Source organism: Musa acuminata, chromosome BXJ3-11 (assembly GCF_036884655.1).
Source record: "Musa acuminata AAA Group cultivar baxijiao chromosome BXJ3-11, Cavendish_Baxijiao_AAA, whole genome shotgun sequence".
In the NCBI taxonomy this organism is placed as follows: Eukaryota; Viridiplantae; Streptophyta; class Magnoliopsida; order Zingiberales; family Musaceae; genus Musa; species Musa acuminata.
Genome location: NC_088359.1, coordinates 8,047,852 through 8,118,748, shown reverse-complemented (window position 1 = coordinate 8,118,748; position 70,897 = coordinate 8,047,852). Strand labels below are relative to the sequence as shown.

Below are 70,897 nucleotides of genomic sequence, written 5' to 3'. Positions count from 1 at the left end.
ACTATTGAGATATTGATGTTTCATGCTTTTATGATTTGATGAATTTAAAGGTTTTATCTGAAGATATCATTTGAAAATGATTATTAGTTTTCTATGTTTATGATATTGATATAATAAGTATCATGTAGTAGTTCACATTAGGAGTGCAACTTGTGAAAAGAGCTACGGGCCCATCATAGTGCGAAACCACCAATGAATATAGTCTAGTAGATTTACATAAAGTATGGTCTCTCATAATATTTAATCATGTATGTGTGAGTGATTGAATGAGTGTAAATGAATGATCATGGATGTTTATGTATCCCTACCGAGGGCAAGTATGGCGATTCCTTTCGAGGATTAGCGGGTCGTCAGACGTGATGGTTAGATAGTTCCTCTATCTGCTGTTGGGAGGAACGTGTCCCCACTTGGGCGGGTGAGGGATACCACTCCATCTGCTATTGAGAGTGTGATATGGATTATCTCCATCTGTTGTTGGGAGGAATCCATCCCGTGGAATATGCCTCTCCATCCGCTGTTGGGAGAGTGCACCATTGGATGATGTACGCCTTTGTTATTATGTATGTGTTGCATGTGGCTGATGCATGATTTTGTTTATTATGTAAAAAATTATTATCATTTTTCTGATGCATAAGTTTTATGATGAATATATATATATTCATATTAAATTATTGATATTTATTTATATTTCATGAATATTGAAGATTATTTTTATGATTTTTCTAAGGTTCCTACCAGCATGTGTGGTTGCTGATGTGTTTTTATTTTATATTCATTTTCAGAGTAATCTACTACTATGTAATAGATCTGAAGCTTGGGTGGAAGAGACTTTCGACCCTATGAAGAAGATGTTATTTTTCTAACTAATATAAAGACAATGATTTTAATTCAAAAACGAATTAAAAGAAAATGACAGAATTTATTATATAAATTATGGATAATAAATTATCGATTTATTATTTTTTTTATAAATTCGGGATATGACAGTCAATTTGTTCTTCTAGATAGACAATTTGATCAGGGTGCTATTGTGGTAAAATGGGCTAAATTGTAATGTTCTACGAAGCTAAAGTGTGAGTGGTTTTTTCACGACCGAAGGAAATTGCTCCTGTGAACGTCCATATTTATGAAGTCTTCTTGATCATACAGAAAGACTGTTTTGATGATTGTCTAACTCTAAGGTCCTGAGAATTTTCTTTTCTTGTCCTAAGGGAGTCTTCATTTGCTTGTTGTGATTTGGTTTACCCCATCACCTGTAGTTTGAGGTTCATCAAATTCGTTACTAGTTAAAGATAGCACGAGAATATCTGTCAACAGGAGTTTCCAAGATCTTGCTGTATATCATCTCAACCTGTTTAAAACATAGGGTTCAATACATTAATATAGTGCATCGTCATTCTTTCTCAATTTCATTTACAGCCTGCATGGATCTTTTCAATTACTGGCATTTTGACTCGATTTTTTTGACTGAAGGACGCTCTGTTAACGTTTGATTTTTTAGATCTTGTCATAAAAGACTGTTATCACTCTGATTTTAAAAATATCAACATCTTCTTAGGAATATCATACCTACATCCTTTGAAGTGACTTCACCTATCCTTGATTCAAATGCTTCATAAAAGCATTTAAGATTGCTAGTGTTTGGAGTAAATAAGAAAGTTCAACAAACTCATTGAGACTGCAACTTCGCTGTTCTGATAAATAAATACTTGAACTATAAAGTAAATTGATGTACATGATTTGTATTTTGATGAGGAAGATGACTAATTATTTTAGTTGTCATAAATTTTAGTTTACTTGTAAATGCCTATGCCAATCTTGTGGGCTTGTAGAAATATGTAAATTTCCTACATCATTGTTGGGAAACTGTTTTTAGATAACTCGGTTGTGAAGTGTTGTGCATAAGCAGGATTCAAGTTTCCCATTTTTCCCTTTGATAATAGTTTGTTATTGCTTGTGATAATATTCTATTTTTATTTGAGTTGGTATGCTTTAAAACACAATTATTCAGCATTCAGAAAAAAAATAAAAAACTAAAGACATGTGGAAGAACAGCTCAGCTTGCTGGCATCAGGACTGGTGTCGTTGGGTATGTGTTCTTAAATTTGTGGTGAGAACATCAAAATGAAGGGGGCATCTATTGGTGAACAAATTTACTGTCGCTGATGAGTCAGCATGGTTTGGTCCATGGATCGATGTTGGAAGTCTTATGTCGGTTGAACTGGATGCTGAGAGAGGCCGGGCCCTCTCGACGGGGTGTTGATCGGCATTCCTCGTTCTAGGCGTCGTCTGTGTTGAGCAACGTCTTCTTCGTCTCCAGGCTGGTCTATAGCTTGCCTTCGTACACTGGATGCAATTCCTAGGTTGAGACGCTCACAGCTCGATGGTGGCTGCTTTCCTGCAAGAATGGCCTTCGTTGGGTGATTCCCGACTTTGGCCCCTCCAACGAGTAAGTCAGTTGTGGGTTGAATTGTTTTTGCCTCTCTCCTTAGCTGGATGTCGGCCAGGGGCTTTTATATTATTGTAGGAGGGTCGGTCGCATGCGGGTTCGGCGTGGCGGCTGATCCTTAGGGGATGAGATGGTACTATGCGGCCACTATCCCGGGACGCACGGGATGACGTCAGACGGTGCTACCCCGAGCCCCCGGGACGGGACATGCCAAACAATGCCTCGGTACAGATTCTGACTTAGCGTGTGGGAGTGCTCCCCTTACTGACCCGGTTGTGGCGCGGCGTGGTATCGGTTGTGACGTGTCTTGGACCCAAAATATATCTTATCACTCATCACTCCCCCCCCCCCCCCCCCCTCCCCCCCAAGGCATGTCGTAGGGTCCCTAAGGGGATGAGAGGCATGCTTGGGTCAGAACGTTGTGGAGGCATTGGTTACTTATGAGAGAAAGTTGGATTGGCTCGTCGAGAGATAGTTTGGAGGGGCGACGTCCCATGCCTCGGGAGAGGTTAGCTTCGTTGATCGGGCGGCTGGGCCCAGATGAGATGAGACCGACGTGTTGTAAGTCGGATAACTGGTTCGGCGTGGCTCGAAGTTAGGGCCAGCGAGTCGCGAGTCGGAGATCGAGCTGGAGTGACTCGTTAAGAGATCTGATGAGTCGCTAATCGAAGATCGAGCTGGAGCAACCTGGTAGAGGATTGGCGAGTCGCAAGTCGAGAGCTGGAGCGACCTGGTAGAGGATTGGCGAGTCGCGAGTCGAGGATCGAGCTAGAGCGACTCGGTAAGAGGATTGGCGAGTCGCGAGTCGAGGATTGAGCTAGGGCGACTTGGTTAAAGATTGGGCTTGGGGGTCGAGTGACTGATGTCGGGCTCAGGTTTTGGTGCCGGCGGGTCGCAAGTCAGGAACCGATCTAGAGCGACCTGGGCAAAAGCTAGACCTATGGGCCGAGTGGCTGAACTCAGGCTCAGGTTTTGGTGTCGGTGGGTCGCAAGTCAGGAACCGATCTGGAGCGACCCGGGCAAGAGCTGGACTTGTGGGTCGAGTGGCTGAACTTGGGCTCAGGTTTGACGTCGGCGAGTCACAAGTCGAGAATCGAGCTGGAGCGATTTGGTAGGAGATTGGCGACTCGCAAGTCGAGGATCGAGCTGGAGCGACTCAGTTAGAGATTTGGCGAGTCACAAGTCGCGGATCGAGCTAGAGCGACTCGGTTAGAGATTTGGCGAGTCGCAAGTTGAGGATCGAGCTGGAGCGACTCGGTTAGAGATTTGGCGAGTCGCAAGTCGTGAATCGAGCTGGAGCAACTCGGTTAGAGATTTGGCGAGTCGCAAGTCGCGAATCAAGCTAGAGCGACTCGGTTAGAGATTTGGTGAGTCGCAAGTCACAAGTCGCGGATCGAGCTGGAGCAACTCGGTTAAAGATTGTGCCTGTGGGCCGAGTGATTGAGCTCGAGCTCAGGTTTTGGTGCCGACGGGTCGCAAGTCGGGGACCAATCTGGAGCAACCTGGGCAGGAGCTAGACCTGTGGGCCGAGTGGCTGACCTCAAGCTCAGATTTTGGTGCCGACAGGTCACAAGTCGGGAATGATCTGGAGCGACCCGGGCAAGAGCTGGACCTATGGGTCGAGTGGCTGAGCTCGGGCTCAGGTTTTGGTGCCAGTGGGTCGCAAGTCGGAAACCAATCTAGAGCAACCCGGGCAGGAGCTGGACCTATGGGCCGAGTGGCTGAGCTCGGGCTTAGGTTTTGGTGTCGGTGGGTCACAAGTCCGGAACCGATCTGGAGCGACCTGGGCGAGAGATTTTGGCGAGTCGCAAGTCGCGGATCGAGCTGAAGCGACCTAATAGAGGATTGGTGAGTCGCATGTCGAGGATCGAGCTGGAGCGACTCGGTAAGAGGATTGAACTGGGGCGACTCGGTTAAAAACTGGGCCTGGGGGCCTAGTGACTGAGCTCGGGCTCAGGTTTTGGTGCTGGCAGGTCGCAAGTCAAGAACCGATCTAGAGCGACTCGGGTAGGAGCTGGACCTGTGGGCTGAGTGGCTGAACTCGGGCTCAGGTTTTGGTGCCGGCGAGTCGCAAGTCGAGAACCAATCTGGAGCGACTCGGGCAAAGATTGGGCTAGTGAGTTGCAAGTCGGGGGTCCGATCTAGAGCGACTCGGGCAAAGACTGGGCTGACGAGTCGCAAGTCGGGGGTCCGATCTGGAGCGACTCGGGCGAAGACTGGGCTGGCAAGTTGCAAGTCGAGGGTCCGATCTGGAGTGACTCGGGCAAAGACTGAGCCGACGAGTCGCAAGTCGGGGGTCCGATCTGGAGCGACTCGGGCAAATACTGGTTTTGGCGTGGCGGCCAGTCCTCGAGGGGCAGCATCATGGCAGGATGATAATGGCCAGTCACTGGTCAAGGGACCGAGCTGTGTGGCTCGAGAGGAGACTGGTCCTGTTGGTCGAGTAGCTGATCTCGGGCTTAGGTCTACCGGCGGGAGACCCTTTGTCACGAGCGATGCCATCGCGCCACATGGCGTGCTGGCTGGGGTGACGCAGCTTCTGGCGGGAGATCCCTTGTTTACGCATGGTGCTATCACGCCATGTGGCGTGCTAACTAGGGTGACGCAGGTTCTGACTTGGGCCAATCGGGCCTCCTACAAGCTTGCGATGGGGGCGCCAGAGCCGCTCCTCAGACTTAGTCCATCCTCGACCTCTCATTGTCCCCGCGCCTCCCTGCCATTAGGGCTTCAATGTTGATGTACTGATTGGTGCACTGGAGCATCTCGGGGATGATTACTGGTGGCTTCTCGATCAGCGACTAGAAGAACCTTGAAGGCTTCAAGCCCATCAGAAATGCCTGCGTGATTAAAGAGGGGTGAGTGTCTGGGAATCCCCAGATTTTAGTGGCGAAACATGCCACAAACTGAGAGAGCGACTCGTCTTTGTGTTGAGATAACGCGAGCAAGGTGGCCATGGAAGGCCTGGGTCGCACGTTGGCAAGGAAATTCTACTCGAACTCCCTGGCGAGCTGGTCGAAGGACACGATTGAGGACTAGCATAGGCAGCTGAACCACGCTCGTGCTAGTCCCCTGAAGGTGGTCGGGAATGCCTAACACATTAGTGCATCGGAGGTGCCATAGAGGGCCATCTGAGCTTGAAACGTGACGACATGCTATGCAGGGTTGGAGCCGTCGTCGAACGTCTCCAATGCTGGCAGCTTGAAGTTGAAGGGTATAGGCTTGTCCTGTATTTCCTGAGTAAAAGAGGATCCACCCAAGCCACCTTCGTTTGACTCACTCCGCAATTTCTGGAACTCGTGCTGGAACTCATCTAGGCGTTGGTTGACCCTAGACAGTTGGATCTTGAACGAATCGTCCGTTGAGTCGGACGATATGGTGTCAGGCTCGGAGCGGGGCAGTGTGATTTGGCAAGGTGTGGGCATGCTCTGCTCAAGCGGGCCTCTCGGGTCCATCGTTTGGTCTCGGGCTTCTCCCATCCTGACCTGCTCCCTGTTCGGCCTTTGCCAGGTCGGGTCAATCGGGGGAGCTGCTAGCCGCACGATCTGGCAAATGAGCGGGACGAATGTCTGCATCATCCCTTCCATTGCTTGTACTTGCTTGGTTAGGCTTAGGAACACCTCGGGTGACACGACCGAGGGTCCTGCGATAAGTCCAGGGGGCGATCACCTCGGGTCGTTGAACAGGTGCTAGTAGCAATCTGGCGTCGAGGCTGGGATGCTCCCGTCTTTGAGGACGGGGAGGGACTGATCTCCGAGCCCGACGGAGGGGTGACCGGTCGATGGTTCTCCTTCGGGGAGAGCTCCTGCGAGATGCTCCTATGACATAGCCCTCCTTCTAGCGCCAAAAATGTTGGTGAACTAATGTGTCGTGGCTGATGAGTCGGCATGGCTTGGTCCACGGGTCGATGTTGGGAGTCTTTTGTCGGCTAAACTGGATACCGAGGGAGGCCGGGCCCTCTCGACGTGGTGTTGATCGACGTTCCTCGGTCCGAGCGTCGTTTGTGTTGAGCATCTTCTCCGTCTCTAAGCTGGTCTACAGCTTACCTTTGTACACTAGATGGCAATTCCTAGGTTGAGACACTCGCGGCTCGATGGTGGCCGCTTTCCTACAAGAATGGCCTTCGTCGGGTGATTTCCGACTTTGGCCTCTCCGACGAGTAAGTTAGTTGTGGGTTGAATTATTTTTGCCTCTCTCCCTGGTCGGATGCTAGCCATGGGCTTTTATATTATTGTACAAGGGTCGGTCGCACGAGGGTTCGGCATGGCGGCTGATCCTCGAGGGATGAGACGGTACTGTGCGGTCGTTGTCCCGGGACGCACGGGATGACGTCAGACGGCGCCGTCCTGAGCCTCCGGGATGGGATATGCCAAACAATGCCTCGGTACAGTGTCGCATCGATCTGTAGAGTCTGTCGGTGGTTCACATAGGGCCAAAATACACCCTATCACTTCCTTCCCACTGCGCCCCCACACACCCGCCCCCCCCCGAGCCGTGCCGACCGTTGGTGGTCCGGGAGGCATGCCTGGGTTCGAGGGATATGACAGCGCTAGGCTTTTTGTTGGAGGAACGAATTGATTTGTCGGGGGTAATTTAGGGGTCGGTGCCCAGTGATCTGGGCAGGACTGACCCTGCTGGTCGAACGGTAGAGGCATGTCGAGGCAAAACCAAAGTATCGAAACCAGCGAGGCGAGACTTGCGCGGTGAGGCTGGATTAACTCGTTGGGGGGCATTTTAGAGGGGCGGTGCCCAGTGATCTAGGCAGGACTGACCCTGCTGATCGAACGGTAGGGGCCTGTCGAGGTGAAACCGACGTGTCATAGGTCAAATAATGGGTTTGGCACGGCCAAGAGTTACGGTTGCCGAGATCCGACTGGGGCGTGGCTCAAGCGTTAGATTAGCCGAGGTGCGCTGAGGTCGTGGCTCGGGCGTTGGACTGGCCGAGATGCACTGAGGCATGGCTTGGGCGTTGGATTGGCCGAGATGCGCGGCTCGGGCATTGAATGGCCAATGTGCATGGCTCGGATGCTAGATTTGGCCGAGATGCAACTCGGGCGTTGGATGGCTGAGGTGCGTGGCTCGAATGCTAGATTTGGCCGAGATGCGACTGGTGCATTGGATGGCCGAGGTGTATAGCTCGGATGCTAGATTTGGTCGTGATGCGACTCGGGCATTGGATGGCCGAGGTGCGTAGCTCAGACGCTAGATTTGGCCGAGATATGACTCGGGCATTGGATGACCGAGGTGCGTGGCTCGGACTATTTGGCCGAGATGCGACTCGGGCGTTGGATGGCTGAGGTACATGGCTCGGACATTAGATTTGGATGCTAGATTTGGCCAAGATGTGACTTGGGCATTGGATGGCCGAGGTGCATGGCTCGGATGCTAGATTTGGCCAAGATGTGACTTGGGCGTTGGATGGCCGAGGTGTGTGGCTCGGACGCTAGATTTGGCCGAGATGCGACTCGAGCGTTGGATGGCTGAGGTGCATGGGCGTTGGATGGCCGAGGTGTGTGGCTCGGATGCTGGATTTGGCCGAGATGCGACTCGGGCGTTGGATGGCCGAGGTGCATAGCTCGGACGCTAGATTTGGCCAAGATGCAACTCGGGCGTTGGATCCAGACCTGTGGGCTGAGTGGTTTATACTCGTGCTTAGGTTTTGATGCTGGCGGGTCACCTGTCGGGAGCGAATTGGAGCGACCCGGGTAGAAAATGAACCTGGGGGCTGAGCGATTAAGCTCAGTTCTGGTTTTGGTGCTGGCGAGTCACCTGTTGGGAGCGAACTGGAGCGACCCGGGCAGAAAATAAACTTGGGGGCCAAGCGATTAAGCTCGGTTCTGGTTTCGGTGTCGTCGGGTCGCCTGTCGGGAGCGAACTGGAGCGACTCAGGCAAAAAATGAACCTGGGGGCCTAGCGATTAAGCTCGGTTCCAGTTTTGGTGCCGGCGGGTCGCCTATCGGGAGCAAACTGGAGCGAACCGGGCAAAAAATGAACATGGGGGCCGAGTGGGTATATTCGGCTCTAAATCGGACCTGGGGACCGAATAAGTTCGGTTTCAATTTGAGTCTGGGGATGAGTTGTGAGCTCGGCTCCGAATTGAACCTGGGGACAGAGGTGTAAGCTCGACTCCGAATTAAATCTGGGGACCGAGGTGTGAGCTTGGCTCCGAATTGAATCTGGGGACTGAGGTGTGAGCTTGGCTCCGAATTGAATCTGCGGACTGAGTTGTGAGCTCAGCTCCAAATAGAATCTGGGGATCGAGGTGTGAGCTCGGCTCCGAATTGAATCTGGGATCGAGGTGTGAGCTCGGCTCCGAATAGAATCTGGGAACCAAGCTATGAGCTTAGCTCCGAATTGAATCTGGGGACCGAGTTATGAGCTCGGCTCCGAATTGAATCTGGGGTCCGAGGTGTGAGCTCGGCTCCGAATTGAATCTGGGGACCGTGGTGTGAGCTCGGCTCCGAATAGAATCTGGGGACCAAGTTGTGAGATTAGCTCCGAATTGAATATGGGGACCGAGTTGCGAGCTCGGCTCCGAATTGAATCCGGGGACTAAGGTGTGAGCTCAGCTCCGAATTGAATCTGGGGACCAAGGTGTGAGCTAGGCTCCGAATTGAATCTGAGGACCGAGGTGTGAACTCGGCTCCGAATTGAATCTGGGGACCGAGTTGTGAGCTCGGTGTTGAATCTCGGATTTTGATGATGAAGTCAATTGTCATTTGTTGTCTAATCTATGTGTTGAGATAAGTGTGCAGGATTAACTACGATGAAAGTTAGACAAACAGCAGGAGTTGCGCCGGAGTCAAGTTCATGATCACGTTGGGAGTTCGAGAGTTCGACGAAAGTTCGGACGGTCGTCGGACGTTCTGCGAGAACAGATCCGAGAAGTCCAGAAGCTTGCCAAGCGAAGCTCGTCGGAACTCGCCAAGTGGATCGTTGCAAAGTCCAGGAGTTTGCCGGAAGTCCGCAGGAGCATCACCGAGGGTTCATCGGATGATCGACGGAAGTTCGCCGGAAACTCGTCGGAAGAAGCGATTGACACACCGAAGCAAAGCTACAGAAATTGTCTTAGATCTAATCGTAGTTAGCACGTTGATTAAGTTGGAAAATGGGAGGTGATCCCATTAGCTTAATCTTGGGGCAATTGGGCCCCTGAAAGACTGAAATTGGGCCGAATGGAGCTAACCATTCGGACCCTGATTGCACCAGGAGGTGCAACCGCCTAGGCCAGGAGGTGGCACCGCTTGGGCTAAGCCTCCCAGCGAGACTGGGCGGTGCAACCGCCCCAGCCAGGAGGTGGCACCGCCTGAGCTCAGTCTTCGAGCTAGACTGGGCGATGCAACCTCCCTGACAGAGAGGTGGCACCGCCTGAGCTCAGTCTTCGAGCTCTGGCAGAGAGGTGCAACCGCCTCAGTCAAGAGGTGCAACTGCCCCTGACACAGAGGTGCAACCGCCTGGGCTCAGTCTTCGAGCTCTGCCAAGCGGTGCAACCTCTCCAGTCAGGAGGTGCAACCGCCTGATCCCGGAATTCCGGGATTTGATCGTTTTGAGCTCCAAATTTGAATTGGGTTGGGGCCTATAAATACCCCACCCATTCAGCACTGAAAAGATACAGACCTACACCGAATTATTGATCTTTTCTGTGATTCTAAGAGCTCAAATTTGTGTAAAGTCCTAAAGTTCTCCTCTTTCTGTTCTTCAAGTCTTGAGTTGTAAAGAGAGGAGAGAAAGGTCCTGTAAGGGTTGTCTCCTGAGCCCATCAAAAGGAGTGAATCTGTAAAAGGGCAGTTGGCCTTCGCCTATTGAAGGAAGGCCTCTAGTTGACGTCGGTGACCTCGTCGGTGGAGGAAGCCAAAAGTGGAGTAGGTCAAGACTGACCGAACCACTCTAAATCTCTGGTTTGCGTTTATTTTGAGCACTTTATCATTACTGCAAACCTCCTACATAGCTACTGCTCTCTGCGCCTTGTGGTAAAAGTTATCTCAGATTTTTATGGTATCATTACTGTTTGGTATGTGATGTGTCCAAATTAAGAATGTTGTGCTTTGAAACTAAAAGTTTTGAAAACCTTGTGCTTTGATTTCATTCAGAATTAGGAATGTTGATGTGTCCGAATAGATAAATTTGTTAAAATTATTTTTCGGACTATATTGAATGATCAAATCACTTAGATTGCCATGTTTCTATGATTATATGTGAAAATCTGTAACAAAATCTTGTCCGAATGCATCTTATTTATTCGAATGCTATAAAACAGATTTTTTTGTACACTTTCATGAAAAATAAGTTTCTGAAATAGATTTGATGAAGTGATTCATGTGTATGTATTCCATCCTACAAAATCTTTACATAGACAATGGATTATAACAAAAAGGGGAAGAAGTATTTAAAGCAATCTATGTAAAATTCCTCTATAAGCTTACTATTATTATTTTCCTGGTATCATAATTACTATGCTTTTTGTTGATGACAAAGGGGGAGATATATGAATTGATAAACACTGCCATGATTAGAAATACTATGAGTGATGCTATAAACACTGCTATGATTATGCCATCCTTGCATCACCAAGAGATATATGAACATGTGCTAAAGTTTGCATTATGCCCTGAGTTGATATCTTATCATGTGAAGAAAATGCAAAACTTGCTAGAATATTTCAAATGTGTGCATCATGTAATAGTGCTTCACAGCTTTATATGATAATGTTCAAACTACATGATGAATAGTTACAAACACAATCATACAAACTTGATGATGTATGTCAAGCCTTGACATCATCTTTGAAGAGATACATCATGATGAGTATCATGATGGGAGTATTGATAAGTTTAACTGATCTAACTTATCAATACGTCACTTGAATTCTTAGGTCTTGAATTCAAGGTTGACTTATCTCAACTATGGCATATAGACAGGGGGAGTTAAGGATAACTCCATTATCAATTGATTGTCATCATCAAAAAGGGGGAGATTGTTGAATCTCGGATTTTGATGATGAAGTCAATTGTCATTTGTTGTCTAATCTATATGTTGAGATAAGTGTGTAGGATTAACTACGATGAAAGTTAGACAAGCAGCAGGAGTTGCGCCGGAGTCAAGTTCATGATCACGTTGGGAGTTCGACGGAAGTTCGGACGGTCGTCGGAGGTTCTGTGAGAACAGATCCGAGAAGTCCAGAAGCTTGCCAAGCGAAGCTCGTCGGAACTCGCCAAGTGGATCATCGCAAAGTCCAGGAGTTTGCCGGAAGTCCGCAGGAGCATCACCGAGGGTTCATCGGATGATCAACGGAAGTTCGCCGGAAACTCGCCGGAAGAAGCGATTGACGCACCGAAGCAAAGCTGCAGAAATTGTCTTAGATCTAATCGTAGTTAGCACGTTGATTAAGTTGGAAAATGGGAGGTGATCCCATTAGCTTAATCTTGGGGCAATTGGGCCCCTGAAAGACTAAAATTGGGCCGAATGGAGCTAACCATTCGGACCCTGATTGCACCAGGAGGTGCAACCGCCTAGGCCAGGAGGTGGCACCGCCTGGGCTAAGCCTCCCAGCGAGACTGGGCGGTGCAACCGCCCCAGCCAGGAGGTGGCACCGCCTGAGCTCAGTCTTCGAGCTAGACTGGGCGATGCAACCTCCCTGACAGAGAGGTGGCACCGCCTGAGCTCAGTCTTCGAGCTCTGGCAGAGAGGTGCAACCGCCTCAGTCAAGAGGTGCAACCGCCCCTGACACAGAGGTGCAACCGCCTGGGCTCAGTCTTTGAGCTCTGCCAGGCGGTGCAACCTCTCCAGTCAGGAGGTGCAACCGCCTGATCCCGGAATTCCGGGATTTGATCGTTTTGAGCTCCAAATTTGAATTGGGTTGGGGCCTATAAATACCCCACCCATTCAGCACTGAAAAGATACAGACCTACACCGAATTCTTGATCTTTTCTGTGATTCTAAGAGCTCAAATTTATGTAAAGTCCTAAAGTTCTCCTCTTTCTGTTCTTCAAGTCTTGAGTTGTAAAGAGAGGAGAGAAAGGTCCTGTAAGGGTTGTCTCCTGAGCCCATCAAAAGGAGTGAATCTGTAAAAGGGCAGTTGGCCTTCGCCTATTGAAGGAAGGCCTCTAGTTGACGTCGGTGACCTCGTCGGTGGAGGAAGCCAAAAGTGGAGTAGGTCAAGACTGACCGAACCACTCTAAATCTCTAGTTTGCATTTATTTTGAGCACTTTATCATTACTGCAAACCTCCTACATAGCTACTGCTCTCTGCGCCTTTACGAACAAGTTTCTAAGTGCTGATCTTTCCGAATCTGCATTCAGACGTAAATCGGTGTTTTCATACATTACAGTTTACGTTTACGTTTTGATTCTGCAAAACTGTCTTTTGCGCTTTTACGAACGAAGTTTCTAAGTTCAGATCCCTTTAAAACTGCGTTTAGACGTAAACTGCGCAAACTGTGTTTAGACGTAAAACTGTGTTTTAGACGTAAACTACTTTTAAACGTAAAACTACGTTTAGACGTAAAACTGCGTTTAGACGCAAACTGCGTTTAGACGTAAAACTACGTTTAGACGTAAAACTGCATTTAGACGTAAAACTACGTTTAGACGTAAAACTGTGTTTAGATGTAAAACTACGTTTAGACGCAAACTGCACTGCGCTTAGACGCAATCTGATCTTAGACGCAAACTGCACTTAGACGCAAACTGCGCTTAGACGCAATCTGCATTTAGACGCAAACTGCATTTAGACGCAAACTGCGTAAACTGCGCTTAGATGCAAACTGTGTTTAGACATAAACTGCACTTAATCATAAGTATTCTTAGAATCGGCTTTTGCATCAAGATAGTTTTTATCAAACGAACGTAGCTTTCGTTTTTTAATCGCTGAAAGATTTCCGCTGCACTAATTCACCCCCCCCCCCCCCTCTTAGTGCTCTCGATCTTAACACTCGGCTCCAAATAGAATCTGGGGACCGAGGTGTCACCTATCGGGGGCGATCTGGAGCGACCCGGGTAGGATTTGAGCTTGGGTTGCCGACGCATACTTGAACGGCACTTGGCGTCGTGCCACATGGCGGGTCAGGCGAAGCATCGTGGGGCTTCGCGAGAAACTCCTTTTTGAACGGCGCTCGGCGTCGTGGATCGCACCCATCATATAGTCCCTATCCAGGGCGGTTATCATCACTCATGTGATCAGTCCTTTGCTTCATGCTTCGACTCCTTCCTTGCAACCTCGCTGTCCTCTTTGGTTCAACTCTAGCCCCTGGCGACTGAACTTCCTCCTCGTGACTTTGAGGTCGGGATGTCTTCGTCTTCGTCTTCCTTCTCGTCCCCCTTCCCGCTCCTTCTGCCACACCTTCTCCTTCTCCCCCGCCTTCTCCTTCTCCTTCAGCGAGTTCTCATGATGAGCATATCCTCGGGTAGTGCTTCACCAGGGATCTCTGAGGGCACCGTCGATCTGGAGGCCTTGAAGTCCCTGCATGATGTGGACTCGATGGTCACCAAGGACCTCTTGAGAGTGCTTCGGGACCGCTATCACATCCCGGAGCATTACCGCTTGCACGCCCCTTTTCTGGGGCAGCGGCCATATGACCGATTCCCTAATGGATTCGGTCTAACGGTGGGGGCGCTCGAAGCTGGCCTGCAGTTTCTGGTGCATCTTGTCATTAGGGATTGCCTTTACTTCTGGGGGATTTCCCATCCCAGGTATCACCCAACTCTTGGTGGTACTTGGTGGCGTTCATCTGGGATTGTCGGGGGGCTGGGATTGAACCGTCCCGCCCTTTATTCCGGACTTGCTTCCACTTGGGGAAGGGGCCAGGTGGATATTACCTGACCGCTCGTAGCAGTTTCAAGATTAGCGATGCGCCCACCAACAACAAAGGTTGGAAGAGGCACTTCTTCTTCATCAGCTGTGATTAAGAGTGGGGTTTCAGCACTAGGTGGGCCATTCGGTCCATTGATAACACCCTCCCGTCGCTCCCTGCTGGCGACACAGCGCTGGTGGACCATCTGAGGATTATCTTGTCCTCTTCTCAGGTAATAAAAGAGATGACCGAGGAGTGGATGGTTGGATCATCCCAAGGACGGACTCTCCAGTTGTACATCCGAGTGGTCGCTTTCTTGTATGCCAGGGTGCGCAGGTGTGCCTCGGCTCTTCTCTCCTTGAGGAGGTCCAAGTTAGCCCGCAGGCCCTCCTCTGAGTGCCTTCACTCATAGTGGGAGGTGCGCAAGGTCGGGAATACCATCTCGAGCGGAAGAACCGCTTCAGTCTCGTACGCCAGGCTAAACGGGGACTCTCCCGAGGCGGCTTTGGGGGTTGTTTGCATTGCCCATAGGACGCTGGGGAGCTCGTCCACCCAGGCCCCGCGTGCGCCTAAGATTCTCTTCTTGAGGCCTTCAATTATTGCTTGGTTCATCACCTCGGTCTGACTGTTGGTCTGGGGGTGTGCAACCGAGCTAAACTTCAATTGAATCCCATAGGACTAGTAGTATGCCTTGAACTTACTATTGTTGAACTGGGTCCCATTATCGACGATGATAGCCCTTGAGATACCGAACCGGGTGATGATATTCCTCCATGTGAAGTTATGAACGTGCCTCTCGGTGATGGAGGCCAAGGGTTCAGCCTCAACCCACTTCGTGAAGTAGTCGACCCCGACAATGAGGAAACGTCGTTGGCCCGATGCTGGAGGGAAAAGCCCGAGGAGATCGAGCCCCCATTGGGCAAAGGGCCAAGCCACATCCATGGGGGTTAATGGGACTGCTGGCTGGTGTGGCAGTCAAGCGTGCCGCTGACACTGCGGGCACTATCGTGTGTACGTCATGTCATCCTGGCGCATGGTCGACCAGTAGTACCCTTGCCGAAGGGTCTTGAAGGCCAAGGTCCGCCCCCCGACATGCTCCCCACATATTCCCTCGTGGAGCTCGACGAGGACGACTTTGTTAGTTTGGCAAGTCCCACATAGTCCCACATCGGGAAAATCAGGCTTGTTATCTCCTATTGGAACTATAAATAAGGGTCTGGGCTTTGAAGTCAGACGCACCACAAGAAAAACCTAAGTGTTTGCTTTGGGTTTAAGTCCACACTCAGTTAAATAGTTTGGACTTATAGTTTGGGTTTTTCTTGTTTAATAGATTTGGGTGTTTTATGGCCTAGGAATATCTTCCTAAGGCATTTGTAATAGTCCCTCTTTTATAGTAGTGATTTGCTCCTCTTTCGTCCGTGGATGTAGGTCAATTGATCGAACCACGTAAATCTGGTGTTCTTGTTGTTTTTATTATTTCTGCTTTATTGTCTTTGTTGGGTTGTCAAAATTACCTTTTGGTAAATTTCCTAGGGCTAGCTCTAACAAATTGGTATCAGAGCTTAGTTTCGGGATCTTTTGGCAATGATGACAATAATGTCAACAAAAATGTCAACTTCGGCATGTGGCAACTCAAGATGGAGGCCATTCTGGTTCAAGACGGAGTTGATTTGGCACTACAGGGAGTTGAGAACATTCCAGATGGTACATCAAAGGAAGATCTTGCGGGTATGGATAAGAAGGCTCGATCAAACATTATTCTAAATCTTTCTGATGAGGTTTTAAAGGAGGTAACTACGAAGACTATGGCTAAGAGCATGTGGGACAAACTTAAAGCCTTGTATATGAAGAGGACATTGGAGAATCGTCTCTACTTGAAGCAGAGTTGGTATATGCTTTGGATGATTGAAGGTACATCTATGCTCTCACATCTTGATAAATTTGATTCATTAGTTATGGATTTGGAGAATATAGATGCAAAAATTGATGATGAGGATAAGGCCCTATTACTTTTGTGTTCTCTTCCCCAATCCTTTAAGCACTTCTGTGATACTATGATTTATGAAAAAGAAACAATTTTGTATCAGGAAATTAAATCTGCACTAAAATCTAAGGAGCAGATAGACAGGGATATCACTGGGGAAAGTATAGGGAATCAGGCTGAGGGTCTGGTTGTTAGGGGTAGAATGGATAAAAAAAAATTTGATAGTAGTAGATCTAAATCCAGACATAGAAATTTAGAATGCAGATATTGTCATAAAATGGGGCACATTAAGGCTGATTGCTTTAAATTGAAAAATAAATTAAAGCAAAAGGAAAAAATTGTTAGAAAACTATTGAGTCTGCTGAAGCTAGTGTAGTAGCTGATGAGAATGATGGAAATATTTTCTTTGCTACTAATGACAGGACGAGGTCTAAAAATGAATAGATTTTAGATTCGGGTTGTTCTTACTACATGTGTCCTAATAGAGATTTGTTTTCCACATACGAATCTTGTAATGGTGGAATTGTTTTGATGGGCAATAATGCATCATGTGATGTTAATGGTAGAAGAACAATCCAAATTAAAATGCATGATGGTATCGTGAGGACGCTCACTAATGTTAAATATATTCCTGATTTAAAAAAGAATCTCATCTCTTTAGGCACCCTAGAGGCCCTTGGGTGTAAATATACAACTGAATGTGGAGTTATAAAGTTTCTAGAAGTGCTCTTGTTATTATAAAAGCTTGTAGGTCTGGTAGCTTGTATATTTTTCAAAGAACTACTGTCATAGGCTCAATTGCAGTCTCGTCATCATCATTGTCTGATTCTGACATCACCAAATTATGGCATATGCGTTTAGGTCATATGAGTGAAAAAGGTTTGAGCATATTTAGCAAAAGGGGTCTACTTTGTGGACAGAGTACTGAGCCACTGGATTTCTGTGAACACTGCATTTTTGGAAAGCATAAAAGAGTCAGCTTCAATTCTTCGGTAGTTCACAAAACGAAAGGCACTCTTGACTATATTCATTCAGACCTTTGGGGTTCAGCTCATGTTTAGTCTAAGGGTGGTGCCAGGTATATGTTGACTTACATTGACGATTATTCCAAGAAAGTTTGGATTTATTTTCTGAAGCATAAAAATGATATTTTTCTAACCTTTAAATAATGGAAGGCTTTGAATGAGAAGCAAACAGGTAAACAGATTAAGCGGCTTCAAACAGATAATGGCATAGAATTTTGTGAATGTGACTTTGATGAATTCTATAAAAATGAAGGAATTGTTCGGTACCGCACTGTTAGGATGACGCCTTAGTAAAATGGTGTGGCCAAACGTATGAACAGAACACTCTTGGAGAAAGCAAGGTATATGATCTTAAATGCAGGGTTGACAAAGGATTTTCGGGCAAAAGAGATTAATATGGCTTGTTACGTTGTCAACCGCACTCCTTCTGCAGCACTTAACTTTAAAACTCCGAAGGAAGTTTAGTCAGGTACTCTTGCTGATTACTCTAATTTAAAATTTTTTGGGTGTCCAGCATACATGCATGTAAATGAAGGAAAATTAGAGCCTCGAGCGAAAAAGTGCATTTTCCTTGGGTATGCTTCTGGGGTGAAAGGATACATATTATGGTGTTCTGATCCCAAATCCCCAAAATTTATAATCAGTAGAGATGTTACTTTTGATTAATTATCTATGTTATCTTCCAAAGAGGAACCTACTAGTTGTACAAATGATAGTGCGCAGAAGCAGGTGGAGCTTGAGATTGGTAGTTCTAATTCTTTTCAGTCTAACTCTTCTACTCAAAAGATGCCAGTAGATGGTCCCGAATCTACTAACAAAGATGATCTAGAGGAAGAGCAATATTCCATAGCCAAGAATAGACCACAGAGAGATATTTGACCACCACAAAGATATGCAAATTTAGTTGCATATGTTTTGTCTATTGCAGAAGAAACAAGTGAAGTTGGTGAGCCTACTACCTACTCAGATGCAGTTTCTTATGATAATTCCACTAAGTGGTTGATTATGATGAATGAAGAAATAGAATCTCTCCATCAGAATAGAACTTGGGATCTTGTGAAGTCACCTTTGGGTAAGAAAATTGTTAGATACAAATGGTATACTATTGCTGAGGGAAAGGTCCTTGTTCAGAAAATTCATACGAAGGACAATCCAGCTGATATGCTTACGAAGCCTCTTCCGGTTTATAAATTCAAGCAGTTCTTGGACTTGGTTGGTGTTCATTGTTGGTGATTACCCGTTGGGGCTTTTATGAAGAAGGTGGAGCAAGTTTTGTTGGGACATGCCAAGGTGGAGATTTGTTAGTTTGGCAAGTCCCACATAGTCCCACATCGGGAAAATCAGGCTTGTTATCTCCTATTGGAACTATAAATAAGGGTCTGGGTTTTGAAGTCAGATGCACCACAAGAAAAACCTAAGTGTTTGCTTTGGGTTTAAGTCCACACTCAATTAAATAGTTTAGGCTTATAGTTTGAGTTTTTCTTGTTTAATATATTCGAGTGTTTTATGGCCTAGAAACATCTTCCTAAGGCATTTGTAATAGTCCCTCTTTTAAAATAGTGATTTGCTCCTCTTTCGTCCGTAGATGTAGGTCAATTGACCGAACCACGTAAATCTGGTGTTCTTATGATTTTTATTATTTCTGTTTGATTGTCTTTGTTGGGTTACCAAAATTACCCTTTAGTAAATTTCCTAGGGCTAGCTCTTACAGGCTTCAACCTCCAACGACGCGAGGCAGCGCAGGAGGGGTTGAGAGAATGCCCTTTGGTACAATCTTCCGTCGATGATGCAGTACCACGCTTGAGCTCACCTCAGCCATCTTGCAGCCGCGGGATCGTCAGGTTCTTTACCACCCGCCTTGTAGCGGAGGATCTCTTCTATCCAATTTGGAGGTAGATTTGTTTCGGCGACCTCGTGAGTCGGTATGGTCGGGACCGCCACGGACTTAGTGGCCAGGACGACTCAAGGGTGCGGGTGGAGGCTGATTTGGCCAGCGCATCGGCCCGCTCGTTCTGCGCCCGAGGTATTCTGGTGACTGAAAAGTGGTCGAAACAGCGGCGAGTCGTTTTACCTCCATTAGATAATATATCATCGTGGGGTCTCGGGCTTCGCAGCTCCCATTGATGTGCCCTATTACTAGTTGGGAGTCACTGAAGACTTCAAGGTCGCCCACATGTAACTCCAGAGCGAGACGCAGACCATGGAGTAGTGCCTCGTACTCAGCTTCGTTGTTGGTGGCCCGGAACTTTAATTAGAGAGATCTTTCATAGGCCTCTCCTGACTGACCTCTGAGGACGAAACTGACCCAGGCTCCCTCAGAAGTGGAAGAACCATCTACGTGCAACGTCCACGTGCCCCGGCCACTTTGCCGCCCTATAGCCTAGTCCTCGGGCGTCAGCTCGGAAATGAAATCGGCTAGCACCTGAGCTTTAACAGCGGTCCTGGGGGAGTACTGGATGTCGAATTCGTTGAGCTTGACTGACAACCGTAGCATGCGACCCGATGTGTTGAAGTTGGATAGGGTTTACCGTAGCGGTTGGTCGGTGACTATTCTAATTGTATGAGCTTGGAAGTAGGGCCGTAACTTCCGAGCTGTCAGGACCAGGGCAAGAGCCAGCCTTTTGATCGGGGGGTAGCATATTTCGGGCCCTCCGAGGACGTGGCTAACGTAATGCACCGGCTGTTGCGTCGGTGGTACCTCCCGAACTAGCACTGAATTGACGGCTTGTGGCGAGGCCACCAGGTAGAGGCCGAGGGTCTCGCCTGGTTCAGGCGAGGTGAGCCAGGGCAAGCGGACGAGGCATTCCTTCAACTTCTCGAAGGCCTCCTCGCATTCCAGGGTCCAAGTGAAGTTGCCGGCCCATCGAAGAACTCAAAAAAAAGGGAGGCTCTTATCGCTCGAACGCGATACGAACCTGCTGAGCACTGCCAGCCTCCCAGCAAATCGCTGTACTTCTTTGGCTGAGCGGGGGGAGTGCATCTTAGTAATGGCATGAACTTTCTCTGGGTTGGCGTCAATTCTCCGTCGATGAATGATGAAGCCAAGGAACTTCCCCGAGCTGACCCCGAAGACGCACTTTGTTGGGTTCAGATGCAAATTGAACTGTCTGAGGGTTTGGAATGTTTCCGCTAGGTGAGCCAAATGTGTCCCTACGACCTTACTTTTTACAATCATGTCATCTATGTACACCTCCATGTTTCTCTCGAGCTGGTATTTGAAAAGCTTGTCGACCATCCTTTGGTAGGTCACGCCGGCGTTCTTCAGGCCAAAAGGCATTGCTTTGTAATAGTACGCCCCTTGGTTGGTGACGAAGGCAGTATCTTCCTGGTCTTGGGTCACCATCCGGATTTGGTTGTAGCCGGAGAACGCGTCCAAGACCGTAAGGCATTCATGACCGGCGGTGGCGTCAACCAACTGGTCTATCCTAGGGAGTGGGTAGCAGTCCTTGGGGCATGCTCGATTGAGATCGGTATAATCAATACACATTCTCCAACTTCCATTAGGCTTTCTGACGAGGACTACATTAGATAACCACCGAGGGTACTTAACCTCGACGATGAACCTGGCCTTTATGAGGCGATCGACCTCGTCTCGAATCACCCTCTGCCGGTCGGGGGTGAACCTTCAAAGCTTTTGCCTTACCGACCGCGCCCTGGGGTCGACGTTGAGTCAGTCTTGCACCACCTCTGAGTCGATCCCAGGCATCTCCTCAGGGGACCACGCAAATAGGTCAGCGTTCTCCCTTAGAAAATCGACAAGGTGGAGTTGGTTCACTTCGGGGAGCGCAATCTCGACTCTAACGGTATGGTCGGGTCTGCCCTGCTTCAAGGGCACCTCGATAAGCTACTCCGGGGGCTCCAGCATCATTTGTGGTACAGGTGGCCTCACAGGGGTCGAGAACCGGGATTGGGCGAGGCTTTGGCGGGAGTGCCACTGCGATGAGGTAGCATCACCTCGACTCCCTTGGGTCGCTCTAAGCCTCCCCAATCCCTACCAAGGTTGGGAACTTGATGGTTCTGTGATAAGTAGAGACCACCGCCTGGATCCTGTTGAGGGTCGGGCGGCCGAGGATGACATTGTAGGCCGATGGTAGGTCGACCACCATGAAGGTGGTCATTATTGTTTTCATCCTCGGTTCCTCCCTGAGGGTAATGGGGAGCATTGTGGTTTTAAGCGGGGAGATGGAATCTACGGTGAACCCTGTAAGAGCTGATGTCACAGGGGTAAGTTTTTCCTGGGTCAAACCGAGCCTCCCAAAGGCATCGAAGTAGAGGACGTCGGCGGAACTCCCCGTATCAACCATCACCCTCTTGACTTGGGCATTGGCGATTTGGACGGAGATCACCAGAGCATCGTCATGGTGGGAGCGCTCGACCTCTCCAGCTCCAAAGGTAATTGTAGGCTCGTGCTCAGGCCAGGGACGCTTCTCCACCGTACTACGTGTGTAGGCCTTTCTTGCTGTCATGCTAGTGTCGCCGGCTACCAGCCCGCCAGAGATGACGTCGATCTGTCTCTCGGGGGGCCCTCTAGGGCGCGGAGTCACCTCCCGGGACTTGAGATAGCATGCAAGGTGGCCTCTCCAGATTAGTTCTTCTATCTGGTTCCAGAGGTCATGGCAGTCCTCCATGTCGTGGTCGTGGTCCCGGTGGAACCTACAGTATTTAGATTGGTCTCTGTGGGCAGCCTTCATAGGGAGAGGCTACTGCAAGAGGCCCGTCTCTTTAATCTGGATGAAGATCTCGGTGCGGGATGCGTTTAGGAGGAGAGGTGGTGGTCTTGGGAGCAATAGCTCTTGTCGATTGGGCCCCCGGAGGGGAGGCATCGGGACGCCGAGGCCATTCCTTGAGACAACTCCATCCGCGACTTCTTGCCTTCCGTGCGCCTCCCTGCCACCAAAGCCTTGGCAGCAACGTGCTGGTTGGCGCGTAGAAGCATCTTAGAAATGGTCGCTGGCGGCTTCTCGATCAGCGACCAAAAGAACCTTGAAGGTTTGAGACCCATCAGAAAGGCCTGCAAGATTAGAGAAGGGTGAGCATCCGGAAAACCTCGGATCTCGGTGGCGAACCATGCCACGAACTAAGAGAGCGACTCGTCCTTGCACTGAGATAGTGCGAGCAAAGTGGCTATGGAGGGCCTAGGCCGCGCGTTGGAGAAGAAACTTTGCTCAAATTCCTGAGCCAACTGGTCGAAGGACGAGACTGAAGCTTAGCGCAGTCGGCTGAGCCAGGTCCGCGCCGAGCCGCGCATAGTGGTCGGAAATGCTCGGCACATCAACGCATCAGAGGCACCGTAAAGGGCCATCTGGGCCCAGAATACAGAGACATGCTCCATGGGATCGGAGCCTCCATCGTATGTTTCCAATGTTGGGAACCTGAAGTTGAGGGGTACCCGCTTGTCTTGTACTTCCTGGGTAAAGGGGGACCCACCCGAAGTGCCCTCGCTGGGCTCACTATGCGATCTTCGAAGCTCGCGCTGGAACGTGTCCAGGCGCTGATTGACCCAGGACAACTGGGCTCTGAACGAGTCGTCAACCGAGTCAGATGATATAGTGTCAGGCTCCATATGAGATGGGGTGGCTCGGCATGGTGTGAGCGTGTCCTGCGCGAGAGGACCCCTCAGGTCCATTGCCCGCCCAGAGGCTCCCCCAACCCCGAGCTGTTCCCCGTTCGGGGGTTGCTGGGCCGGATCGGTCCGGGGCGTCAAGGGCCGCCCGATTTGGGGGATGATCAGGGCAAGTGTATGCATCATGCCTGCCATGGTCTGTACTTGCTTGGTTAGGCTAAGGAACGCCTTGGGCGTCACGGTCGGGCCCCCCGGGGTGAGCCCCGGGGGCGATAGTCCCGGGTCGTTGAACAGGCACCAGTAACGATCAAGCATTGAAGCCGGAATCCTACCGTCCGCATGGGCGGAGAGGGCTTGTCCTTTGGCTCGGCGGAAGGGAGGTCGGTCGGGAGCTCCCTCCCGGGGTGCGTTCCCGCCAGTTGTTTCTGCGACATGGGCCCTCCTTCTAGCGTCAATCTATTGAGAAACAAAGGTACCATGATTGATGAGTCAGCACGGTTAGGCCCACTTGCCGACGTCAGGAACTTCTGGGGGGAATGCGAGGGTTGTCTTTCTAAGGTCCGTCGACCCCGACCTCCGTTTGCGGGAAGAGGTGTCCGCTCGTCCCCAGGATAGATGGCGACCTTCCTCACCACGCGGGCTCCTCTTTGGAATGGGAGACGAGACTAGCACCGGTCGGATCCGAGCCACTGGGTCGCCCTCCTCTGCGTATTGGGAGACAACTTCGAGGTGAAGGCGCATGCGGCTTGATGACGACCACCTCCCTGTAAAAAGGCCTTCGTCGGGTGTGTCTCGACCTTGGCCCCTTCGACGAGCAAGTTAGATTGATTTTTATTCTCTTTTTTCGTCTCCCCTTTTCTTGGATCAGGTCGGGGGTATTTATACCTGCGTGCGGGAATTGGTCGGGCCCTGGTCTGGCATGGCTGTTAACTTTGGGGGCGGAACAATAGCTCTGACGAGATGGCATCATCGGGGGTGTTTGAGCAGCATCATACGATACTGCCATAACAGCAAACGGCATCGCCCCCAGCTCTTGGGGTGGTCAAGCGGCACAGTCATACTGTTGGAGCTTGACGTAGCATGCACCCCGTGCTTCTGGAGGCATACGGTGTCACGTTGGTCTGCAGCGTCTGTCGGTGGTTCACATAGGGCCAAAATGCACCCTATCAACTAGCATAACCTATTTTTTGATATTTTGGCTAATTTATTTATGTGGAAGTGTTTCTTTTGAAAGATTTCATTTTCTGGTCATATCACATGATGCTGCTTTTGCTAATTGCAATTGTAAGTTTGGACTGAATTAGATTTTCAATGACTTGAATGTTCTGGTGATAGCAAATTGTAAGTCTATTCGATTCTCGTGTGAGAAGGAAGTTTAAAGGATGTGCTTTGATGCCAAATATTGGGTACGGTTCTGACAAGAAGACACGTCACTATCTGCCAAACCAATTTAAGAAGTTCGTTGTACACGATGTTGCTGAGTTGGAGTTACTCATGATGCATAACCTTCTCACTTCTCGGTCAAAGATACCCATACGACATCTCAAATGCAGATTCTTGCATTTCCTTAATCTGGCACGACTTACTGTGCTGAAATAGCACATAATGTCTCTACGAGGAAGCGTAAGTCAATCGTTGAGCTCGCTGCACGGCTTGTTGACATTGTTGTTACCAACAAGTTGGCGAGGTTGCGCAGCCAGGAGGACGAGTGAGCCATATATATATATATATATATATATATATATATATATATATATATATATATATATATATATATACATTTAACGTTGGTGTTACATTTAATAGCACAGCATGTCAGATATAGATACTAAGGTTAAAACAAAAAACTACTGTCTCATGGGTTGTTTAAAGGGCAAAAATATGTTCACTTGATATTTTGGACCCTACTTGGCGAGCTGGACCGCGTTTCCGTTCCTACCACTGTCCTACACTTTCAATCCGCTGTTAAAGCATATATATATATATATATATATATATATATATATATATATATGGAGAGAGAAAGGAAGTGCCGTGCTTCATCAACGACGCCTCTGCTTCTTTTTTATGTCTTCTCTCCTGCGGAAGGGAGCAGAAACTTTTTATCTTTATATTCGTTTTGGGGAAGGGAGAACCGCAGCACCGGACTCCATTTTGTCCCCTTCATTGTCTCCTGGGTATCGTGGCCCACTAAAACTGCAAGGACACCTACAAAAAGGGTCCGGGGAATAATACATACATACGAAACGGCACCGACCCGAGGGGCTGTCTCAGGCATGGCAGGAGAGGAAGGGGTGACCCTAGAAAGCTTGCGGAAGAAGATGGCAGACTTCGCAAGGGAGAGGGACTGGGACCAATTCCACAGCCCCAGAAACCTCCTGCTAGCCCTGGTACTCCTTCCTCCACCCCCACCCCCCCCTTCACGATCTTCTCTTTCATGTCCTTTTTTGCCCTATGCTTCCTTCCCTTGTGCATGCCTGTGCTGGGAGGAACGAGACGACGACCTTCTAAAACCGACTCTTTCTTCGTCCCTAGCGATTCTTTTTTGTGCTTTAACCCCAGATCCGTGCCTGCTGTTGTGTTTACTTCTTTAGGTGGGAGAGGTCGGGGAGCTGTCCGAGATCTTCCAGTGGAAAGGTGAGGTGCCCAAAGGGTTGCTTGACTGGAAGGAGGATGAGAAGGAACATCTTGGGGAGGAGCTCTCTGATGTCCTGCTCTACCTCGTGAGGCTATCGGACATCTGCGGGGTGGACCTGGGACGGGCTGCCCTCAGGAAGCTGGAGCTCAATGCTCTCAAGTACCCCGTCCATTTATGCAAGGGCTCTTCGAGGAAGCACACCCACTACTCCCAAGCAAACGAGGACTCCGACACTTCAGCTCCTGAGGGTATCTGATCCCTCTACTTCTCTAGGTTTTGACTTGGTCTTGTATAGGCTTCTTTCTTGGGTGAACAGAAAAGAAGAAGCGAAGGCTTGTTTTGATACCATGTTCCTCTTTTTTGTTGCATGGCCACCACCTCGGTTGGTGTGGCCATTGCTGCTGCAGAGTGCAGCAGCACTATGCGGGCAAGATATAGTTAAATGCAATGCTGTTTCCTTATCCCTTGTGGTGAGTCTTTTTATGATGTGTGCAGGTGCAGGTGCAGGTGCAGGTGCAGGTGCCGGCTCCTCTTGGTGAAGTTTAGTGTGGTTGTGCGCTCCATCTCTGTCCTCATCGCTGGGTTGCTGTAAAGTTGGGTCGGTGAGATAGATGGGTGATTCAATCAAGGACATGAGCTAAAGGTTTCTTGCAGTCACATAGTACCAAGTGTAGAGGACTCCTGTCTGTTGCCAATCTAGTAAGTTTCTTGTGATCTATTGGAAGAATGATTTGGTAATTGCCTGTGCATAGTTCTGTGAACTGGTGAGAGGGCCCAGTGTCTGGTTGTTGCTTGGCACGAAAGGCTACTTTTTAGTTGAATTTGACTTGGCTGCATCCATGGTTGTCCAACCCACTGGATTTACTTGGGAATTTGTGATCTTGATCTATACTTTATTGTTGGATCTTTATCTTCTCTTATTTATTCTTCTCGACCCTTCATTTGTTGTGTGAATTGAAACTTTGATTCCTCCTCAGCCATCAAAACTATTGATGGTGGGCGACTAGTAATGTCTCAACCTTTGCTCTTAATCATGTTGATTGAGATTAAATCTTTGGATGGATCAATTCTCTTCATGCACATATGGTCTATATATTGGTACAAAACACATCCTTCTTTTGACATCCAGTAATTATTGCCTGCTAATGAACTTGCCCTTTTTATTATCTTTGCTCTTTCAACTTCCTAATCTCAGCTAATTTTGGTTAAAAATATGTGTCAGAAAGAGAAAAAAAAAAGATTAAAAGCCTGGATCATAAAAGAATTTTTATTAAGGCAACAAGTTCCAGAACTATATATTTTTTATTATTAGGTCTATGTTAGCTGAAAATTGCAGGTTATTGGTAATCTTTTCAATGTCACATCCCTGCAATATGCCATATGTGATTTCTGCTGAAGTTTAGCTATGGAAATCATCATTATTCTTAAAACAACAAATGTGGTTCAGATCTGCAACATCAACTTTTGCTAGTTAGTATATCTTAGGTACAACGATTAAGCAAAGTTGACTAGGAGCTCAAGAGAAATCCATGATTAAAACTAATTTAGGTAGATCTGTATGTGATAATAAAGAATGTAGTCAACTTAAATTTTCTTATCATATTGTTGATTGCAGATATGTTCCTTTCTTGTTCTCTTTTCTAAGACATTTATAATTTCTTTGTGCTGCAAATGGAATCAGGGCTTGCATGTTCAATTTGAATAATGCACATCCAGCCGCAGTAAAATGATTAACACTTGAGCATAAACTTTGCTCCATGAAAGTACTGTTTGTTAGCAATTTCAGAATCAGGAGCATTCTACATTAGGCTGTTGAAATCTATAACAAGAGGATTAAGCCATAAAGCCAAAAAGCAAGCTTGTCAATGTTAGTTTGGAAGTTGGAGGTTGATTCACGTGATTGAGTTAATCCGATCTGCCACTCTGATGGTTTTCATATCTCAAGAATCAGATGTTGATGATTTGTCTTTTCAAGACAAATTTTCTTGCTTTGCTAGTGTTAATTTGCAAGTAACACTAGTATGTTTCGATGTAAATATAAAAAATTATAATATGTTATTGTTATATAAAAAAAATTTAATGTCAAGATTGAAATCAAATAATAATAGATTAATTTTACGATTACTTTTTGACTTCATCTAGAAATTTTTTTATTTAATCTTTAAGGGTATCATCTTCAGATTTGAAAATCATACCACAGTGATGTCGATAAGAGAATTAGACTCTCTTTTTTTTTTTATCGTTTACAGGATTATTATTATCGATAAATTAGGGATAAGAGGATATGAGAGAAAAATTATAATCTATTAACTTACATCACTAATTTAATCTTTAGGAGATCTACATATTTCATTCTATAACAGGAGGCATGTATTGCCACACACTCCCTCCGTCACAATCTATAACAGGAGGTTGTACCGCTGGTGTATTGCCACACACTCCTTAAAAGCTGGAAAGCATGTATTTATCCATCCATCCCTCCCTCCCTCTCGCCCTCCATCATTAGCAGTTCGATGGCGTGGTGAGACTGCACTTGGGAGGCGGCTGCATGGCACAAGGCAGGATCTATTCCCAGCAACGGCAGCAGCGGCGAATTCTTGTAGGCGCAGAGACAAGGCAGGTCGGCGTCGGCGATGGCCTTGCAGCACGCAGCCGACGGCGGTGGTAGATCGATCCGGAGGAGTGAATGAAGGATCCGCCCTTGTGTGATGTTACTGTTTCTTTTGTGCCATGAAACCATGCATCTTTTGTGTCATGTTACAGATGGCTCCGCCCTGCCTGAGGCTGATCGACACCATCAATAGCGGTAGTATATTTGTCATGTTTGAACTAAGTTATACTCATTTGACACTACATTGTATCTTCTCATTCTCGGTTGTTTGGGATAAAAAGATATTCTAGGTTGATGAGAAAAGAATATTTTATTAAGCTCGGTTATGAGAGTAAAGTATATGACAAATGAAGTGTATAAAACTTTCTTTTATTTCGATATTAAAAGTGTATAAAGATTTAAATTAACTTATAAACATCCGATGATTATGTTATTATTAATTTGAGCTTAAATATTTTAAGTAAATAATTCCGGTTCAATAAATTTAATGAATCAATATTTTTGCAGAGATTACATGATGAGAAGTTATTATTGGGTTAAACCTCAAATGCACAATTGATAGTGTAGTTGATCTAACTATCAATAATATCTTCTTTTGAATCTTCAACAATCAATCGGTTTGACTTTGCAAAATTTCTTATGCATAGGGGGTTAAAATTATTTTTTTTTATGTTCAGATGAAAATAAAATCATTAAATTAAAATAAAATATATATTGCAATTATTATATTGACCATATCATAATGTGAAATTTGTTCTTGCATGATCTTAGCATCTTCAACCTCGATATAAATATTACTTAGGGAATTTGTCATATACGATGAAGTCACTTTTTTTATCTTCTTCTATCAAGAGATTTTCACTTTATTTTGATGTATCTTGATTTTTTTACATATACACTCTCCTAATTTATTTGGATATACATCTCTTTCCTAATATCTTGTAAGATAAATTAGATTCCTCTTCCTATTTAGTTCTAGAGATTCATGAAACAATATTTTCATTTGTTTTCGCTGGAGAGATTTCAATACTCGAAAATCTTTTTCTCTGTTACGATTAATTTTTTTTTAATCGGAGAGACTCAAAGATCTCTTTATCACATATTCAAACTTATCCAAGATAATTTTTTTATCTATAATTTTTTTAATCAAATTTAGATAATAATGAGGTTTCAAAAAGTTAAAAAAATCATCATCCATGTCTTCTTTAATATGTTCTTCGGAAGGTGATTAAATTTTTAATCCACTAATCATTCTGTACAATTTGTTATTTATTGATAAAAATAGACTCGTTGATGTCATAATCAATTCTTCGTGACACCGAGCTCTCCTTGGTTTCTCTCGTTTCTCAACTTTTTCTTTTACGTTTCTTTCTCTACTCATATCTCATATTTTCCGTTTCTTAATTCTCAAGAATCTTAAAACGTTTCTTATTTAATTAATCTTCTATTTAATTATATAGTTTATATTACCGATTTGGAAGCTTTTTGCACATTTGGGGCGATTTAGTACTTCCGGATAGATTCTGAAAGGACGAGTCGTCTCAGGTAAAGGCCCCATAAAATGGAGCTTTTCTGGGTAAATCCGGTGGGTGCTTCTTCACGACGGAGCTGGCGATCGAAAGTGCGGCCTATGGAAATTGGAGGACCATTGTTCTTCAAGCTGGCGATCAGCTTGTGGTGGTCTCTGATGTGCACACGAAGTGTTTGGCTGGTATGGATTTCCGTCAACCTTCATCGGAGTTCTTGGTCCAGAAGGACCGAGTTCTGATCCTTCCTGCTTTGGCGGCGTTGATGCTTGTTTGGATGGAGTTTCCGCCGTGGGTTCAAGAAGGCCAAACGAGAAGCCACTTCAAGATTCCTACTCAACGCCAACGGGTAAGGATCCCGTTGATTCCGTTCCTATTCGGAGGATGTTTCAGGGGCTTTCTTTCTTGGTCAAGGGTTCCCAGTGCTGAATTCCAAGACTCAAATTGTGGTTCCTCAGGTACAATTTCTTGCTCTTGGAAGAAGATAGTGATTGAGAATTGGGAAATTTTTGTTGGTTTTAAGGTTGTCTTGTATGGTGAATAGGGCAAATGAAGATCCATTCTAGTTGTGGTGGAGAAGGAATGCGTTGCTCGTATTAACAGTATGCCCCGCCCATAAAACTTTGGTTTATGTATTATTTTTTTCATATGGCTTGTGTTGTATGTATTATTTTTTTCAAAAAAAGAAATTAGCCTTTACTAATTATAACAAAAAAATACAAGTTCGTCCACATCACAACGAACCGAAAAATCTAATTTTGGAGGGCAAGTGTCTCTCCATATGTAAGTGCTGCATGTAGGTTTGAAAAAATCCACTTGTATCTTGGTTGAGATTGGTGCATCCTCAAGATTTTATAAATTAAATTCATTAATAAATGAAAATTGAGTAGAAAAAATAACTCATTTTTCCTAATAGACTCTAGTTTCTTTAAAATTTTTCATAACATGTCAAATCAACAGAATCTTTGTATTGTTACATGATCAAAAACATTCTGATGATTCTGATAAAAACAGAATCTTTGTATCTAGTTATGAGTAACATGATTTTGTATGGTTGAATGGTGAAATGTTTGATCTTTAATAATTATTGGAGGTATGCTAGTGGAGAATCTAATTATTCTGATGAAGGTTTGACTTAATGGTCGGAGCCAGTGTGCCAGCCGGCCGGTGTACCAACACACGGTACATCGTTGTGTATCGATGTTTTGATGAGAAAGAAAAAGAGGTTGAAGAGGAAGGTCCGGTGGAGGAATAGAGGAGGAAGAAGGAGAAAGGAAGAAGAAGAAAGAAAAGGAGAAGAAGTGCAACGATACCTGGGAAGCAGTAGCATCACAGCGGCGAAGAGGCAATGCTGCTGCTGCATCGCAACAGTGAAGCAGTGAAGAAAAAGCGCTGCTGCAGCATCATGGCGGCGAACTGGCAAAGAGGCAGTGCCGCTGCAACATCGCAATGCGAATCAGCGAAGAGGTAGCGTCGCTGCAGCTATGAAGCGGCAAAGAGGCAGATTTGCTGCTGCATCATAGCGGCGAAGAGGCTGTGTCGTGGCTTCGTACGCGAGAAGAGCCCTAATATACCTTTTGTTTAAACACTGAAATGGACTAGGGCCCACCATTTTTTATTTTTTTTTATTATTTCAATGCAGACCGCACGAAACAGGATGGTCCGCGTATCAGTCCATGCCTCTGATCGGTACATACCACCCAAACCATACGGTTTTGGGCGGTACAACAATCCCTGATATTCTGATTATGATACTACGTTTGCAACTTTTAATGGTAATGTGCCATGAGAAATTAACCATAAACTTTTGTATGTATTATTAAGTGAAGTTCTTCACAAGAAAATTTTCAAATAAAAGAGTCACTTGAAGATGCTTAAACTATAAATGACATTTAATATGATATCATATAAAACATAGCAACGATTTCAATAGGCGCTCGGGCGCTCACCTAGGCGCTCATGCGAGGCGAGGCCTGAGCACCTCGCTTCATGTCCAGGCGCCTCGCTTCAAAGAGGTGCCGCCTGGGCGCTCTCCCGAGCCCACGCACCGGGTGCTTCGAGCGAGCGCCCGAGTTAATCCAGGCGACCGAACCAATGTTTTACGTTTGGTTCGGTCTCTGGAAAACATTGGTTCGATCTTTGGTGCTTTAGTTGGTTCAATCAAACCAACTAAAGCACCGATATCAGCCTCCGAGCATCCCTCTCGTGACTTCCCCAACCCTAACCCTGTTCGCAATTCTGCCACTGACATTTCCTCTCTACTATCGCTGCCTCTCTCCACTGTCGTTGTCCCTCGTCGCTGTCGTTGTTCTCCGCTGCCGTTGCCACTATTGTTGCTGTCGCTGCTCGTCGTCGTTGCCATCGCTGCCACTTTCACCGCTCCCGCTCCTGCAGCTGCTGCTCACTACTGCTTCTCTCAGTCAGCAGCCTCAGTCTTACTCTAACACTACTCCCTCGCTACCGTTGCCGCTACCGCTACTTGCTACTACCGCTACCACTACTGCTGCCGCTGCCACTATCGCCGCTCGCCATTATCGTCGCTCCTGCTCCCACTATCGATCCTGCTCCCACTTCCGCTATTGTTACTCTTACTCCCTCTTCTCACATCGACTCGATAGTATACTTTTAACAGTATATTAACAATATACTATTAACTGTATACTAGTAATAATATTTTTTTATTTATTAGATTAATAATATATTATTATGATTTTAATACTACTTTTTTTATTTATTTAAAATTATTGTTATTGTTTTGAATTTTGAGATTTTTTGTTAATGTGATATTGTGATTCTGTAAGATTTTTAATTTAATATCGTATTTTTATTTAAATAATTATATTAATTAATTATATTATATATTTTTATATTTTAGTGCCTCGTTTCACTCGGGCGAGCGCCTAGCACCCCGAGTGTTTTTGTACCTTGGTACCTTTTGACACCGAGCACTTTTTAAATCACTGAAACATAATAATTATTGAATTAGTCAATTGTGATTAATAAGAAATACATTTTTAAGAAATAAATGATTGACAATAAATGGTTAGATTGTCATAAAAATGTTATAATTATATGTGAAATTTATTGGATGAAGTTTAAAAATTGAAGGTTACTTGGACCAAATGTTAAAGTGATTTTTCCAGTCTAAATGCTAGATTCAAAATTTTTTTTTGCTTGAAAGCGTGTGGATAATTATAAAAGTGACATGATATCATAGCTACGACACCTAGTTTCTTTATATGGACCAATATATGATTCTCCTTTTTTGTATTCAGGCCCTTTCAAGTTAGAGCCCGAATTGGTTCACTCCAATGGACAACCAAAAGTAAAGAAAAATCCCTACTCATGGACTAAGTTGCTAAATCTAATTTTTGCAGATGAATTATTATGATTGTACATGTTTTTTTTTTTTTGTTACATTGTAGCAAATTGTTTGTTTGTTTTAGTGATTGACTAGGATGTATTATGTTATATTGTTATAGAAAATCAAAGTTAATCTTATAATTTATAAAAAATTCCATACCACACTGACTATCCTTGTGATGAAGTCAAAATCATTACTTTCAAAGTTTAACTCGATGTCAATCCAAGAACTGTTAGGTAACAAGTTCACAAGTGCCCTTTATGGAACTTTTTTTTTTCCAGGAAAAAAAAAACTATATTAGCTTTTCAAAAGTCTACAAAACGACCTATTAAGGACATTACAAAAAGTGGATGTGAAATTGCTCCTTCCAAAACATGTCGGTTTTCATATTCCATAAACAACAGCCCAATTGGCTGCTTGATTGCATTACCTAAAGCAGTGAATGCAAGAAAAGCTTCCCAGTTGACCCTTTAATCATTGTATATCTTTGATAATACTCTCTATCTCCTATAACTCCTAAGGAGGAGATTCCTCATTGGCAAGGTAATTAATTATGATTTGAGAATGTAGCTCCAAAATTACATTTCGAAAGACATTAATTCATATATTTCTTAGTCACAAACCAAAGCTTCTTTGATGATTCTTTTTATTATTAACTTTATGTTAGATCACTTTTGTCTAATTAGTGCATTTTTAAATTGATTTGCATAAGATATCATGAAGCTTTTTTTCCTTACGAAAGTATTTTTTCTTGGCAATATGATCCCCAACATCACTTGAACTTAGAAGAAATTTGCAGGTATCTAGCATTATTGTTATGGATTCTCCAGCAGGAACAGGATACTCTTATGCTGACACAACTGACTACACTACAAATGATACTCAGACAGTTTCAGATTTATATGAATTTGTAATAAAGTTTTGGAAAGTGATGGTTATCATCTTTTCACACCCAATAATCTTTGTTATTTTACCAACATAAAATGGATGTTTGTAGTGGTTTTCCGAGTATCCCGAATTCCTTCCAAATCCCTTTTATTTGGCTGGTTGCTCATATAGTGGAGTTTTAGTACCAGTGTTAGCTCAAGAGGTAGTGAAAGGTGTGCCCACAAAACAGATCTATCACATGAAATACATAAATATAGGTGATCGACATGATTATCCAACCAGTGGATAAAACTGTTCTTTTATTGCTTTGTATGCATGATCAAGGTCTCAAATTTCAATTTTCTTTCCTTGTCTTTCTTTTGATGTGCTGCATTGATCTATATTTCAGGTATTGAATCTGATAAAGGCCCGAAGCTAAATTTCAAGGTTAAATTTGATACTAACTGTTGTCGTTAATATTGGTTGTGATATCCAATGCTAAATGAAGTTCTTAGTGTTTTTACTAACAATGTAGTTGGCCTGAAGCTTAAGTTCTTTATTTCTCTTACAAAATATCTCAGGGCTACTCATTAGGCAATGCAGCAATGAATCTGGATATTGAAAGCAGTTCAAGGTTCCATTTGCACATAGGATGGGACTAATACCAGATGAACAATACGAGGTCTCCACCTTGTCATGCATAACTCCTCTTTGCTACTGAAAAATAGTTCCATTCAGTGACTCCAATATTAAATGTGCTCGTAATGTGAAGAAAAGCATATGGGGAATTGATACGCTTATGTCATACATGGATCAACTAGATCTTTATTCTTCTGAATTGTTTCAGGATTTGGTTAACTCATGTGAAGGGAAATATTTTGGCAACAGTAACCATGATTGCTTGAGGAACTTGGAAAATTTTCAATGGGTAAGACAAATTTTGGTCTTGTTTGATTTGTCCTATCCGGTAATAATACTACTTTTGACTACAGCATATTAAAGATATAAATAAAGACCACATTCTTTGCTTGCCGTGTCATTTTACCATGGGAAACAACATGGTAGCCTATAAATATGACTCCTTCAGAACGTATGAGAGCATCCATGGCGAGACTCAATATAGTCCTTATTGCCATGTTAGTAATTTCTTTAACACTTTTATGTGGTTATATGATGTCTGGTAATTTTCTCATGTTGAAAGTTTAGATACTTCCTTAGGATGGCTGACATAACTAAATTGCATGTATGTAACAAATGTTAAAAGAACAAATTTGATTTATACAAATAGTAGTTGATATCAAAACTATACTGAACAAAGAAAATATTTGTGTAGACTTCCTGTGATATGCAATTGAATTTGGTGTTTACAATGGTCCTTTGGACAACCTGATTTTTTGTTGCTTTGTTCTTAAATAGGAGTATGAAATGGCCCCAAAAAGACTTCTTGACTTGGAAACTTCAAGGCAGATTCTACATGCTATGCCAGTAAGAGCTATATTCATGCTATGATGTATGCAATTTTACTTCTATTATTATTTATATATCATTGATATATTTGAGAAATTTACCTTTTTCGAGAGTCATTGGTAAAATTTCATTGTCCCATATTTCATTTATTTGATAACACCTAATGATAGATTATCACAAACATGATGAAACTCTTGACCAAATCAATGCTTATGATGCCGAACTTGTGGAGACATTATGTCCATTTTTCAGTTTTGGACTTCTTTAGAAACTTTATTCTTCAACTCATTGCAAGATTACAGTTACCTTGATTGTCAGTATTGATATATGTACCTCTCCTAGTAAAATTTTTGGTTAATTTTATGGATATGCTTACTTTTAGTTTTTCAGGCTGAAGTTTCTGGACCTTAGATAAGGTGCACCAAACAAATAAACTTTGAGAGAGTCATTTTGGACTTGACACCTTATCATTTGAATCTGACAAAGAAAGGTTATAGAGCGTTCATCTATTGGTATGATTTCTATTCATGTCGGACAGCTCCTCTCCTTATTTAGTCATCTCCCTTCTTAAAATTTTATGCCATAATAAACTTTGTATCTCCCAGTTTCTTTTTATATGCTTGTGTAGTCTAACACAGTTATGATAATATTAGAGCTCTATACATGCCATTCCCTCGTGCTGTTTCACTCTCCAAATTGATCGTCAACCTTCATGTTATTATCCACCATCAACCTTCTCATTTGAATCTGACAAAGAAAGGTTAGAGAGCCTTCATGTATGGGTATGGTTTCTATTCATGTCGGACAGCTCCCCTCCTTATTTAGTCATCTCCCTGCTTTCTTAAATTTGATGCCATAATAAACTTTGTATCTGCCATTTTCTTTTTATATGGTTGTGTAGTCTAACACGGTTATGATAATATTGGAGCTCTATACATGCCATTCCCTCGTCATGTTGTTTCGCTTTCCAAATTGATCATCAACCTTCATGTTATTATCCACCATCCCAATGTCTGTCTTTTCCTTTATATCTTTCATTGGCCTCTCCCTTTGTCATCCTGACCTAAGTTCTTTGTTGCCCGTGAAACGAAAGTATGAATATTTGTTTACAGGTTCATTGCAACTTTTTCAATCTTTTAGACTCGTGTAGATGTAAATATTATAGGAATTCGGAATTACCTGAAACAAATAATTATGAAAATTATTCAAATCTATTTATTATATTCACTGAGTACTTTAAAACAAATAACGAACATGAGAAATTTATATTAATTAAATATGAACAAATCAATTAGGTATAGCCTTTTTTTAATGGTAATGCCAGCAAACTTCACACCAATATATATATATATATATATATATATATATATATATATATATATATATATATATATATATATATATATATATATATATATATATATATATATATATATATATATATATATATATTGAAATATCATTATTTGAATACAGCTAGAACTCAATCTTAGTGGTTCAATTTATGTGTATCTTTGGAAGATATTGGATAAGAAATTAACACAAATGTACGACACAAGCATCTATCACAGTTTAACTTTCTAAGCCCGAGTAATGTAAGAGGCTGTGTTTGTTTTCTTAGTGGGGATCATGACATGGTGCTCCCATATACTGCAACACTCCAGTGGATCTGAGCGTTGAATTATTCTGTGATTGCAAAATGGCATCCGTGGCTTGTTGACGACCAGATAGAGGGGTATGTCTTCCTACCGTCTTACGAGCGTCATGCTATTGTTTCTTATTAAAATTTTGCATATTGTTAACAACTGGACAAGTAATTGCTTATCCCTGAGTTCAATCAAACCTTTTTGTTTCGCAAACTTCGTCCATGTAATTCAACTTCCTCCTCAACTTGAATGCAATTCGTACGAACATAATATACTATTACTCTACAGTCAATGTAACATATTAGTCTTGTGGCTACAAGTCATTTGCACTTGAAAAAAGCTTTCAAAATGATATTATGTTCATTTAACAGCATGCTTTAATATGTCCATGTTTCTTTGCATAGGGAGCTGGACATACTGTGGCCGAGTACATGCCACGTGAGGCATTGGTTGCCTATCAGAGGTGGATCGATGGTGCTGACTCTCTGTAACAGTTTGCTTTGGGAACGAACATGAGATTTTGCGCAAATATCTTGAAGTACCTTTTCAAGGCAGATGGACTAACTGTCGTGATCAACAGGATTTTGTGTCTTTAAATTTGACTAGAATTGCAGTAACTCTTGTGGGAGCTATCATATATCAGATCGAATTAGCTCCATCGTAAAACAAGTTGGGTTACTTTATTTTCTTTTGTGAAGGTTATTATTATTATTTTGCTGGATAAAATCGTGTGATTGAAGTTATATTGCTTTTAAACAAGAATGTAGAACTCCAAGAAACCATAACAAGATTGATTTGTAATTTTTTAACTAACTCTTTAGTACAAAGATTAGAAAAATGGGAAATATTCTGGTTTTATTGTGTGTTCGAAGTTATTTCACTCTTTTATCTAAAGAATTAAAAAAAAGAGAATGAACAATTTTAGAAAACAATCATCCTCTTTAATTTTTTTTTAAATATAAAGCTAATTTCAGGGACTAAAGCTAATTTTAGGGACTTTTGAGCCTCCACTATTTATTTTTAGGAGGATGACTATTTACTTTTTGTGTAAGCTTATTTCATAATAGAGGAACATGAATGCTCGAGCACTAACCATCCGAGCTAAGCTACTTGTCATGTAGAGAAATTTTGAACTGAGTTCAAAACTTTTATTAGCCTATTAATTTTATTGACCCGGCTCAAAATATCGTGAATCGAGTTGCGACCTATTCGAACTTTAAATCGGTCAACCAATTCAATTCAACCGTAATTAAGTCAACCCACAACCTCCTTCCTCGTTCGCATGAAGGAGAAGAAAGAAATATCGTTGATATCTATATTAATACAACATGACCCGTTCCGTATGTAAGGAGTCATATGGGATAAAGCAAGGTTTCTCAACTTTGTTTCTACATAAAAACCAAGGTTAAAAAGGGTTTCTGAGCTGATCCCTCTTATGCTCAAGTTAGTACTTGATTACACATTTTCTCCTCATCTCCTCTTTAATCTAGAGCTAAGGATGTATTTTTATACTAACTTCAAGGGGGAGACATCTTGTAAAGATCCTATAGAGAAGACAATTTGTAATTGACTCGAACTGACTTTTGATCTTCCTAAAATATTCCTATGAATATTTCTCAAGGGAGCCGGTTCGTAACCGACCCGAACTATCTTCTAATCTTTTGAGAATATCTCTACGAATATTTCATAGGGAGTTGGTTCTACTTGAATAGCCTTATGAACTTTTAGGAATATTCCTATGAATATTCTATAGGGGGAGTCAGTTCATAACTAACCTGAACTGTGTTGGGTCCAGCCCATATGTGGGCTTGGACAAATTGGGCCTATTGAGCCCAAATCACTAATTAAGGTGAAGTAAGGCAAATTAGGGCATGCAGAGAAAATGCATAGCAGGGTGCAGCGTGCAGCGTACGTGCACAGTGAACAGCGACGACGTGCAGAGAGAAAAGAGGAGAGAGAAATAGAGAGAGAAAGTAAGGTTTCTGAGTTTTCTGCTTGACGATCGGTGGCCAAACGTTGTCAGTTTCGGCCCAAATTTTATGTGGAGAATCCTTGCAGCAAACTCTACAATCCTAACGGTGTTGATCTGCGGTTTACCCTCTCTAAGGTACTTTCCTGCGATATCCACTCTGTGAGACCTAGAATTCTTTTTGGAGGAGATTCACCTATGTGATGAATATATGGTATTCTTGAGCCAAGATCTATGTTCTTGATGTTATTCTGATCCTCTAGTTATTCTAGAGAAGACCTACTGTAAACCTGTTATCATCATTATTGATAGTGGAAGTTTGAGGTGGACTACGGTCCCGTGGTTTTTCCCACATTGGGTTTTCCACGTTAAAAAGATTTGGTCTCACTGTGTGATTGATTTATTGCTTTATTGTTTATGCTGTGCTGATTGATATTTTCATTTGGATATCAAGTTGGTATTTTGATGAGGAACCTATTTTGATACACAAAGAGGGAAAGAATTATTCCGCATTAACAGGTTTCTTCCCAACAAGTGGTATCAGAGCTAGGTTGTTTGGTGATAGTTTTCTTGTGTGATTGAAATGGAGCAGTCAGATGGTATGATTAAATTGAACTCATCAAATTATTCCACTTGGAGGCATCTGATGGAAGATTTGCTCTATTGCAAAGATTTGTATAAGCCTATCAAGGTTAAAGATAAACCTTCTATTATGGACGATGAAGAATGGGAAGTTCAACATAGAAAAGCTATTGCCTATATTAGAAGATGGATGGATATAAACTTGCATGAGCATATTTCAGATGAAACCAGAGCTGATGTTGTTTGGCAAAGGTTAGAAAATCTTTTTGCGAAAAAGACAGTGGGAAATAGAATTTCTCTCCTCAGAAGGCTTGTAAATTTGAAGTATAAAGATGGTGGTAACATTATTGAGCACATAAGCCTATTTCAGAGTCTTGCAAACAAGTTGGTTGCTATGAAAATGAATATAGATGATGAGATGCAGGGATTATTACTTCTCAGCTCTTTACCAGAAAGTTGGGAAACGTATGTGGTGACTATTTGTAACTCCACGCCAGAGGGGACTCTAACCATAGATATGGTTAAAGACAGTTTGCTAAATGAAGATGCAAGAAGGAAAGAACAGGGTGAATCTTCTTCTGGTGCATTTGTTACTGAAAAACAAGAAAGACGTGGAAGAAGTCATAGCAGAAATCCATATGGTTATAGAGGAAGATCCAAGTCTAGAAGAGATATCAAATGTTTTCACTGTAACAGACCAGGTCACATGAAGAAAGAGTGTAGGTTTTGGAAGCGAGAACAGAATGAAATGAAGAAAAATGAGAAAGAGACCAATACAGTTGCTGCTGAAGGTAATATCACTATTGTCTGTGATGAAGGTTGTGTTAGCCTTGTAGCTCAGGACAGTAATTGGGTAATTGACTCTGGTGCTTCATTTCATGTTACTTCTCATGGTGATTTCTTTAGATCTTACACTGCTGGTGATTTTGGTAATGTCAGAATGGGAAACAATGGTACATCTAAGATTGTGGGTATTGGAGATATTTGCTTGGAGACCAGTATTGGGAGCAAATTGATACTCAAAGATGTAAGGCATGTTCCAGATATTCGTCTTAACTTGATATCTACAGGTAGACTTGATGATGAGGGCTTTGCACATTATTTTGGTGAAAGTAAATGGAAACTCACTAAAGGTTCTCTAATTGTGGCAAAAGGAAAGAAGATTAACTCTTTTTATGTCATGGAAGCTAAGCTACATAAAGGAGAGATTAATGCAATTCGAAAAGGTGAAAGTATAGATCTTTGGCATAAGAGGCTTGGACATATCAGCGAGAAGGGACTTCAAACTCTTGCTAGAAAGCAGTTCTTACCAGAGTTGCAAGGTACATCTCTTAAATCTTGTGATCATTGCTTAGTTGGAAAAACACATAGAGTTGCATTTCAGACATATCCATCATCTAGAAGATCTGATGTTATTGATTTAGTTCATACTGATGTTTGTACTATGCAAACTAGAACTCTTGGAGGTGCTCTTTATTTTGTTACTTTTATTGATGACCATTCTAGAAAAGTTTGGGCTTTTGCTTTGAAATCTAAAGACCAGGTACTCGATGCTTTCAAGGAGTTTCATGTTAGTGTTGAAAGGGAAACTGGCAGAAAGCTAAAGTGTGTTCGATCAGATAATGGTGGCGAGTACAGGGGTCCTTTTGAGAATTATTGCAAGTTCCATGGTATCAGGCTTGAGAAAACAGTTCCTAAAACTCCTCAGCAGAACGGTGTGGCAGAAAGGATGAACAGAACCATTGAAGAAAGGATTAGGTGTATGCTTTCCCATGCCAAGTTACCAAAGTCATTTTGGGGGGAGGCTATGAGAACTACAGTTGATCTGATAAATCTTTCTCCATCAGTTCCTCTGCTAGGTGATATTCCAGAGAGAGTATGGAGAGGAAAGGATATATCTTATAATCATTTGAGAGTCTTTGGGTGTAAAGCATTTGTTCATATTCCCAAAGATGAGAGGTCCAAGCTTGATAATAAGGCAAAAGCATGTATCTTCTTGGGATATGGTCATGAAGAGTTTGGGTACAGATTATGGGATCTAGTGAACAAGAAGATTATTAGAAGCAGAGATGTTGTGTTTCTTGGCTTTGGTTCCAAAAGAGGTGAGTCCATCCTCACATCATCCATCACTCAGTCCTATAACTTAGGTCAGAATGTCTCTTCCTTCTCGGGCAAGTTCCTCTCAATCTATCGATATCAATCAGTCAAGTTCACACGTTGTCATAATCCAAGATCGAGAGGAGCCCTAGCCTCTTCCTCCTCAAGGGGGGTAACTCCCATGGACCATAGGATTATATGAGATTTAGGACTGATGAAGAGTGCACATGAATGTAACTTAGTAGTGGGCGTTCCACTCTTTGAGTGATTGTGAATCAAATACTCTATCTCGATCGAGTTTAAGTTGTAGGCTCCCCATCTTAACTAGTATCCATTTAGTTTAGTGTCAAGATCCTTATCTTTATCTTGTGATGCCCTCAAGGCGAGACTCTAACCCCACCCCACGCCCCACCCCCACCCCCCCCCCCCCCCGGATGGCCCCTATCTCCTGGCATTATCTAATAGTGTTCATTAAGAAATACAAGTGTGTCGACATTGTAGGGAATTCTGGGGGCAACATCACATGTGTAACAGAAAAACAAAAAGCAAAAATTCATAAAATTAAAAACTATGTATATGAAAAATTATGTTACCTAGGGAGATTGTATATCTCTAAATCCCTACATATTTATAGGAGAGGGTGAAGGAGGTCAAGCACCCTCATCTCTAGCGATGATCCACACAGCAGGGCTATAACGACGCTCCTCAAATCTCTAGGCTTACTATCTGAGGAGGAGTTGGGAAGAGGAGAATAGGAGATGGCAACCAAAATCCTATAGCCTATGAGCATTTGGTTCCCTTATATTTGTAGATGTCCCTTGTTAACTTTACCTTAATGGATCTCCATTGGGTACTGGATCTCCATCCAACTATCCAAATATTTTAGATTAGATCTCTATCCAATGATCTCTCATTGGCTCTTATTGAATCTCATCCATAGGATTTAATAATTCAGGGGCTTATTGGATATCCAATAAGATAGGGGCTCCAACGAATATTTCATATTCGAACCTCTACTCGTCGTAATGTCTACCATATATGTGTGACCATCTAGGCCCAACATCGAGCTAGCTGTGATATCACGAACGGTCGTCGTGCACTCGCAACAACTCCGTTCAACGAACCGTTCGTCGCTCACACCTACATGTACAACTGCTTGACAGTATGTTTTCTCTTGTTTTTGGGTCATTTTGCTTGTAAAAATGTAAGTTCGAACAAACTGCAGCGTTACAAAGCGACCGCTCACCGAACCGAGCAAAACAGCTCCGTTTTCGCATGCCGCGGGCTGATTTCTGGAATCTGCCTCCGCTCACCAAAACGTCAGCCATCTCAGCCCCTTTGAACCCCTCGGGTGGCACAGGGCTGGATGGGCTTTGGATATATACCGGGCGTTGAACACTCTTTCGCAAGTTCGCACGTTGCCTTGACGGGAACTTGTTGTCGCGCCCGGGACCAGGTGAGCGGCTGTTTGTGGGCTTGTAGCTGTTCGTTCAACCTTCTAAAGCCCTTGTTTTCCCCCTCTCCCTCTTTTCTCTTGTGCACGCAAGGTACTTGCTGAATTGCTTGTAAAGCTTCCCCTTTTCGTGAGACGTCGGGACTTGTCCGTCTCTCGTTCTTTCGAACTAATCAACTTTCTCTTTTTACAGGTCCTTCGGGACCTGCGAGAGGTTACAAGTGGGCTGATCCTTGTGGAGTAATATCGCAAGGGCGAAGCGCGACTTAGGCAATGCAAGCTAAGTTCACGTCTTTACCGCAAGGGTGACTTGCGACTTAGGCAACGCAAGCTAAGTTCGCGTCTTTGGCCGTAAGGGTGCCTCACGCCTTAGGCAATTCCAGCTAAGGCCGTGACATTGTGGTATTAGAGCAGGCAAGCACTTCGAGCGAGCAACAAATGAACTTCGCAACTTTGCCATGGCAAAGCATCGTGGCGAATCAAGCAAGACGGGGCAAGCCGGACCCTTGCCCCAAGCAGCCGCAGGTGGGCTGCATGTGCACACTGGCTCTCATGCTGTTGGAGCCACTCAAGAGGAGCGCGACAGCGAACATAATGAGCGAGAAGTTGGCTACTCTTTGCGACCGGAGGAAGCACAATCTGGAGTGCTAACTAGGAAAAAAAGTCACAAGGAGATACTCACAACGGCGGAAACCCGCCTGGATGTTCTTGAAGCGAGCATGGAGGAACTCTACCATGGCCAACAAAGGCTTGTTGGGGTAAAGAGCTCGCAAGAGGAAGCAAAGTCCAGGATCGACAAGGTCGAGGCCCTAGTCGACCGACTGTCTGATGACACCAAATACTTCGTGCAACACTTACAAGATGTTGTGGCGGAACTCACTTCAAAGGTGGCCATGCTCACAAGAACACTAAATGCGGGAGGAAGCAACACCTGCATTGCACCGCCACAAAATTTGAGGGCACTTGAGCCTTATGGATATGGAGGGGCTAGAGATGCCAAAGAGCTCGAGAACTTTCTGTTCGACATGGAACAATACTTTCAAGCTACGAGGCCCGATTATGAAGATACCAAAGTTTTTATAGCAACAATGTATCTGAACGGAGATGCGAAACTTTGGTGGCGAACCCGTTGGGAGGAGATCCAACAAGGTCGGTGTCGAGTCGACACATGGGAGGACTTGAAACGGGAGTTGAGAACTTAGTTTCTACTGGAGAACACAGAGTTCGTCGCAAGAAGAAAGTTGAGACAACTCCGCGAGAGTACCACCATCCGAGACTATGTGAAACAATTTTCTGCACTAATGTTGGACATACAGGACATGTCCGAGAAGGACAAGTTGTTCAACTTCCTCGATGGTTTGATGCCATGGGCTCAACAGGAGCTAAATCGAAGGAATGTTACCGATGTGGTCGGGGCAATTGCTGTTGCAGAAAAGCTCGCCGACTTTGTTTCCTCTGAAGACCCAGGGAGAAGGAAACAATCTTCAGGCAATCGCCCTTCAAAACATTCTCGAGGGAAGGAGCTCGGGGGCGAGCAAAAGAAGAAGAGTTCCCACAAAGGGCCAAACCCGAAAGACAAGGCCTCAAAACCTGGAGGATGTTTCTTGTGCGGAGGACCGCACATGGTGAGGGAGTGCCCACAAAAATAGGCACTCAATGCTTTGACGGCTTCCATCCACCCCCCCAATCGAATAAGGGCAAAGCTGTTGCTCTTAGTTCGAGTAGTTCTAAATCCAACAGCGACGACGAGGAGTCGCAAGGACCCCGAATGGGAGCAATGCGTTTGTTGAACGCTATGCGGGGTCAAGTGGGGGAGAACATGAAGACAAAGTTATAAAAAGCAGGAAGTAGTCAGCTGATGTATGTGGACATCAAGCTAAATGGTCAAACGACCCGTGCAATGGTGGACACGGGCACTACCCACAACTTCATAGCCGATCGAGAAGCACAGCGACTTGGGTTGATCTTGGAGAAGAGCCCAAGCCGAATTAAGGCGGTGAACTCGGAGGCCAAGTGAATCTCCGGGTTAGCGAAGGGAGTTCCCATCAAACTCGGGACATAGAGCGGGAACACCAACATGATGGTCGTGCCATTGGATGACTTCCAAGTGATTCTTGGAATGGATTTTATGCACGCGGCGAAGTTGGTGCCAATGCCATTCTTGAACTCCCTATGTATGATGGGAGGTGACGACCCCTGTGTGGTTCCCGTCTCTCGGAGAGGAACCAAGGAGCCCCAACACATATCGGCATTGCAATTGAAGAAGGGGGTACGAAAAGGCGAACTAACATTCGTGGCAGCTATGAAGTTAGAGCCACTCGACAAGGAGGCCAATCATGAACCTGCTGTGGTGGCGAATGTCCTGAAAGAGTTCACTGACGTTATGCCACCCGAGTTGCCGAAGACTCTTCCGCCACGCAGGGGCGTGGATCATAAAATTGAGCTGGAGCCAGGAGTGAAGCCTCCAGCGAGACCACCCTACCGCATGGCCCCGCCAGAGTTGGCAAAACTCAGAAAGCAGTTAGGTGAACTGCTAAGTGGTGGTCTCATTCGCAGCTCTAAAGCACCTTTCGGAGCTCCAGTTCTCTTCCAGAAGAAACAAGATGGGAGCCTCCGATTATGCATCGACTACCGAGCCCTTAACAAAGTGACAGTGAAGAACAAGTATCCTATCCCGCTCATCGCGGACTTGTTCGACCAGTTGGGCAAAGCTAAGTATTTCTCGAAGCTCGACCTTCGGTCGGGGTATTGGCAGGTACGCATTGCTGAAGGCGACGAAGCGAAGACTACTTGTGTGACCAGGTATGGAGCGTTTGAGTTCTTGGTGATGCCCTTCGGCTTAACTAATGCTTCGACCACGTTCTGCACTCTCATGAACTAGCTATTCAAGGAGTATTTGGATAAGTTTATGGTCGTCTACTTGGACGATATCATCGTCTACAATCAAATGCTCGAGAAGCACGTCAAACAACTTTGGACAATTTTCAAGGTTCTTAGGGAGAACACCTTGTTCGTGAAAAGGGAGAAATGCCACTTTGCCCAAACTGAGATCTTATTCTTGGGGCATCGAATTGGTGATGGCTCCATTCGGATGGATAAGTCGAAGGTGCAAGTAGTTGCGGAATGGCGAACTCCAAAGAAGGTGCCATAGTTGAGATCCTTCCTTGGTTTCGTCAATTACTATCGACGCTTTATAGCGGGATATTCGAAGCAGGCAACTCCACTGACGGAGTTGCTGAAGAAGGAGCAGCCTTGGAAGTGGTCTGACAGATGTGAAATAGCATTCCAAGATCTTAAGGCTGCTATTCTGGAAGAATCAGTGCTCAAATTATCGGACTATGGAGAGCCCTTTGAAGTCCATACAGATGCTTCGGACTTCGCTATTGGGGGAGTACTCATGCAGGAGGGTCATCCGGTGGCCTACGAGAGCCGCAAACTCAACGAGACCGAGCGGCGGTATCCAATGCATGAGAAGGAGATGATAGTCGTGATCCACTATCTACGAGTTTGGCGACACTATCTCCTCGGGTCGCGATTTGTGCTAAGGACGGACAACATCGCCCTGAGCTATTTCCAAACTCAAAAGAAGCTCTCCCCAAAGCAGGCGCGATGGCAGGACTTCCTGGCTGAATTTGACATAGCAATGGAGTACAAGCCCGGGAAGGCAAATGTCGTGGCCGATGCGCTGAGTCGGAAAGTGGAATGCGTGAATGTCGTACAATTGGAGGGTAGAGGCCAAGCAAGTCAATTACACTCCAACTTCCTTTCCCGAATCAGGGATGGACTGTATAGTGAGCCCCAAGCAGTTATCCTGATGCAGCTCATCAAAGAAGGCAAGACACGACGATTTTGGGTCCAGGAGGGACTCGTTTACACAAAAGGGAATAGAGTTTATGTTCCCCGAGTGGACAATTTGAGGCGTGAACTCTTAAAGGAGTGTCACGATTCCCTTTGGGCTGGACACCCAAGCATTCACAGAACGTTGGCTCTCATGGAGAGGGCCTTCTACTGGCCGAAGATGGGGACTGATGTGGAGGAATATGTTCGAACATGCCTTACTTGCCAACAAGACAAGATGGAGTAGCGGAAGCCGGTGGGACTCTTGGAGCCGTTGCCCATACCAGAAAGGCCGTGGGAGAGCATTTCCTTGGACTTCATATCAAGCTTGCCACTTGTAGGGAGACTCGGATCGATACTCGTGGTGGTCGATCGGTTTCAAAGTATACAACTTTCATTGCTGCTCCCCTACACTATTCAGCAGAGGAGGCGGCCAAGCTGAAGATGAAGGATGTTGTGAAGTATTGGGGAGTCCCGCATAATATCATTAGTGATCGAGACGCTCGGTTCTTGGGACGATTCTGGACCGAGCTATTCAAATTGTTGGGGTCAAAGTTATACTTCTCTACAAGCCTCCACCCCCAAACGGATGGCCAGACTGAAAGGATAAACTCACTCCTGGAGCAATATCTTCGGCACTATGTGAGTGCCAACCAACGAGATTGGGTGAAGCTGTTGGACATTGCCCAATTCTCCTACAACTTGCAGCGGAGCTCTGCATCCAACAAGAGCCCCTTCGAGATCATAACTAGACAACAACCGTCGACTCCGCACACCATGGCCATTGGGTATACTGGGAGTAGTCCGTCAGCCTACCATTTCACAAAGGAGTGGCATCGAAATGCAAATATTACGCGGGCTTACTTGGAGAAGGCGACAAAAAGGATAAAGAAGTAGGCAGACTTGGGAAGGCGACCGCAAGAGTTCAAAGTTGGCGATTTGGTGTTGGTAAAGCTCCAACCAGCATCACTCCAATTCTTTAGGAACAAAGTCCACAAAGGATTGGTGTGCAAGTATAAAGGGCCCTTCCCAATTATCAGCAGGGTAGGCAACGTCTCTTACAAGTTGCAGTTGCCGACGTGGTTCAAAATTCACAACATTCTTCACGTCAGCAACCTAAAAGCCTACCACTCGGATCCGCAAGATGCTTCCCAAAGTGTTCCAACTCGGCTACCTCCTATCACAACCTTCTACGAGAAGTGAGTTGAAACCATTCTGGCGGACCGCAAGATAAAGCTACCCAACGGAGCTGAGTAGATAGAGTACTTGGTGAAGTGGCGAAAGCTTTCCTGAACTGAAGCCAGTTGGGAGCCTGAAGATGCCCTGCGACATGAAGAAGAAATCATCAACAACTACCAACAAGCGTCGACGAGGGCATCGACAGTTTAAGTGGGGGAGAATGTCACGAACGGTCGTCGCGCACTCGCAACAACTCCGTTCAACGAACCGTTCGTCGCTCACACCTACATGTACAGCTGCTTGACAGCATGTTTTCTCTTGGTTTTGGGTCATTTTTCTTGTAAAAATTAAGTTTAAACAAGCTGCAGCGTTACAAAGCGACCGCTCACCGAACCGAACAAAACAGCCCAAAACAGCTCCGTTTTCGCGTGCCGCGGGCTGATTTCTAGAATCTGCCTTCGCTCACCAAAACATCAGCCATCTCAGCCCCTTTGAACCCCCTGGGTGGCACAGGGTTGGATGGGCTTCGGATATATACCGGGTGTTGAACACTCTTTCGCAAGTTCGCACGTTGCCTTGACGAGAACTTGTTGTCGTGCCCGGGACCAGGTGAGCGGTTGTTTGTGGGCTTGCAGCTATTCGTTCATGTTTTCCCCCTCTCCCTCTTTTCTCTTGTGCACTCAAGGTACTCGCTGAATTACTTGTAAAGCTTCCCCTTTTCGCGAGACGTCGGGACTTGTCCGTCGCTCGTTCTTTCGAACTAATCAACTTTCTCTTTTTACAGGTCCTTCGGGACTTGCGAGAGGTTACAAGTGGGCTGATCCTTACGGAGCAATATCGCAAGGGCAAAGCGCAACTTAGGCAACGCAAGCTAAGTTCGCGTCTTTGCAACAAGGGTGACTCGCGACTTAGGCAACGCAAGCTAAGTTCGCATCTTTGGCCGCAAGGGTGCCTCACGCCTTAGGCAATTCCAGCTAAGGTCATGACAGTGAGTCATACATATCAAAACTCCTTCTGGCTTAGTAATTTATTATCTCAATAATAATTCACTCGACTCATCAATTACGGACGTACTATGCCACTACGTCGTAGTCCCCAAACGATATAGGGGAATCCAATCTATTAGACTTGTCTATCTTTAGTTATCATATACTTATAGTCCCTCATCCATCTAATATCAAGACTGTATACCGGGCATGGTGCTGTTAAACCCATACGATTTTTACTCAAGTCTCGCTCTAATCGGATTCTCACGGAGAACTCTTTCTCTCTTAATCTGAATGATCCTAGCTAGGAATTTATCTGAGCAAGAACATATGAGATATTTCTCTTATGACACCTAGAGTGGATGATCCTCTATTGACACTCAATAGTCCTCGTAAGATTGGTTGCCACTCCTAATAATCGGTTATGCTATATCTAAAACATCCAAGCTTATAAGTCCAATATCAAAGAATAAAGTACTCATACAGGATATCCTTGGTGTCTCAAGTCTAAGGACCAGGTACACCACTAGGACAATGGAATCATTGTTTGACAATGAGGTATCATTAATCATCCAGTATTCTGTGAGTGGATCAATCAATGAACTCATTCTCCAATGAGCACTTGCACTGTAGCCATAGTATCCCCGCATGAGCAGCTATGAGATCAGCCGCCTCCATCATATGTATGGGTATACAATACACTAGTCTGTTTGATTATATCGATGTCCCTCTCGAGTAGCCTATGACCGTGATTATTTAGGATCTGTGTTTAAAGGCGAATCAGTCTCATTATCGTGATCTTATCACAATCTGATTCTCATTACACAAATCCATAAACATCACATGCAATAAGTAATATAAAATGATAAAATATCAAATAATATAATGAGAAAAAAAGAATGCATACCATCTCGCAAGTTATTTGCTTTCTATTTTTGATTATATAAAAGGAAGAGTAACTACCATCTAATCGCATGGGGAGGTTTTAAATTCATTAGTGCCCCTTTAAATAATAAGGACCGGAAGAAGCTCTTTCTTGGTAAATCTAGTTAGGATTGAGGGTTCAACCATTCTTGGTCAGCTCACTCCTTTGATAGTGCCTCTCCCATGTTGTTAGCCGAGAAAGGGGACTAGATGCTTCAATTAAGGGATATTCTTTCCTCATTCGAGACTATTTGAAAGATGGATGAGAATTGGTTGGTTGATGCAATTCTTAGTTTGGCTTCTCAAGGTATATCTCGATCCCCTTCATCGTTGCATACTTTCGATCTTCTACAGTTTCATAATATCGATCTTTCTTTTTTATATGCATGGACTGTACTCCTTGAAGAAATAGTGGCATGGCTATTCTTCTAGTGTAGTTGTCGCCTCAGCAATCTCGACCCCTATCTATGAGGTGCTGCCCGAAGAGTTGGGTTTGACCTAGTTGGGCCAAGACACAAGCATCGACTGGCCCAAGAAGAGGTATAAAGTGGTCGTGAGGAGGGTCCCTCATCTTTTCAGAGGAGGTCCAAGGAGCCTGTCGTAAACGGAAGCCTTGTTTTGCCAACCCTGGAGCCTATGAGAGTCCTATTTTGGCAATGTTGGAGCCTATGGAGAGTCCTATTTTTACAACGTTAGAGCCTATAGAGAGTCCTATTTTGGTAGCATTAGAGCTTGTGGAGAGTCCCAAAGGGCCCTGGGTCTCCCTTGGGCCAAGGAGAAGAGGGGCCATGATTGATTTGTGCAAGGGGAAATCTCGGTATTTTGCTACTTTGACTATAGCCGATCTACCAGTTCTAACTTTAGGTTTTTTGTTGTAGCTAAGATGGAGAGGTTTATAGGAGGGGCAGAAGGTACAAGATAAATATGAAACCTTGGAGCAATATTACCTGGGAATCTCTTTGTTTGGGTCAGGCAAAACAAATCTAGCTCTCTCCTTCTAAGGTACTGCTTGATTAGAGTTATCATCATGAAGTATTGGTAAGCCAAGTCATGACATATTATTTTTTTTATTTTTTTACTCTTTTGCATATTTTGCAACACCATCATTATATGACGACCCTGTTTGACCGGCTTAGGATGCCAGTGTTGATCCTCCTCTTATTGTTCTAGTCGAGACAAGAGCTCGGGATGATCAATTGGCTCAAAAGTTGGAGGAAACTTAACAAGAGCTTACTACATTAGTCAAACAGTTGGAAAGCATCCGAGACAATAACCTAGTTATAGAAGAGAGGCTATTGGGGTTGGCTCAAGAGTTTGATTTGGTAAAGATACTCAATTCAAAGCTTGAGAAGAAGGCTGGTGTAGTAGAAAAACGAGCTCGAGAGCTTGGGGAGATGCTGGAGGTTAAATGGGGCAAGGTGCTAAGATATCAAGAGAAGATAGTTACTGAGTATAAGACATCTGTGAGATTTTAGAAGGAGTTGGAAAGGTTTGGAGTAGCCTCATAAAAATTTGAGTATATGATCACGTTAGTTCATTTCAATGTGTGATATATGGGACTAAAGTTTAAGGAAGACCCATTCATTGACTATTCTAAGGATCAGGGCATTCACATGGAATAAAATTTTAATATCTAATTAAAACTAAAATAATTAAAATATTTTAAAATAAAATAAAAATTTAAAAATAAAATCTATAGACACATAATTACGATTCTAAATGTATTTCCTCTATATGGTATTATCCCAAGTTAAGAAAATCGATCATAATATAATCAAGTTATAGATTATCCTATGTACTTGTTGTAGAGAATCAGGAGACTGGTCCAACACTAGTTTTATAAATATAAAAAATAAAAAATAAAAGCAATTGATAGTGTAGCTTAAAAGAGATGTTAAAAAGCAATGTAGTTATGAATTACGTTTAAAAATTAAAAAAAAAAGGTTTTCTGGTCGATCAAAGACTGCCACTTTGGTAGCATTCGAGAAAGCTACACGACAGTAACACACAAAAAAAAAAAAAAAATTGAAACGCCAAGAGGTAAAACAGGGAAAGTTAGGGGTTGATTTAAAATTTGAAAAAGGAAATGGAAACATAAATGCTTGAAGTTGAAATAGTAAAGAGAGAAGGGTAGATCAAGCCGGGCAGAGACATTATCCTTAACCAATAGACATTAAGTCTTTTAACAGGATTAAAAGGATATAATAGGCACCTACAATTTCACATCTTCTCGAGTGTAAGTCAAGTGCAATATCCAAAGGTCATAAGAACAAAAAAGATAGTTGAAAATGATAATTATCACATTAGATTACTTCGACAACGTGGATAATATTAAAATTAATTTATAAGGATTTCATCAGTGTATTATTATCAATTTTAATTTAAATATTTTAATCAGTGATTTAAGCTAAATAAAATTAATAGGCTAGTTAAATCATCAAACTCGAGTTGTGACATTTGGTATGACCTAGTATTTGGACATAGTGAAAAGACTTGAATAGAAAAAAAGTATATGTGGATGGAGTTAGACTCGTCACGATGTGAAGCCACTACTGAGTTACGTCTCGCATGCACTATGCTATGATTTGATTTTAGCTATAATGAATCTTGATGAGGATGTCAAATCCTTAAGTACGAGAGATTGTAGCATCCTTAATTAGTTCTATATATGGATAAAATTAAAATTAATTTATAAAAGTGTAACTGATCAATTTAAATATTTTTATTAGTGGTTTAGATCTAATAAAGTTGATAGGTCAATTAGCCAATTAGACTCAAATCATGACAACGATACCATTAGGGCTTCAGATGGATCTAAGATTATCAAGATTAAATATCAGATAATAATACCAACAGATCTCATCTTCTCTTAGTTCTTATAAGATTTGCATATTGATTTCTTTTCTTCTAAATTTTAAGATTTAATACAATATCCATGATGATTCATAATACTTTCATGCACATATAGTTTTGTGCGTCTACATATCTCATAATTTGTTCTTCAACATGCCAGCTTTCTTGATTTAGCCTATTACAATCAAAACTATGAAACGAAAAGCATGACAAAGAAAATCGAAGAAAAACCTAAAGAGTGTTGAGGAGAGAGAAAAAAAAAATTAAACTAAAAATAAATATCTAGAGATCAACAATAAAAAACATACCAAAAAATCAATGTTAAATTAATGTGATTCAATAAATCTTTTCTACATCAGAAAATCAAAATTTTACCATGTGAGATTAATTACATGACCTTGAGTTAGCCCTATTTCAATAAATCTTCTCACATAAATTTCAAAACAATTATCCTTTTTTTTTTTTCTCTTTATAACAATTCTAGAGATACTTTAAAGAGAAATCAAATAACACTAAAATCATCTATCTTTTTTTTTTCTTCCATCAAAACTTAAAAAGTACATAAGATATTTATATAAGAATCAAACCTTAATTATCATATTATTTTCATTTACGAGAATTTTTATACTAAATTTTCTTATTACACTAAGATACTGCTTCAGAAATCATAAAATATTTATCAATCTTAATAAAAATAATTTAGCAAAAGAATTCAAGTGAATATAAAAAAAATCAAGAAGAGGACGTCTAATGCGAGAAGAAAAAAGCCTTCGGCCAAAGAGACCAAAGGAAACCTCTTTTTTATCTCAAATAAAGAGACGGGCGGGAAAAGAAGCATTTTGAAAGTGGGATCTCCGCACGCATCAAGATTCGGGAACCCCTGGATCTGTTTCCTATCAGCCCAACAATATCAAGCCTGATGAGACGTAGGTCGGGCACGGACATAATAGCAGAATAAATCAACACATGTGGTCCGGTCGAACCACATCGGAGGAGAGGACAAGAGCTACACCCCGAGGTCGAATTCATAGAGGTTGGCCCCACCTGCCTCTGCGACTGCGGCCCGTGTTTCTGAGTGGTACCGATGATAAATAAGAATAATAATAATAGTTAGCACCTGTCTACTCCATATCTCATATCCCTTGCTTTCCCGTACGATATCGTCCCTCTCCTGCTCCTATCTTCTTCCTCTCTCTCGCTCAACGTGTTTGACTCCTATCTCTCGTGCAAGGGCTGACACCGGTGATCCAGGAAACAAGGTGGTGGAGGATGGGTGACAGACGGGTGGCGGTGGGAGTCGTAAGAGGAGAAGGAGGAGGAAGAAGAAGAGGGGGAGACGAAGTTGGGGAGGGCATGCATTGTATGGACCACCCTTACCGCAGTAACGCCAGCGGAGTGTGCGCCTTCTGCCTGCATGAGAAGTTAAGCAAGCTGGTCTCCTCCTCCAACTCTAGCCCTTTCTTTCCCTTCCAGCCTCCCCCTTGCTCCACCTCCTCCTCCTCCTCGTCCTCCCCTACTTCCTTCAGCTCCGACGCCGGCAACGGAGGTGGGGGACTAGGATTCGCGCTCGCCTCCGACCACTCCCGGACCAGTGCCAACGGCGGTGGTCCAAGGACCATGTTCCCCTTTCTGGCAGACACCCACAGCAAGAAGAAGAAGAATAGCGGTGGCGGAGGATACGGAAACGGCGCAAGGCAGGTGATGGCTGCTGTCGCCACCACGACTACCGTGTCGGCGGCCAACGACAACGATGTTGTCCTTAGAAGGACCAAATCGGTGGCAACGAGGACTACTGGAGGCCTGGCGCAGGGTGGTGGCGTTGGGAGCATCGGGGTGGCAGATAGCCCTCGGAAGAAGAGCTTTTGGTCCATCATCTATATCTCGTCCACCTCTTCCACCTCCACGTCATCTTCCTCAGTCACTAACAACAACAGCAGCAGCAGCAACATCATGAGGCGAAGATCCACTTCATCCTCGTCGGGCGGAGGGAACAGAAACATTGCCAAGCGGCAACAGCAGCAGCAGACTTGTACACCATATAATTTGGTGGACAAGCAAGCAGCGGTGGCCGGCCCCAGGCAAGGGGAGAATGGTGAGAAGGATGCGGAGAGCCCGAGCGGCAGCCAGGCGTCGTCGTCGTTGGGCAGGAAGGTGGCCAGATCCAGGTCGGTGGGCTGCGGCAGCAGGAGCTTCTCGGGGGACTTCCTGGATCGCATCTCCACGGGGTTCGGCGACTGCGCTCTCCGCAGAGTCGAGTCCCATCGCGAGGCCAAGCCCAAGTCCAAGATCGTCCTCCACCTGGACCACGACAACGGCGACGGGCAGCAGCGGCGGCCGAGGATAAAGGAACGGGTCAAGTGCGGAGGGCTCTTCAGAGGACTGGGGATGATGTCCTCCGCCTACTGGCTCTCTTCGGCCGCCGCTGCGGACGACGACTACGATAGCAGCAGCAGGACATCGGCCACAACCCCGGCTGCCTCGGGCTCAACTGCCGTGCGAGGAAGAAGCTCGCCTCACGGCCGGACCAGGAGCTGGGGCTGGGCACTCGCGAGCCCAGTGAGAGCCTTTAGGCCTTACTTCTCTTCTAAATCTCTTTATGCCATCAGCAACACTGCATCCGCTGCGCCGGTGACCAACGCCAGCGACAAGTTGGTCAACAGCAAAGCGAGCAGACTCGACGGTAATGCATCGTTTCTTGCCGTAGAAATCTAGCAAAACACGTATACCTCTGTTTTCTGCGTGTGCTCAAACCTTTTCATCTTTATATTTTATCTACTACTACATTTTCCTGTTGGTTTCCACCTTCTGCTGTGGAAGTGTATGTATGCAGAGAAAATATTTTGGCGAAAAGAGTGTGGCATGAAAGAATCGTTTTTGTTCTTCTTCTTCTTCTTCTTCTTCTTCTTCTTCTTCTTGTGTGAGTTTGTGTGTGTTGTGAAAGAGTTACTGCTACTGCATGTGGCTGCTGGCTTTCTCACTGACCCATTCCTCTTAACAGTCGTCCAACCCCAGAGTGCACCTGAAGACCTTTGACGGGCCGAAGCAAGTAAATGGCATGACTGCTCTCGGGGCCGTCGCCCTTTTCTGCCATTGCCTGCATCAGCCGTCTCTTTCGCCCTGGGCAAACGACAAGTGCTTTGTGCCTTTTTCTTTCATGCTTCCTAGCTACTTACCCTTGATCTGTGCCTGCATCGTCGCCATGTGTGTACCAGTACGAGACGTGAGAAGCTTCCCCTGGTCACAAAATACTTGTGCAGGAGAGCGAAGGAGAGCGAAATCAATTCTTTAGGCGCCACTGCGAAGCAGAATTCGATGAATCAATTAATCGATGTTGTAGGCCACACGATTCAGTTTCCGTCGTTATCTTCTTGAACGCATCCTCCTCCACCTTTCTATGTTCCCCAAGACAAAAGATGGTGCGCTTTCTTAGCCCCCAGGATTCCGCCTCTGAAAAGGAACCCCCGCTCGCCTGCTTTTAATGGTGCTACAGGTCTAATCTAATAATAATTAGAAGCTAAGCAATCATTCTTAGTTCCTGTTGTTCATTAAGGATGGTTGGGGGGATGCAGCCTGTCCATGATCCACTGCCAGTGCAGCAACTGAGGGCCCGAGAAGAAGTGATGACTAGAGACAGATGAAGAGGAGGAGATAAGGTCATCGTAAGGGAAGAGAGAGAGAGAGAGAGAGAGAGGAAGATGGGGAATCGAGGAATACAAAAAGGAGGAAAACTGGACAGTGATAACATGGTGACAGGATTCTCGGGAGAAGGAGCAAAGCTTCCGTCCACTTCACCTTCTCAAATTTATGTTGGATTTTATATTTGCTTGAAGTTCTTCCTGTTGATGATGACAAGTATTATGATTGAATTAAGTTCATTTGTTGGACATGGAGTGCTCACGTTTAGACTACACTTGGCTTGTCCATAACATTAAGCTTTGCTGGAAGCAAAGTGTCCACAGGATTAAGCATAGCTGGAACATAAGAGAAGACAAACTTGCAAACTGGATTGGAAAGCGATCCAAGCTTGAGATGTATGGGCCATAAGAGGGTCGGCGTCTCTATCAACTCAGCAACATTTGCCTAATTTTCTCTGTTCGAATTTATATCGGGATTGTAGGTGGTGGATATGGATGCTGACGAAGTCGCTTGTGATCGTCTTCACGAGATGAAGGGTGAGAGATCCTTCCTAATGATGCACTAAATTCTATCCGATTGTCCAGCCGCGGTAGAATAGATATATATTCCTTGAATAAGAATAATTGAGGTAACAATAATTTATAAATGGTAGAGAAGTACAGCGTTGCCCTTTGGTTTGGAGCAGTAGGTTTTACATCAAATCAATTCAGTTCAAACTAATTTAATTTATTTTTATTTTTATTCTAACAATTTAGACATCGAAGATTTCGATATTTTATTGGGAGTGTTTTCGATGTATCTTTATAGGAAGGATTTGACATAATTCGACTGAAATCACCTAATGATAAGAGTGAAAGATGAACCTTTATTAGCTCCGAATCAACATACAGATAACCAAAAACTAATTTAACACAAACCAATCCAGTTTGGTCACTTGTAAGGAAAAAAACATCAATATGTTACAAACCAATCCCAATGAACCAAACAAATATCGGTAATTGAAACTTGTACGTAGATATGAGAGGAAAACACAACTGAATCAAAAGATCGGTCAAGCCATGTAAAGACGTAGCAATAAGAAAAGAAATCAAACCAAGCAGAGCATCACAGATTACGGCGACAGAGATCATGCACATAGGTGGAACTGCAACATGGTGTAAATGGTCTGCAGCACCGTGAGAATCAACAAGACGATGGCGGCCATGAGTGAGAGGGTGGTCCATGGGCTCGTGAAGTAGGTGTGTCTGAGGTTGGCCCGATGCCTTCTCCAATCATTCTGGATATAATTCTTGACGTCGTTTTGGACCTTGCCGAGGCTGCTGCTGGGGTCGAGTACCACGTCCTGTTGGAATTAAATTTGTTCAAGTGTCATAAAAAAGGTTCATCGCATCAAGTGGGAGAATCATTCAATCAAGAAGAAAAAATGGATTAAAAATCTATAGAAGGATAAGTCAAATTGATTATTGATTCTTGAAAGGGTTTCTTGAAAGAGAATGATTCATCTTGAATATAATTAATATAATGTATCTTTGGGGACTATATAAACCCCATATGTTGGGTCACGAGGGTAATAGAGTTTCTGAAATTATAAAAGTATTTTTCTTGAGAGAAATATAGAAGCTTGAAGCTTGTCATACTCTTCCTTTATTTGATATCTCTATCCTCTCTTCCTATCAACATCAACATTTGGTATCAGAGCATAGGTTAAGCTATGACTTCTTCCTCAAGTGCCATCCAACTCCAGATCCCCAGATTGACAAAAGAAAATCATGACATATGGTGCATCCAAATGAAGGTTCTTCTAGGCTCCCAAGATGTATGGGAGTTTGTAGAAGATGGATTTGCTGAACCAAGTCCAGCAGAAGAAGGAGCAATGAATGCAGAAGGAAGAAAACAACTCAAAGAAAGAAGGAAGAAGGAGAAAAAGGCTTTGTTCACAATCTACCAAGGCCTTGATGATACAATGTTCGAGATCATCGCTCCAGCAAATACTTCAAAGGAGGCTTGGGAAATGCTTCAAAGAGCATTCGGTGGTGTTGATAAGGTAAAGAAACTTCGTCTACAAGTTTTACGAGCCGAGTTTGAGAAATTACAACAAGGTACTTCTGAAACCATTTCTGATTACTTCTCAAAAATCATTTCTATTATTCAACAAATGAGACGAAATGGTGAACAAGTAAATGATCAGAGTAAAAAGATCTCTAGACCCAAAATTTGATTTTATTGCTGTTGCAATCGAAGAATCTAAAGATTTGGAAAAAATATCTTTAGAATAACTTATGGGTTCCCTTCAAGTTTATGAACAAAGGATTACAAAAAGAGGAGAAGACAAAACTATGGAGCAAGCATTACAAACGAAGCTTACTCTTGAAAATAAACGAGAATCAAATTCTCAAAGAGGAAGAGGACGAGGACAAAGAGGAAGAGGAGGTAGAAATCAGACCAATCAAGAATCTCTAAACATTGAAGGTGGTGGAGAAAATTCTAGCCAAAGAGGCCGAGGTCGTGGACGTGGTAGAAACTCTAAAAGGTCTGAAATACAATGTTATGTTTGCAAAAGGTATGGACATTATTCTTATGAATGTTATTATAATCCTAACAATCAAGGTGATAAGGCAAATTTTGTTGAGGAAGAAAAGAACGTAAATCAAGTTTTATTAATGAGTTATGATAATTTGAAAGAGGATCAATCTATGACATGGTATCTAGATACAGGAGCTTCAAATCACATGTGTGGCATCAAAGAGCTATTTTCAGAAATAGATACAAGTTATTCCGGGAACATTACATTTGGCAATTTATCTCAAAGACCAGCAAGAGGCAAAGGTAAAATTCTCCTTGAACTTAATAATGGCAAGGAAGTATGCATTTCAGATGTTTATTATGTTCCTGATATGAAAAATAATATTTTAAGCTTGGGACAATTACTTGAAAATGGTTATGAAATTGAGATGAAAGATATGACTCTCTCAATTCGTGATAAGAATAAAACACTGATATCATATGTGAAAATGGCACAGAATAGAATGTTTCCTCTGCATTTAAGTATTTTTGATCAATCAAATTATTTTAAAGCTGATATTGAGGATATCTCTACACTTTGGCATCTTAGATATGCTCACTTAAATTTTGAGGCTTTGAAACTTCTAGAGAAGTATAATATGGTGACAGGAATGCCAAAAATTGATCGCCCAGCAAAATTGTGTGAAGTATGTGTCATGGGTAAGCAAGAAAGAAAGCCTTTCAAAGTGAGAAGGACAAAAAGAGCATGGAATCGACTTGATCTGGTACACTCAGATGTTTGTGGCCCTATCAATCCAATATCACTTGGAGGAAGAAGGTGTTTTCTTACCTTCACTGATGATAATAGTGGAAAAACTTGGGTTTATATGTTAAAAGAAAAGAAAGAAGTTTTAAGCAAATTCAAAGAATTTAAGGATTTGGTTGAAAGACAAAGTTATTGTAAGATTAAATGTTTAAGAACAGATAGGGGTGGTGAATATATATCAAATGAATTTGAAAGTTTTTGTAGAAATAATGGAATTCTACATCAATTCACCATGCCATACACACCTCAATAAAATGGTGTCTCAGAAAGAAAAAATAGGACTATCCTTAATATGGTCCAATGTATGTTAAAGGAAAGAAAAATTCCGAAAGAATTTTGGGGTGATGCTGTTGCTTGTGCAGTTTATTTGCTTAACAGGTTTCCGACAAAGCGAATTGGTAATGTTACACCAGAAGAAGCATGAAGCTTACAAAAACCAAGAGTTGATCATTTGAGGATTTTTGGAAGTGTTGCATTTGTTAAGATACCAGAAGAGAAGAGAACAAAATTGGAGGATAAAAGTCAAAAATGCATTTTGCTAGGTTATCCGGAGAATTCCAGTGGTTACAAACTCTACAATCCTATCACAAATAAAGTTGTGATGTCAAGAGATGTTGAGTTTGATGAACAACAGATTTGGAACTGGAAAAGTGATGAGCAGCATAAGAAAGCTATAGCTTCAGAAGAAGATGATACAATACAAGCAAGCACCGAAGTGGCTTTGCCAAAATCATCACCTAGATCAGCTAGGTCACATGATTCAAGAAGTCCAATTATAAGAAGGACAAGACCGACTCAGGACCTATATGATGTGACTCGAAGGATTGATACTAACAATGATGAACTTTCTTTATTTTATCTTTTTGCAGGATATGATCCATTAACCTTTGAAGAAGCTTATAGAGATGAAAAATGGCGACAAGCTATGAATGAAGAGATTCATGCCATTAACAAAAATAATACATGGGAGCTTACTACACTTCCAGAAGACCACCAAGCTATCGGTGTTAAGTGGATCTTCAAAACAAAAAGAAATGCAAAAGGAGAGGTGGAGAAATACAAGGCCAGATTGGTTGCGAAGGGATATAAACAACAATATGGGATTGATTATGAAGAAGTATTTGCGCTAGTTGCTCGATTGGAGATAGTAAGATTACTTATCTCTCTAGTAGCTCAAATGAAATGGAAGATTTTACAAATGGATGTCAAATCAGCATTTCTTAATGGAGTTCTTGAAGAAGAGGTATATATTCAACAACCCCCTGGTTTTATTATTCAAGAACAAGAGAACAAAATATATAAGTTAAATAGAGCTCTTTATGGGCTTAAACAAGCCCCACGAGCATGGAATTCTCGAATATATACTTATTTTATTCAAAATGGTTTTTCTAAATGTCCACATGAACATGCTCTCTATACAAAATCTAACTCTAATGGAGATATCTTGTTTGTATGCTTGTACGTAGATGATTTAATATTTACAAGCAATAGTAGCTCCATGATTATAGATTTTAAGCATTCTATGAAAAAGGAGTTTGAGATGACCGACTTGGGCTTAATGACTTATTTCCTTGGTATCGAAGTTATACAAGATAATGAAGGAATTTTTATCTCACAAGAAAATTATGCAAAGGAGGTTTTAAAGAAGTTTTATATGGAAGACTGTCATCCTACAAATACACCTGTTGAATATGGCACCAAGTTGACCAAGGAAGATGAAGGTAAATACATTAATCCAACTTATTATAAAAGTCTAGTTGGATGTTTAAGGTATTTGACATGCACTCGACCTGATATACTATTTGGAGTTGGTTTAATAAGTAGATTTATGGAAGTTCTAAAGACATCTCATTTAAATATCGCTAAAAGAATTTTGCGATATATTAAAGGAACAATTGAGTATGGAATGTTCTATTCATCATTTAAAAAGTTGGAGCTCATTGGATATAGTGACAGTGATTGGGCCGGAAGCTACGATGATCGAAAGAGTACAACTGGATTTGTATTTTATTTTGGTGAAGCTACATTCACTTGGTCTTCAAAAAAGCAACGAATCGTTGCTCTATCAAGTTGTGAAGCAGAATATATAGCAGCTTCTTCTTGTGTTTGTCATGCAATCTGGCTAAGAAGATTACTCCAAGAACTTCATATTCCACACGAGAAGTCAACCAAGATTTATGTTGATAACAAATCAGCTATTGCCTTAGCCAAGAATCCAGTCTATTATGAAAGATCGAAGCATATCGATACAAGATTTTATTTCATAAGAGATCATATCAAAAATAAAGAAATGGAGATACATCATCTCAAGACAAGTGAACAAGTGGCTGATATACTCACAAAACCTCTTAAATTTGAAATATTTCAACAACTTCGAAGAAAACTTGGCATGCTGGATGGAACAAGTTTAAGAGGGGAGAATGTTGGAATTAAACTTGTTCAAGTGTCATAAAAAAGGTTCATTGCATCAAGTGGGAGAATCATTACATCAAGAAGAAAAAATGGATTAAAAGTCTATAGAAGGATAAGTTAAATTGGTTATTGATTCTTGAAAGGGTTTCTTGAAAGAGAATGATTCATCTTGAATACAATTAATATAATGTATCTTTGGGGACTATATAAACCCCATATGTTGGGTCATAAGGGTAATAGAGTTTCTGAAATTGTAAAAGTATTTTCTTGAGAGAAATATAGAAGATTGAAGCTTGTCATACTCTTCCTCTATTTGATATCTCTATCCTCTCTTCCTATCAACATCAACACGTCCATGGTCAGGCGGTTGAACAGCTCGGCGGCGGCCTCGTCGCTTCCCACCGCGTTCAGGATGATCCCCTTGTAGTGCAGCAGGTTGATGTCCTTGGCGGAGTCGATGATGTGGTCCATGAAGCAGACGAAGGAGGTGACGTCGTTGCCGGCGCGGGCGTGGAGGCCCTCGAACGCCATGAGGTTGAGGAACATGTACTTGGTGTTGTCGTCGACTGTAAGCTTCGGCAGGCTGAGGACACCGTTATCGAACCAGATGTCAAGGAGGCTGTCGGACTCGCTCGTCTTGAAGCGGATGCCGGCCTCGTGCAGCTCAACTGCCGACCGGATGATCGTGTCATCTTCGGCGTCTTGATATCCTTGTTCTTCTGCCTGCAGGGTTTCAGCAGGACGCTGTGGAGCACGCCAAGGGGGTGGAGGCGCTGCCCCAGGCTCGCCGTGGAATTCCACTCCCAGAATCTTTGCATCAGCTCGTCTACGCACTTCTCCGCCTGTGGCATAGTTCAACGTCGAAAGACGAGGTAATAATTCAGGTAAAACGAAAGAAGAAAGCGTAAAGCTGCACTTACCGTTCCATGAAGACCCTCAACGAGAACCAGTTGGTCCAAAACCAGCAGAGGCAGTTGATTCTCGATCATCATCATATCTCGCTTTATGTAGGGCACGATGTGGTGAATGCCACTTCCGCTAAAGACGGGATCATCGTACGCGTAGCCATGGTCGGAGGACTTCTGCGTCGCGACGCGCATTATCTCGAGCATGAAGCAGCCATCGAGGATCATCAGCCGCAGGAACGGTTCCTTATCCTTCCATCGCTCGTCGAGGCTCTGATAAGCCTCTTGCAGTCGCTCAAACTCAGCCTCCGTGGCGGCCATGAACTCGTGGAAAGGCTTCTTTGCTTTCTTGAGGAAGTGGAGCAGTGCTCTGTGCTTGTGCTCCTCGGTATCATAGCATTCTTCCTCGCGGATTTAGGCAGCTCGGCCAAAGCCTTCTATTGCTCCTCTTTTCTGTTCAGTTGAAAAGGACAGTGCTGCTGCTTACCTCTCCTCCGGTGTCGCTACTTCCTGTTCCGGAGTCGGAGACTGCTCGGCCACCTCCTACCCTCACAAGAACCTCGCCTACACTACCGTGGTGGCCAGTGTCCTCGTAACTGCTCCCCGGCCAGTGACCTCTCCTCCTCGTTCCCATATCTCACTCGAGCGAGAAGTGCTGCTGCCACCATCTTTACCGTCACAGCCATCACTGCCTTCCTGCGGCAACAGGAATGATTGCAGTTTTTACAGCTTCCATCTGCAGCCGCTTTCCTCTGCCGCAGCAATTTCTCTGCAACTGTAACTGCTGCAGATTTTTTTTTCTTTTCACCTAATCGCTGCAGATTTCTTACTCATCGCGCAGCTTCTTCTATAGTGCATCGCTGCAGCTTCCTCGCCCATCGTTGCAGCCTCCTCTATAGTGCATCACTGCAGCCTCCTCTGCAGCTTCCTCGCCCATCCCTGCAGCCTCCTTTGCAGTGCATCGCTGCATCGTTGTAGCCTCCTCTGCAGTTCATCGATATGCTTTTCTCCTCCTCCCTCCCTCCTATATCTTTACATCTTTTGTAAAAATCACTTAAACCGTCACAAAATATCTAGGATGTCTTCATTTTCCTCTTCCGATATTCCTGTCCCTGTTTCTGCAAGGACTCTGAGCACTTCTCAAAGTCTTATCACTATTAATGCTGCAGCACTCATTCCCTTCAAATTATCCAAAGGCGACAACTACATAACTTGGCGGGCACAAGTTTCTAATCTTCTATTTAGCTATGATCTCTTAGGTTACATTGATGGCTCTCTCCAATGTCCACCTGAAATGATTAACATCCCAAGTGAACCCAGTCCAGTGCCAAATCCAGCCCACAAATTATGGTTACGTCAAGGTCGCCTTATCCTCCAAGCTATTCAAGCTTCCGTTGCTGGATCCATTGCTCCACTGATATCCTCATGTACGACTGTTGCAGAAGTATGGTGCAAGTTACAAACAACTTTGGCAAATCGCTCGCGTACTCACATGCTCGGACTTCTCTCCAATCTGATGAAAATGAAACAAGAGGAAAGTACTATTGCTGATTATCTACAAAATATCAAAGTTATCATCAATGATTTAGCTTTGATAGGTCATTCTCTCAGAAGAAGTCCTAATCCATACCCTCAATGGTCTAGGAGGCGAGTACAAAGAACTAACAACAACACTTTGGGCACGCGGCTTACCAATATCATTCGAAGAACTTTATGATAAGTTGATCGACTATGATACGTACTTGAAGCATGATGATAGGTTGCCCGGACCACCTATTACAGTTCAGGTCAATCAAAAATCCAAGAGAAAGAGCAACCAATACAATAAGCACGTCAACAACGATTTAGCTAAGCTGCCTCCTAGCCCTATGGGGCCCAGACCAAACCCCCCTTATCCATATCAAGGTGGTAACTTTCATAATCCTCAGCTGTCGTGTCCTGATTTCACAAGCCACTAACGAGTCGTTTGCCAACTATGTGATAAAGTCGGACACTCCACGAAAGTCTATCGGTCTCGGCCCAAACTCCCTGCTCCATCACAGTGGCCTTAGGCGAATTTCATGGCTACTCCAACTCCTACCCAACCTAATTGGATTGTGGACTTGGGTGCTTCTCATTACATCACCTCTGAACTTCAAAACTTGTCCATCCACAATAACTATGACAGAAATGAAAATATCATCATCGGTGATGGTAAAAGAATTCTTATTACTCATTCTGGTTCCTCAACATTTAGTTCACTTACCACAACTTTTACACTCGATGATGTTCTGTGTGCACCTAACATTAAAAGAAACCTCATTTCCGTTTCTCAATTCTGTAAACAAAATAATACCTCAATTGAATTCTTTCCTAACTTTTTTCTTGTCAAGGATTTGAGCACGGGGGCATCCTTGGTCCAGGGCCAAAACAAAGACAACATTTATGAGTGGCCATCCACTTCGCAAATTACCCTTCCTACTGCTCACTCTTCAGTCGCAGCTCCGGTTGATGTATGGCATCGTCGTCTTGGTCATCCCTCCCCTTTAATCCAGCATAAATTACTTTCTCGTTATTCTCTTCCTACCTTGAAAATCAATAGCACTGTCAATCATTGCGATGCTTGTCTTTGCAATAAAAGTCATAAACTGCCTTTTGGGACAACCTACATTTCTTGCTCTAAATCATTTAAAATCATTTATACCGACGTGTGGGGCCCTGCCCCAATTCCTTCGTTTGACAAGTTTCGCTTTTATGTCATTTTTGTAGAATATTTTACTAAGTACACATGGTTATATCCTCTCCACCATAAGTCTGATGTTTCCACAGTATTTACTAACTTTCGAAAGTTGGTTGAGAATTTTTTTCAATCTTTCATTAAAACAGTTTACTATGATAGTGGAGGCGAATATCAAGCCCTCACATCCTATCTCTCTGCTTGTGGTATACAACACCTCAAGTCACCCCCACATACTCCCCAATTGGTTGGCTCTACCGAATGCAAACATCGGCATATCGTTGAAACTGGTCTATCCCTTCTACATCAAGTATCCATGCCACCACCTTTTTGGTTAGTAGCTTTTCAAATTGCAGTTTATCTCATTAATCATATGCTCACTCTAGTCTTACAATACCAGTCACTATTTGAAAAATTATTCCACAAGCTTCCAAACCTTCATAAACTCAAAGTTTTTGGCTGTTTATGTTATCCATGGCTCCGTCCCTATGCGTCACATAAGCTAATACCACGATCTAAGCCTTGCACTTTTATAGGCTACTCTCTTAAGCATAATGCTTTTCGATGCTATGAACCCCAAACTAAAAAAGTCTTTATATCACGTCATGTTATTTTTTTGGAGTCTGTCTTTCCTTTTCAAAATAATCCTACCATGCAAGCTACTCCGATAAACATGCATCACTGGAATATCCCTTCGATCTCATCACACGAACCTCTAATGACACCATCCAGTCCTTACCCTCAAGATCCACATACTACTATTACTCCAATTCAACAGCTTCTCACTCCCTCTATTTCTCCACTCCCTTCCTCACAAGTTTTCCCTATTAATGAAGTAATACCCTCGGCAACATTGGCACTGGCTTTACCTTCTCCTAGAACTAGTGATATTGTCGTGCCGACGGTTGGCCCGGTCCATGACAGTGACTCGCCCTTGGCTATACCATCAACACAATCTACCACTTCTATCCCCCTTAGACATCCAATGACAACACGCTCCAAAAGTGGTATTTTTAAACCACGTCAAGTCCTTGACTTACATGCTATAACAGGTTCCTCCACTAAGGCCAGTGAACCCACTATAATCACTCAAGCTCAAAAATTTTCTCACTGGCGTAAAACCATATGTGACGAATATGATACTCTCCTCTATAACTCTACATGGACCTTAGTACCCTTTCATCACACACAAAATATCATCAGGTATAAATGGGTCTTTCGAATTAAGCGGAACCCAGACGGATCCGTTGCTAGATATAAAGCACGTCTAGTCGCCAAAGGGTTTCATCAACGACCTGGTGTCGACTTCACAGAGACATTTAGTTCCATTGTTAAACCCACAACAATCTGTCTTATCCTGAGTTTGGCCATCTCAAAGGGTTGGCACATACGACAATTGGATATTAACAATGCCTTTTTACAGGGGACACTTACTGAAGATGTCTTTATGCAACAACCTCTTGGTTTCGTTCATCCTCAATATCTGAGGCATGTCTGCAAACTTCAAAAAGCTATTTATGGACTTCGTCAAGCTCCAAGGGCTTGGTATAACGAGCTTGGCTTGTTTTTGACCTCAATTGGCTTCATCAATTCCAAGTCTGATACCTCGTTATTTATTTGCCAGCATAATGGAAGCATAATATATCTTTTAGTATATGTGGATGATATTATTGTCATAGGAAATGATCCTTTGAAGACTCAGACATTTCTAAAGCACTTGACCAATCGATTCTCCCTCAAAAATCTAGGAACTTTAAGCTACTTTTTGGGAGTGGAAGTAACATTTACATCTTCAGGTCTCTTCCTATCACAAAGAAAGTATATTCAGGATTTATTATAAAAAACAAACATGCAGGATGCGAAAGAGGTTATAACTCCTCTCTCTACTAGTGAATCACTTAAATTATGTGATGGAAGTCCTGCTACAGATTCGACTCAATATCGATAAGTCCTTGGCTCTTTACAATACTTAGCTCTCACCCGTCCAGATATTTCATTTGTTGTCAATAAATTATCGCAATTCATGCATCAGCCATCTACTACGTATTGGTCTGCGGTCAAACGAATTTTGCGGTATCTTAAAGGGACTCTTAATCATGACATTTTTCTTCGCAAAAATACTTCACTCCATATCCATGCCTTTGCTGATGCTGATTGGGCAGGGAACTTTAATGATAGAACATCTATGTCAGGATACATTGTCTTCCTAGGAGCTACTCCAATCAGTTGGAGTTCTAAAAAATAAAAGACGGTTGCACGATCTACAACTGAAACTGAATAGCGTACCATCGCCACTACCACTATTGAACTCAATTGGGTCACAAATATGCTCAACGAACTCAACGTCAACTCTACAGTTATTCCTACAATATATTGTGATAATATTGGAGCTACCTACTTATGTGCTAATCTAGTGTTTCATTCCCGCATGAAACACATTGCCATCGACTTTCACTCTCACGTACATATAACTGATCAACTAGCAGACTCACTCACAAAGCCTTTCACCTGCAAAATTTTTTTATCTCATCGGTCCAAGATCGGCATCCTTGATGGAAGCTTAATCTTGCAGGGGTATGATAAGCAGATAAGATTTCCTCAAGGCAGTTAGAAAAATTCTCTATGTTGAATGTATATAACCTCCCTACTGAATATGTATAAATAGCCATCAAGAGCTCACTATCAAAATGAATTAGACAATTACATCTTATACATTTCATGGTTTCTTCAATAATTTTTATCTTTCTATCTTTTTTTTTCTCTTACTGTGGTAGCAAGCAATTGCCAATATGCTCTTCCGCCCCGCTTCTTTGGTTTACATCACCTGAGCTGTTCCCTCATGCACATAAAGTGGCAGCAACTTCTACAAGACAAAATTTCATCCCTCTATCGCTGTGCATATATCAAAGCCACAGGCTTTTAGTGGTCCAAGGAAACAACAAAAGCAGTAAAGCTGTATCCTATGAGAAAGGGATACCAAACTCCGAGTACATGTAATGTCCCAATATTCTCCGTCTCTAAACCAGGATATCATTTTGAATAGAGGCAATGGATTGTTCAAGCTTTGCTGTTCCTGCAACAGAGTATGACAGGCACACCGTTAGAAGGGAAAGGAACCATGAATCCCATACTCTCTTAATGGGCTGTTCGTCGCAGTATCACCGAGCTCATTCAATTGCTTGGAAGCAATTGGGCTGAAGTTAATTTGCAGAAGGGAAAGTGTGTCTCGTGAACTGACTATTTGTTGTTCAAGAAGAACTGGTGGGAATCTTTTATAAAAGGCTAAGAAACTGCAATGATCTCAACCTCAAATGAACTTTCAGATGCATCCTCTTGTTGTGTCCTCCGTGTTCTTTCATCCCTTACCCTAACCCTAAACCCTACGCCAAGGCTCCTTCAAAGGTTTCTTTTGTCGGTAGCCATGAAGAGTGCCACTACCTAGCTGAGAAGAAAGGAGGCTAATTAAGCTAAAGAAAAGCTTAGGCTTTAAAGAAAGTTTAAGACAATTCGGGTCAAGAACATCACAAATTGTGAGTGAGAACCTAAGTTGGTTCATGTAGGATTGGATGTCTGTAATATAATAATTGGATCTTTGATTTGTTTGTGATGACTAATGGCCACCGTACGCAATGGTATAAAGTTGGAGCGCATGCAAGTGCTCACATGATTCGTCATTTAATGTTTGATGTATCATCTTCATCAGAATCAGTTCTATAGTCCAGAAAAATATTTTTATAACTTCATCTTTTATAAATCTCAATGACTATATATATATATATGTACCTTTTCGTTCGCAAAATGGTAAAAGAATATGATTTAGACGCTAAACAAGTAATCAATTTTGTCTTGATGCATTTGATCCTAATACTCATGCTGTGTGGAACAGAGAATAATGCTACATAGAGAAGTAAATTGCATCTGCCAACATATCACCAATAAACCTTGCAAAAGTTGTCTCCAAAAACATAAACCCCCCCAAATAGTGAATACATAAACTTGAATACGTAAACTCACATCATACCCGAATTAGAAAGGAGAAGAAGAAACAAACAAACAAAACCAAGCAGATGAAGCGCCTGATTAGAATGGCTAAGCAGACGGCGGGTGGTAGAATTGCAACAAGGTGTAGATGGTCTGCAACACCGTGAGAACCAGCAGCACAATGGCGGCGACAAGCGAGAGAAGGCTCCAAGGGCTGCTGAAGTGAGTGTGCTTCAAGTTGGCCCACCACCTGTTCCGGCGCCTCCCGAAGTAATATTTAACCTCCCCATACACGTCGCCAAGGATGCCTTGCGGGGGGATGACCACGTCCTTGGAGAGGCGGTTGAACAGCTCGGCGGCGGCCTCATCGCTCCCGAACGCGTTCTCGATGATATCCTTGGACTGCAGCAGGCTGACGTCCTTGGCGGAGTCGATGATGCTGTCCATGAACACGACGTAGGAAGTGACCTCGTTGCCGGTGCCGACATTGAGGCGCTCGAAGGCCATGAGGTTGAGAAACATGTACTCCGTGTTGTCGTCGACTGTAAGATTCGGCAGGCTGAGGACACCGTGCTTGAACTCGATGTCAAGGAGGCTGTTGGAATTGCTCTTCCTGAAGTGGATGCCAGCCTCGCGCAGCTCAAAAGCCGACCGGATGTTCGAGACTTTTCGCCTGTTTGTCCGGCCACGACTATTGTCCGTTGACGATCGCTTAACCAACCGGCTAAGTCGGAGCAAGTCAAGGAGGTGGCGGCGTTCTTCAAGGAGGAGGTGTTCTTCTTCCACCGTCGACGGCTTGCCCCAGAATTTCAGCACCAGTTCGTTCACGACCTTCTGGTGTGCAGATTAGTGAGACAAGAATTAAGGGGAAATTATAGACACAGACAGAGAATAAAAGTTAGTATTACCACGCAATTTCTACCACCCTCAACAAAAACCAGTTTGTACAAAACAAGCAGGGGCAGCTGGTTCTCGATCATCATCATATCTCGCTTTATGCAGGGCACGGTGTACAGATTCCCGTGGTCGCTAAAGATGGGTTCATCCATTTCGTAGCCATGGCCACCGTCATCCGGCTTCTTGGTCGCGACACGAATTATCTCGAGCATGAAG

At 43.6% G+C, this 70,897-nt stretch overlaps 5 protein-coding genes, 1 long non-coding RNA gene and 1 pseudogene across 7 annotated transcripts in view; 4 read left to right on the top strand and 3 right to left on the bottom strand.

Annotated features, from left to right (window-relative positions):
- Positions 1 to 21,218: 21,218 nt before the first annotated feature.
- LOC103971180 (uncharacterized) lies at positions 21,219 to 21,872 on the bottom strand. Its single transcript, XM_009385136.2, has one exon. It carries the CDS (start codon positions 21,870 to 21,872, stop codon positions 21,219 to 21,221), a length of 654 nt encoding a protein of 217 aa, XP_009383411.2.
- A 3,121-nt stretch (positions 21,873 to 24,993) lies between these two features.
- LOC135583017 (uncharacterized) lies at positions 24,994 to 26,386 on the top strand. Of its 2 annotated transcripts, none has more exons than XM_065172967.1 (3): positions 24,994 to 25,197; positions 25,402 to 25,693; positions 25,947 to 26,386. In XM_065172967.1, exons 1-3 carry the CDS (start codon positions 25,084 to 25,086, stop codon positions 25,982 to 25,984), a joined length of 444 nt encoding a protein of 147 aa, XP_065029039.1. In that variant the 5' UTR covers positions 24,994 to 25,083; the 3' UTR covers positions 25,985 to 26,386. The 2 variants fall into 2 exon arrangements, with proteins under 2 accessions (XP_065029039.1, XP_065029037.1); XM_065172965.1 differs by having other exon boundaries at positions 25,004 to 25,197; positions 25,941 to 26,386.
- Positions 26,387 to 29,415: 3,029 nt separating this feature from the next.
- On the top strand, positions 29,416 to 30,285 carry LOC135652760 (uncharacterized). Its single transcript, XR_010502189.1, has 2 exons — positions 29,416 to 30,040; positions 30,127 to 30,285. It is a non-coding gene; the product is annotated as an uncharacterized LOC135652760 (long non-coding RNA).
- Positions 30,286 to 33,709: 3,424 nt separating this feature from the next.
- Positions 33,710 to 37,735, top strand: LOC135652364 (serine carboxypeptidase 1-like; annotated as a pseudogene).
- A 16,196-nt stretch (positions 37,736 to 53,931) lies between these two features.
- On the top strand, positions 53,932 to 55,957 carry LOC135652852 (uncharacterized). The gene is made up of 2 exons (XM_065174152.1): positions 53,932 to 55,486; positions 55,805 to 55,957. The coding sequence occupies exons 1-2, from the start codon at positions 54,076 to 54,078 to the stop codon at positions 55,837 to 55,839; spliced, it is 1,446 nt and encodes a 481-aa protein (XP_065030224.1). The 5' UTR covers positions 53,932 to 54,075; the 3' UTR covers positions 55,840 to 55,957.
- A 1,611-nt stretch (positions 55,958 to 57,568) lies between these two features.
- LOC103971178 (UPF0481 protein At3g47200-like) lies at positions 57,569 to 63,721 on the bottom strand. The gene is made up of 4 exons (XM_065173214.1): positions 63,575 to 63,721; positions 63,117 to 63,492; positions 62,534 to 63,024; positions 57,569 to 57,784 (listed from the first exon to the last, which is right to left on the bottom strand). Exons 1-4 carry the CDS (start codon positions 63,719 to 63,721, stop codon positions 57,569 to 57,571), a joined length of 1,230 nt encoding a protein of 409 aa, XP_065029286.1.
- A 6,007-nt stretch (positions 63,722 to 69,728) lies between these two features.
- Positions 69,729 to 70,897, bottom strand: part of LOC135652361 (UPF0481 protein At3g47200-like) — a 1,615-nt gene continuing 446 nt past the window's right edge. Inside the window, exons 1-2 of the mRNA XM_065173212.1 lie at positions 70,663 to 70,897; positions 69,729 to 70,621 (exon numbers count right to left, since the gene is read on the bottom strand). The exon at positions 70,663 to 70,897 is cut by the window's right edge and continues 446 nt beyond it. Of these exons, the coding sequence (XP_065029284.1) occupies positions 69,893 to 70,621; positions 70,663 to 70,897 (964 nt within the window). The 3' untranslated portion in view covers positions 69,729 to 69,892. The remainder of the gene's footprint in view (positions 70,622 to 70,662) is intronic.

Coding starts and splice junctions, on each gene's coding strand:
- LOC103971178 (XM_065173214.1), bottom strand. CDS start 63,721: ATGGGAACGAGGAGGAGAGGTCACTGGCCGGGGAGCAGTTACGAGGAC. Junction 63,025..63,116: donor CCAACTGGTTCTCGTTGAGG/GTCTTCATGGAA, acceptor ACTATGCCACAG/GCGGAGAAGTGCGTAGACGA. Junction 57,785..62,533: donor TCAACCGCCTGACCATGGAC/GTGTTGATGTTG, acceptor TAATTCCAACAG/GACGTGGTACTCGACCCCAG.
- LOC135583017 (XM_065172965.1), top strand. CDS start 25,084: ATGGCAGGAGAGGAAGGGGTGACCCTAGAAAGCTTGCGGAAGAAGATG. Junction 25,198..25,401: donor GAAACCTCCTGCTAGCCCTG/GTACTCCTTCCT, acceptor TTACTTCTTTAG/GTGGGAGAGGTCGGGGAGCT. Junction 25,694..25,940: donor CGACACTTCAGCTCCTGAGG/GTATCTGATCCC, acceptor TGATGTGTGCAG/GTGCAGGTGCAGGTGCAGGT.
- LOC103971180 (XM_009385136.2), bottom strand. CDS start 21,872: ATGGAGGACTGCCATGACCTCTGGAACCAGATAGAAGAACTAATCTGG.
- LOC135652852 (XM_065174152.1), top strand. CDS start 54,076: ATGGGTGACAGACGGGTGGCGGTGGGAGTCGTAAGAGGAGAAGGAGGA. Junction 55,487..55,804: donor CAAAGCGAGCAGACTCGACG/GTAATGCATCGT, acceptor TCCTCTTAACAG/TCGTCCAACCCCAGAGTGCA.